The sequence below is a fragment of the Taudactylus pleione genome, unplaced genomic scaffold (genome assembly GCF_031769625.1).
Source record: "Taudactylus pleione unplaced genomic scaffold, aTauple2 ptg001477l, whole genome shotgun sequence".
NCBI lineage: Eukaryota > Metazoa > Chordata > Amphibia > Anura > Myobatrachidae > Taudactylus > Taudactylus pleione.
The window spans coordinates 1,315,223-1,387,311 of NW_028285875.1; positions in this window are offsets into that span (position 1 = coordinate 1,315,223).

Consider the following 72,089-nt stretch of genomic DNA (forward strand, 5'->3'; position numbering starts at 1 on the left):
GACATGTTCTGGAAATCATACAAATCCTGTACAGTAAATATTCCCAACATTCTATATAAGGCATGTCCTGGAAACCATACAAATCCCATACAGTATATATTCCCAACATTATATATAAGGCATGTCCTGGAAAATTTACAAATCCCATACAGTAATTATTCCCAACATTACATATAATGCATGTCCTGGAAACCATACAAATGCCATACCATATATATATTCTCAACATTATATAGTGTATAAGGCTTGTCCAGGAAATCATACAAATCCCATACAATAAATAATCCCAACATTATATATGAGGCATGTCCTGGAAATAAAAAAAATCCCCTACAGTGTATATTCCCAACATTATATGTGAGGCATGCCCTGGAAAACATACAAAACCCATACAGTAAATATTCCCAACACTATATATAAGGCATGTCCTGGAAATCATACAAATCCCATCCAGTATATATTCCCAACAATATATATATATGATATATGTCCTGGAAATTATACAAATCCCATACAGTGATTATTCCCAACATTATATATGAGGCATGCCCTGGAACCCATACAAATGCCATACAGTATATATTCCCAACATTATATAGTGTATAAGGCATGTCCAGGAAATCATTCAAATCCCATACAATAAATATTCCCAACATTATATATGAGGCATGTCCTGGAAATCATAAAAATCCCGTACAGTATATATTCCCAACATCATATGTGAGGCATGCCCTGGAAATCATACAAAACCCATACAGTAAATATTCCCAACACTATATATAAGGCATGTCCTGGAAATCATACAAATCCCATACAGTATATATTCCCAACATTATATATAAGGCATGTCCTAGAAACCATACAAATCCCAAACAGTATTTTTTCCCAACATTATATAAGGCATGTCCTGGTAATCATACAAATCCCATACAGTATATGTTCCCAACAATATATATATGATAAATGTCCTGGAAATCATACAAATCCCATACAGTATATATTCGCAACATTATATATAAGGCATGTCCTGGAAACCATACAAATCCCAAACAGTATTTTTTCCCAACATTATATAAGGCATGTCCTGGAAATCATACAAATCCCATACAGTATATATTCCCAACTTTATATATGAGGCATGCCCTCGAAATCATACAAATCCCTTACAGTATTTATTCCCAACATTATATATGAGGCATGCCCTGGAATTCATACAAATCCCATACAGTAAATATTCCCAACATTACATATGATACATGTCCTGGAAATCATACAAATCCCATACAGTATATATTCCCAACATTATATATAAGGCATGTCCTGGAAACCATACAAATCCCATACAGTAAATATTCTCAACATTATATATGAGGCATGTCCCGGAAATTATACAAATCCCATATAGTATATATACACAATATTATATATGAGGCATGTCCTGGAAATCATAAAAATCCTGTACAGTATATATTGCCAACATTATATATGAGGCATGACCTGGTAATCATACAAATCCCATACAGTATATATTCCCAACATTATATATGATACATGTCCTGGAAATCATACAAATCCCATACAGTATATATTCCCAACATTATATATAAGGCATGTCCTGGAAACCATACAAATCCCATACAGTAAATATTCTCAACATTATATATAAGGCATGTCCTGGAAATCATACAAATCCCATACAGTATTTATTCCCAAAATTATATATGAAGCATGTCCAGGAAACCCTCCAAATCCCATACAGTATGTATTCCCAACATTATAGATGAGGCATATCCTGGAAACCCTACAAGTCTTCTACAGTAAATATTCCAAACATTATATATAAGGAATGTCCTGGAAATCATACAAATCCCATACAGTATATATATTCCCAAAATTATATTTGAGGCATGTCCTGGAAACCATACAAATCCCATACAGTCTATATTCCCAACATTATAGATGAGGCATGTCCTGGAAACCCTACAAATCCCATACAGTATATATTCCCAACATTATAGATGAGGCATGTCCTGAATACCCTACAAATCCCGTACAGTATTTAATCCCAACATTATATATTAGGCATGCCCTGGAAATCGTACAACTTCCATACAGTAAATATTCCCAACATTATATATGAGGCATGTCCTGGAATTCATACAAATCCCATACAGTTAATATTCCCAACATTACATATAAGGCATGTCCTGGAAATCATATAAATCCCATAAAGTAGATATTCCCAACATTAAATTACACATATCCTGGAATTCATACAAATCCCATACTTTATATATTCCCAACATTATATATGATATATGTCCTGGAAAATATACAAATACCATACAGTGATTATTCCCAACATTATATATAAAACATGTCCTAGAAATCATACAAATCCCATACAGTAAATATTTCCAACATTATATATAAAGCATGTCCTAGAAATCATACAAATCCCATACAGTATATATTCCCAACATTATATATAAGGCATTTCCTGGAAACCATACAAATCTTATCCAGTATTTATTTCCAACATTATATATGATACATATCCTAGAAATCATACAAATCCCATACAGTATATATTCCCAACTGTATATATGAGGCATGCCCTGGAATCATACAAATCCCATGCAGTAAATATTCCCAACATTTTATGAGGCATGCCCTGGAATTCATACAAATCCCATACAGTAAATATTCCCAACATTATATATAAGGCATGTCCTGGAAATTATACAAATCCCATACTCTGATTATTCCAAACATTATATATGAGGCATGCCCTGGAAATCGTACAAATCCCATACAGTAAATATTCCCAACATTATATATGAGACATGTCCTGGAAATCATACAAATCCTGTACAGTAAATATTCCCAACATTCTATTTAAGGCATGTCCTGGAAACCCTACACATCCCATACAGTATATTTTCCCAACATTATATATAAGGCATATCCAGGAAAGCTTACAAATCCCATACAGTATTTATTCCCAACTGTACATATGAGGCAAGCCCTGGAAATCATACAAATCCCATACAGTAATTATTCCCAACATTATATATAATGCATGTCCTGGAAACCATACAAATGCCATACCGTATATATTCTCAACATTATATAGTGTATAAGGCTTGTACCGGAAATCATACAAATCCCATACAATAAATAATCCCAACATTATATATGAGGCATGTCCTGGAAATCATAAAAATCCCCTACAGTATATATTCCCAACATTATATGTGAGGCATGCCCTGGAAACCATACAAAACCCATACAGTAAATATTCCCAACACTATATATAAGGCATGTCCTGGAAATCATACAAATCCCATACAGTATAAATTCCCAACAATATATATATGATACATGTCATGGAAATCATACAAATCCCATACAGTATATATATTCCCAACATTATATATAAGGCATGTCCTGGAAATCATACAAATCCCATACAGTATTTATTCCCAAAATTATACATGAAGCATGTCCAGGAAACCCTCCAAATCCCATACAGTATGTATTCCCAGCATTATAGATGAGGCATATCCTGGAAACCGAACAAGTCTTATACAGTAAATATTCCCAACATTATATATAAGGAATGTCCTGGAAATCATACAAAGCCCATACAGTATATATTCTCAAAATTATATATGAGGCATCACCTGGAAACCATTCAAATCCCATACAGTATTTATTCCCAAAATTATATTTGAGGCATTTCCTGGAAACCCTACAAATCCCATACAGTATATATTCCCAACATTATAGATGAGGAATGTTCTGAAAACCCTACAAATCCCGTACAGTATTTATTCCCATAATTATATATGAAGCATGTCCAGGAAACCCTCCAAATCCCATATAGTATGTATTCCCAGCATTATAGATGAGGCATATCCTGGAAACCCTACAAGTCTTATACAGTAAATATTCCCAACATAATATATAAGGAATGTCCTGGAAATCATACAAATTCCATACAGTATATATTCCCAAAATTATATATGAGGCATGTCCTGGAAACCATTCAAATCCAATACAGTATTTATTCCCAAAATTATATTTGAGGCATGTCCTGGAAACCCTACAAATCCCATACAGTATATATTCCCAACATTATAGATGAGGTATGTCCTGGAAACCCTACAAATCCCATACAGTATACATTCCCAACATTATAGATGAGGCATGTCCTGAATACCCTACAAATCCCGTACAGTATTTATTCCCAACATTATATATGTGGCATGCCCTGGAAATCGTACATCTCCCATACAGTAAATATTCCCAACATTATACATGTGACATGTCATGGAATTAATGCAAATCCCATACAGTATATATTCCCAACAATATATATATGATAAATGTCATGGTAATCATACAAATCCCATACAGTATATATTCCCAATATTATATATAAGGCATGTCTTGGAAACCATACAAATCCCAAACAGTATTTTTTCCCAACATTATATATAAGGCATGTCCTGGAAATCATACAAATCCCATACAGTATATATTCCCAACTTTATATATGAGGCATGTCCTGGAAATCATACAAATCCCATACAGTATTTATTCACAACATTATATATGAGGCATGCCCTGGAATTCATACAAATCCCCTACAGTAAATATTCCCAACATTATATATGATATATGTCCTGAAAATTGTACAAATCCCATATAGTATATATATTCCCCTCTTATATAAAAAGCATGTCCTGGAAATTATCCAAATCCCATACAGTGATTATTCCCAACATTATATATGAGGCATGCCCAGGATCCCATACAAATCCCATACAGTATATATTCCCAACATTATATATGATACATATCCTGGAAATCATACAAATCCCATACAGTATATATTCCCAACTGTATATATGAGGCATGCCCTGGAATCATACAAATCCCATGCAGTAAATATTCCCAAAATTTTATATGAGGCATGCCCTGAAATTCATACAAATCCCATACAGTAAATATTCCCAACATGATATATAAGGCATGTCCTGGAAATTATACAAATCCCATACAGTGATTATTCCCAACATTATATATGAGGCATGCCCTGGAACCCTTTCAAATCCCATACAGTATTTATTCCCACACATTATATATGATACATGTCCTGGAAATTATACAAATCCCATACAGTAATTATTCCCAGTATTATATATGAGGCATGCCCTGTAAACCATATAAATGTCATACAGTTTTTTTTCCCAAAATTATATATGATACATATCCTGGAAACCATACCATTCCCATACACTATATATTCCCAACATTATATATGATATATGTCCTGGAAATTATACAAATCCCATGTAGTGATTATTCCCAACATTATATATGAGGCATGCCCTGGAACCCATATAAATCCCATACAGTATATATTCCCAACATTATATATGAGGCATGCCCTGGAAATCATACAAATCCCATACAGTAAATATTCCCAACATTATATATGAGACATGTTCTGGAAATCATACAAATCCTGTACAGTAAATATTCCCAACATTCTATATTAGGCATGTCCTGGAAACCATACAAATCCCATACAGTATATATTCCCAACATTATATATAAGACATGTCTTGGAAAATTTACAAATCCCATACAGTAATTATTCCCAACATTACATATAATGCATGTCCTGGAAACCATACAAATGCCATACCATATATATATTCTCAACATTATATAGTGTATAAGGCTTGTCCAGGAAATCATACAAATCCCATACAATAAATAATCCCAACATTATATATGAGGCATGTCCTGGAAATAAAAAAAATCCCCTACAGTGTATATTCCCAACATTATATGTGAGGCATGCCCTGGAAAACATACAAAACCGATACAGTAAATATTCCCAACACTATATATAAGGCATGTCCTGGAAATCATACAAATCCCATCCAGTATATATTCCCAACAATATATATATATGATATATGTCCTGGAAATTATACAAATCCCATACAGTGATTATTCCCAACATTATATATGAGGCATGCCCTGGAACCCATACAAATGCCATACAGTATATATTCCCAACATTATATAGTGTATAAGGCATGTCCAGGAAATCATTCAAATCCCATACAATAAATATTCCCAACATTATATATGAGGCATGTCCTGGAAATCATAAAAATCCCGTACAGTATATATTCCCAACATCATATGTGAGGCATGCCCTGGAAATCATACAAAACCCATACAGTAAATATTCCCAACACTATATATAAGGCATGTCCTGGAAATCATACAAATCCCATTCAGTATATATTCCCAACATTATATATAAGGCATGTCCTAGAAACCATACAAATCCCAAACAGTATTTTTTCCCAACATTATATAAGGCATGTCCTGGAAATCATACAAATCCCATACAGTATATGTTCCCAACAATATATATATGATAAATGTCCTGGAAATCATACAAATCCCATACAGTATATATTCGCAACATTATATATAAGGCATGTCCTGGAAACCATACAAATCCCAAACAGTATTTTTTCCCAACATTATATAAGGCATGTCCTGGAAATCATACAAATCCCATACAGTATATATTCCCAACTTTATATATGAGGCATGCCCTCGAAATCATACAAATCCCTTACAGTATTTATTCCCAACATTATATATGAGGCATGCCCTGGAATTCATACAAATCCCATACAGTAAATATTCCCAACATTACATATGATACATGTCCTGGAAATCATACAAATCCCATACAGTATATATTCCCAACATTATATATAAGGCATGTCCTGGAAACCATACAAATCCCATACAGTAAATATTCTCAACATTATATATGAGGCATGTCCCGGAAATCATACAAATCCCATACAGTATATATATTCCCAAAATTATATTTGAGGCATGTCCTGGAAACCGTACAAATCCCATACAGTCTATATTCCCAACATTATAGATGAGGCATGTCCTGGAAACCCTACAAATCCCATACAGTATATATTCCCAACATTATAGATGAGGCATGTCCTGAATACCCTACAAATCCCGTACAGTATTTAATCCCAACATTATATATTAGGCATGCCCTGGAAATCGTACAACTTCCATACAGTAAATATTCCCAACATTATATATGAGGCATGTCCTGGAATTCATACAAATCCCATACAGTTAATATTCCCAACATTACATATAAGGCATGTCCTGGAAATCATACAAATCCCATAAAGTAGATATTCCCAACATTAAATTACACATATCCTGGAATTCATACAAATCCCATACTTTATATATTCCCAACATTATATATGATATATGTCCTGGAAATTATACAAATACCATACAGTGATTATTCCCAACATTATATATAAAACATGTCCTAGAAATCATACAAATCCCATACAGTAAATATTTCCAACATTATATATAAAGCATGTCCTAGAAATCATACAAATCCCATACAGTATATATTCCCAACATTATATATAAGGCATTTCCTGGAAACCATACAAATCTTATCCAGTATTTATTTCCAACATTATATATGATACATATCCTAGAAATCATACAAATCCCATACAGTATATATTCCCTACTGTATATATGAGGCATGCCCTGGAATCATACAAATCCCATGCAGTAAATATTCCCAACATTTTATGAGGCATGCCCTGGAATTCATACAAATCCCATACAGTAAATATTCCCAACATTATATATAAGGCATGTCCTGGAAATTATACAAATCCCATACTCTGATTATTCCCAACATTATATATGAGGCATGCCCTGGAAATCATACAAATCCTGTACAGTAAATATTCCCAACATTCTATTTAAGGCATGTCCTAGAAACCCTTCATATCCCATACAGTATATTTTCCCAACATTATATATAAGGCATATCCAGGAAAGCTTACAAATCCCATACAGTATTTATTCCCAACTGTACATATGAGGCAAGCCCTGGAAATCATACAAATCCCATACAGTAATTATTCCCAACATTATATATAATGCATGTCCTGGAAACCATACAAATGCCACACCGTATATATTCTCAACATTATATAGTGTATAAGGCTTGTCCCGGAAATCATACAAATCCCATACAATAAATAATCCCAACATTATATATGAGGCATGTCCTGGAAATCATAAAAATCCCATACAGTATAAATTCCCAACAATATATATATGATAAATGTCATGGAAATCATACAAATCCCATACAGTATATATATTCCCAACATTATATATAAGGCATGTCCTGGAAATCATACAAATCCCATACAGTATTTATTCCCAAAATTATACATGAAGCATGTCCAGGAAACCCTCCAAATCCCATACAGTATGTATTCCCAGCATTATAGATGAGGCATATCCTGGAAACCGAACAAGTCTTATACAGTAAATATTCCCAACATTATATATAAGGAATGTCCTGGAAATCATACAAAGCCCATACAGTATATATTCTCAAAATTATATATGAGGCATCACCTGGAAACCATTCAAATCCCATACAGTATTTATTCCCAAAATTATATTTGAGGCATGTCCTGGAAACCCTACAAATCCCATACAGTATATATTCCCAACATTATAGATGAGGCATGTTCTGAAAACCAAACAAATCCCGTACAGTATTTATTCCCAACATTATATATGTGGCATGCCCTGGAAATCGTACAACTCCCATACAGTAAATATTCCCAACATTATATATGAGGCATGTCCTGGAATTCATACAAATCCCATACAGTATATATTCCCAACAATATATATATATGATAAATGTCATGGAAATCATACAAATCCCAAACAGTATATATTCCCAATATTATATATAAGGTATGTCCTGGAAACCATACAAATCCCAAACAGTATTTTTTCCCAACATTATATATGAGGCATGCCCTGGAAATCATACAAATCCCATACAGTATTTATTCACAACATTATATATGAGGCATGCCCTGGAATTCATACAAATCCCCTACAGTAAATATTCACAACATTATATATGATATATGTCCTGAAAATTGTACAAATCCCATATATTATATATATTCCCATCATTATATAAAAGGCATGTCCTGGAAATTATACAAATCCCATACAGTGATTATTCCCAACATTATATATGAGGCATGCCCCGGAACCCATACAAATCCCATACAGTATATGTTCCCAACATTATATATGATACATATCCTGGAAATCATACAAATCCCATACAGTATATATTCCCAACTGTATATATGAGGCATGCCCTGGAATCATACAAATCCCATGCAGTAAATATTCCCAAAATTTTATATGAGGCATGCCCTGAAATTCATACAAATCCCATACAGTAAATATTCCCAACATTATAAATAAGGCATGTCCTGGAAATTATACAAATCCCATACAGTGATTATTCCCAACATTATATATGAGGCATGCCCTGGAACCCTTACAAATCCCATACAGTATTTATTCCCACACATTATATATGATACATGTCCTGGAAATTATACAAATCCCATACAGAAATTATTCCCAGTATTATATATAAGGCATGCCCTGTAATCCATATAATTGTCATACAGTTTTTTTTCCCAACATTATATATGATACATGTCCTGGAAATTATACAAATCCCATGCACTGATTATTCTCAACCTTATATATGAGGCATGCCTGGAACCCATATAAATCCCATACAGTATATATTCCCAACATTATATATGAGGCATGCCCTGGAAATCATACAAATCCCATACAGTAAATATTCCCAACATTATATATGAGACATGTCCTGGAAATTATACAAATCCTATACAGTAAATATTCCCATCATTCTATATAAGGCATGTCCTAGAAACCATACAAATCCCATACAGTATATATTCCCAACATTACATATAAGGCATCTCCTGGAAAACTAACAAATCCCATACAGTAATTATTCCCAACATTATATATAATGCATGTCCTGGAAACCATACAAATGCCATACCGTATATATTCTCAACATTATATAGTGTATATTGCTTGTCCAGGAAATCATACAAATCCCATACAATAAATAATCCCAACATTATATATGAGGCATGTCCTGGAAACCATACAAATCCCATACAGTATATATTCCCAACATTATATATAAGGCATGTCCTGGAAAACTTACAAATCCCATACAGTAATTATTCCCAACATTATATATAATGCATGTCCTGGAAACCATACAAATGCCATACCGTATAAATTCTCAACATTATCTAGTGTATAAGGCTTGTCCAGGAAATCATACAAATCCCATACAATAAATAATCCCAGCATTATATATGAGGCATGTCCTGGAAATCAAAAAAATCCCCTACAGTAAATATTCCCAACATTATATGTGAGGCATGCCCAGGAAAACATACAAAACCCATACAGTAAAAATTCCCAACACTATATATAAGGTATGTCCTTGAAATCATACAAATCCCATACAGTATATATTCCCAACAATATATATATGATAAATGTCATGGAAATCATACAAATCCCATACAGTATCTATTCCCAACATTATATATATGGCATGTCCTGAAAACCATACAAATCCCAAACAGTATTTTTTCCCAACATTATATATAAGGCATTTCCTGGAAATCATACAAATCCCATACAGTATATATTCCCAACTTTATATATGAGGCATGCCCTGGAAATCATACAAATCTCATACAGTATTTATTCCCAAAATTATATTTGAGGCAAGTCCTGGAAACCCTACAAATCCCATACAGTCTATATTCCCAACATTATAGATGAGGCATGTCCTGGAAACCCTACAAATCCCATACAGTATATATTCCCAACATTATAGATGAGGCATGTCCAGAATACCCTACAAATCCCGTACAGTATTTATTCCCAACATTATATATGAGGCATGCCCTGGAAATCGTACAACTTCCATACAGTAAATATTCCCAACATTATATATGAGGCATGACCTGGAATTCACACAAATCCCATACAGTTAATATTCCCAACATTACATATAAGGCATGTCCTGGAAATCATACAAATCCCATAAAGTAGATATTCCCAACATTAAATTACACATATCCTGGAATTCATACAAATCCCATACAGTATATATTCCCAACATTATATATGATATGTGTCCTGGAAATTATACAAAGCCCATACAGTGATTATTCCCAACATTATATATGATACATATCATGGAAATCATACAAATCCCATACAGTATATATTCCCAACTGTATATATGAGGCATGCCCTGGAATCATACAAATCCCATGCAGTAAATATTCCCAAAAATTTATATGAGGCATGCCCTGAAATTCATACAAATCCCATACAGTAAATATTCCCAACATTATATATAAGGCATGTCCTGGAAATTATACAAAGCACATACAGTGATTATTCCCAACATTATATATGAGGCATGCCCTGGAACCCTTACAATTCCCATACAGTATTTTTTCCCACACATTATATATGATACATGTCCTGGAAATTATACAAATCCCATACAGAAATTATTCCCAGTATTATATATAAGGCATGCCCTGTAAACCATATAAATGTCATACAGTTTTTTTTCCCAACATTATATATGATACATGTACTGGAAATTATACAAATCCCATGCAGTGATTATTCCCAACATTATATATGAGGCATGCCCTGGAACCCATAATAATCCCATACAGTATATATTCCCAACATTATATATGAGGCATGCCCTGGAAATCATACAAATCCCATACAGAAAATATTCCCAACATTATATATGAGACATGTCCTGGAAATTATGCAAATCCTATACAGTAAATATTCCCAACATTATATATAAGGCATGTCTTGGAAACCATACAAATCCCATACAGTATTTTTTCTCAACATTATATATGAGTCATGTCCTGGAAACCATACAGTAAATATTCGCAACATTATATATGATACATGCCCTGGATATCATAAAAATTCTGCATAGTAAATATTCCTAACATTATATATGAGGCATATCCTGGAAATCATACAAATCCCATACAGTAAATATTCCCAACATTATATATAAGACATGTCCAGGAAACCATAAAAATCCCATAGAGTGTATATTCCCAACAGTATATATAAGGCTTGTCCTGGAAATCATACAAATCCCATACAGTATTTATTCCAAAAATTATGTATGAGGCATGTCCTGGAAACCCTTCAAATCCCATACAGTATATATTCCAAACAATATAGATGAGGCATGTCCTGGAAACCCTACAAATCCCAAACAGTGTATATTCCCAACATTATAGATGAGGCATGTCCTGGAAACCCTACAAATCCCATACAGTAAATATGGCCAACATTATATATAAGGCATGTCCTGGAAACCATACAAATCTTATACAGTAAATATTCCCAACATTATATGTAAGGCATGTCCTGGAAATCATACAAATCCCATACAGTATATATTCCTAAAATTATATATGAGGCATGTCCTGGAAAGTATACAAATCCCATACAGTATTTATTCCCAAAATTATATATGAGACATGTCCTGAAACCCATACAAATCCCATACAAAATGTATTCCCAACATTATAGATAAGGCATGTCCTGGAAACCCTACAAATCCCATACAGTATATATTCCCAACATTATAGATGAGGAAGGTCCTGGAAACCCTACAAATCCCGTACAGTAAATATTCCCAACATTATACTTAAGGCATGTTCTGGAAACCATACAAATCCCATACAGTAAATATTCCTAACATTATATATAAGGCATGTCCTGGAAATCATACAAATCCCATACAGTATTTATTCTCAACATTATATATGAGGCATGCCCTGGAAATCGTACTACTCCCATAAAGTAAATATTCCCAACATTATATATGAGGCATGTCTTAGAATTCATACAAATCCCATACAGTATATATTCCCGACAATACATATAAGGCATGTCCTGGAAATCGTACAAATCCCATAAAGTATATATTCCCAACTTTAAATGACACATATCCTGGAATTCATACAAATCCCATACAGTATATATTCCCAACATTATATGTGATACATGTCCTGAAAATCAAACAAATCCCATACAGTATTTATTCCCAACATTATATATGAGGCATGCCCTGGAAATCGTACAAATCCCATACAGTATATTTTCCCAACATTATATATAACGCATGTCCTAGAAATTATACAAATCCCATACAGTGATTATTCCCAACATTATATATAAGACATGCTCTGAAACCCATACAAATCCCATACAGTATATATTCCCAACATTATATATGATACATGTCCTGGAAATTATACAGATCCCATACTGTATATTTTCCCAACAATATATATGATACATGTCCTGGAAATCATACAAATCCCATACAGTAATTATTCCCTTTTATATATAAGGCATGCCCTGGAAACCATAGAAATGCCATACAGTATATATTACCAACATTATATGCTGTAGAAGGCATGTACAGGAAATCATACAAATCCCATACAGTAAATATTCCCAACATTATATATGAGGCATGTCCTGGAAATCATAAAAATCCCATACAGTAGTATATATTCCCAACATTATATATGAGGCATGTCCAGGAAATCATACAAATCCCATTCAGTATGTATTCCCAACATTATATATGATACATGTCCTGGAAATCATTCACCCCCTTACAGAATATATTCCCAACATTATATATAAGGCATGTCCTGGAAACCATACAAATCCCATACAGTATTTATTCCCAACATTATATATGATACATTACCGGAAATCATACAAATCCCATACAGTATATATTCCCAACTGTATATATGAGGCATGCCCTGGAATCATACAAATCCCATCCAGTAGTTATTCCCAACATTATATATGAGGCATGCCCTGGAATTCATACAATTTCCATACAGTAAATATTCCCAACATTATATGTAAGGCATGTCCTGGAAATTATACAAATCCCATACAGTGATTATTACCAACATTATATATGAGGCATGCCCTGGAACCCATACAAATCCCATACAGTATTTATTCCCAACATTATATATGATTCATGTCCTGGAAATTATACAAATCCCAAAAAGTAATTATTCCCAACCTTTTATATATGGCATGCCCTGCAAACGATACTAATGTCATACAGTATTTATTCCCAACATTACATATGAGGCATGAGCTGGAAACCCTACAAATGCCATACTGTAAATATTCCCAACATTATAAATGATATATGTCCTGGAAATAGTACAAATCCCATACAGTCTATATTCCCAAAATTATACGTAAGGCATGTCCTGGAAACCATACAAATCACTTACAGTAAATATTCGCAACATTATATATGATACATGACCTGGAAATCATACACATCCTGTATAGTAAATATTGCCAACATTATATATGAGGTATGACCTGGAAACCCTACAAATCCCATACAGTATATATTCCCAACATTATAGATGAGGGATGTCCTGGAAACCCAAAAAATCCCAAACAGTATATATTCCCAACATTATAGAAGAGGCATGTCCTGGAAACCCTACAAATCCCATACAGTAAATATTCCCAACATTATATATAAGGCATGTCCTGGAAACCATACAAATCCAATACAGTATTTATTCCCAAAATTATATATGAGGCATGTCCTGGAAACCATACAAATCCCATAAAGTAAATATTCCCAACATTCTATATGTCATGTCCTGGAAATCATACAAATCCCTTCCAGTATTTATTCCCAACATTATATATGAGGCATGCCCTGGAAATCGTACAACTCCCATTCAGTAAATATTCCCAACATTATATATGAGGCATGTCCTGGAAGTCATACAAATCCCATACAGTATATATTCCCAACATTACATATAAGGCATGTCCTGGAAATCGTACAAATCCCATAAAGTATATATTCCCAACATTAATTGACACATATCCTGGAATTCATACAAATCCCATACAGTATTTATTCCCAACATTATGTATGAGGAATTCCCTGGAAATCATAGAAATCCCATACAGCAAATATTCGCAACATTATATATGAGGCATTTCCTGGAAATCATAAAAATTCCATACAGTATATATTCCCAACATTATATATGATACATGCCCTGGAAATCATACAAATCCTGTATAGTAAATATTCCCAACATTATATATGAGGCATTTCCTGGAAATCATAAAAATTCCATACAGTATATATTCCCAACATTATATATGAAGCATGCCCTGGAAACCATACAAATCCCATACTGTATTTATTCCCAAAATTATATATGAGGCATGTCCTGCAACCCTACACATCCCATACAGTGTATATTCCCAACATTATAGATTAGGCATGTCCTGGAAACCCTACAAATCCCATACTGTAAATATTCCCAACATTATATATAAGGCATGTCCTGGAAATCATACAAATCTTATACAGTAAAAATTCCCAACATTATATATGAGGCATGTCCTTGTATTCATACAAGTCCCATACAGAATATATTCCCAACATTACATATAAGGCATGTCCTGGAAATCGTACAAATCCCATAAAGTTTATATTCCCAACATTAAATGACACATGTCCTGGAATTCATACAAATCCCATACAGTATATATTCCCATCATTAGATATGAGGCATGCCCTGGAAACCCTACAAATGCCATACAGTAAATATTCCCAACATTATATATGATATATGTCCTGGAAATCGTACAAATCCCATACAGTATATATTCTAAACATTATATATGAGGCATACCCTGGAAATTATACAAATCCCATACAGTGAATATTCCCAACATTATATATGAGGCAAGCCCTGGAACCCATACAAATCCCATACAGTATACATTCCCAACATTATATATGAGGCATGTCCTGGAAATCATAAAAATCCCGTACAGTATATATTCCCAACATTATATATAAGGCATGTCCAGGAAATCATACAAATAGCATACAGTATATATTCCCAACATTATAGATGAGGCATGTCCTGAATACCCTACAAATCCCGTACAGTATTTTTTTTCAACATTATATATGAGGCATGTCCTGGAAACCCTACAAATCCCATACAGTATATATTCCCAACAGTATATATACAGCATGTCCTGGAAACCATACAAATCCCATTCAGTAAATATTCCCAACATTATATATAAGGCATGTCCTGGAAATCATACAAATCCCATACAGTATATATTCCCAACATTATATATGAGGCATGCCCTGGAAATCATACAAATCCCATACTGTATAAATTCCCAACATTATATATGAGGCATGCCCTGGAAATCGTACAAATCCCATACAGTAAATATTCCCAACATTATATATGAGACATGTCCTGGAGTTCATACAAATCCCATATAGTATATATTCCCAACATTACATATAAGGCATGCCCTGGAAATAGTACAGGTCCCATACAGTAAATATTCGCAACATAATATATGATACATGCCCTGGAAATCATACAAATCCTGTATAGTAAATATTCCAAATATTATATATAAGGCATGTCCTGGAAACCAGACAAATCCAATACAGTATATATTTTCCCAACATTATATGTAAGGCATGTCCTGGAAAATATACAAATCCCATACAGTATTTATTCCCAAAATTATATATGAAGCATGTCCAGGAAACCCTCCAAATCCCATACAGTATGTATTCCCAGCATTAAAGATGAGGCATATCCTGGAAACCCTACAAGTCTTATACAGTAAATATTCCCAACATTATATATAAGGAATGTCCTGGAAATCATACAAATCCCATACAGTATATATTCTCAAAATTATTTATGAGGCATGTCCAGGAAACCATTCAAATCCCATACAGTATTTATTCCCAACATTATATATGAGGCATGCCCTGGAAATCATACAAATCCCATACAGTATTTATTCACAACATTATATATGAGGCATGCCCTGGAATTCATACAAATCCCCTACAGTAAATATTCCCAACATTATATATGATATATGTCCTGAAAATTGTACAAATCCCATATATTATATATATTCCCATCATTAAATAAAGGCATGTCCTGGAAATTATACAAATCCCGTACAGTATATATTCCCAACATTATAGATGAGGCATGTCCTGAATACCCTACAAATCCCGTACAGTATTTTTCTTCAACATTATATATGAGGCATGTCCTGGAAACCCTACAAATCCCATACAGTATATATTCCCAAAATTATATATGAGGCATGTCCTGGAAACCATACAAATCCAATACAGTATTTATTCCCAAAATTATATATGAGGCATGTCCTCGAAACCCTACAAATCCCATACAAAATATATTCCCAAAATTATATATGAGGCATGTCCTGGAAACCATACAAATCCCATACAGTATTTATTCCCAAAATTATATATGAGGCATGTCCTGGAAACCCTACAAATCCCATACAAATATATTCCCAACATTATAGTTGAGGCATGTCCTGGAAACCCTACAAATCCCATACAGTATATATTCCCAACATTATAGATGAGGCAGGTCCAGGAAACCCTACAAATCCCATACAGTAAATATTCCCAACATTATATATAAGGCATTTCCTGGAAACCATACAAATCCCATACAGTAAATATTCCCAACATTATATATAAGGCATGTCCTGGAAATCATACAAATCCCATACAGTATATATTCCCATCATTAGATATGAGGCATGCCCTGGAAACCCTACAAATGCCATACAGTAAATATTCCCAACATTATATATGATATATGTCCTGGAAATCGTACAAATCCCATACAGTATATATTCCCAACATTATGTATAAGGCATATCCTGGAAACCATACAAATGCCATACAATGAATATTCCCAACATTATATATGATATATGTCCTAGAAATTGTACAAGTCCCATACAGTATATATTCTAAACATTATATATGAGGCATACCCTGGAAATTATACAAATCCCATACAGTGAATATTCCCAACATTATATATGAGGCAAGCCCTGGAACCCATACAAATCCCATACAGTATACATTCCCAACATTATATATGAGGCATGTCCTGGAAATCATAAAAATCCCGTACAGTATATATTCCCAACATTATATATAAGGCATGTCCAGGAAATCATACAAATAGCATAGAGTATATATTCCCAACATTATAGATGAGGCATGTCCTGAATACCCTACAAATCCCGTACAGTATTTTTTTTCAACATTATATATGAGGCATGTCCTGGAAACCCTACAAATCCCATACAGTATATATTCCCAACAGCATATATAAGGCATGTCCTGGAAACCATACAAATCCCATTCAGTAAATATTCCCAACATTATATATAAGGCATGTCCTGGAAATCATACAAATCCCATACAGTATATATTCCCAACATTATATATGAGGCATGCCCTGGAAATCATACAAATCCCATACTGTATAAATTCCCAACATTATATATGAGGCATGCCCTGGAAATCATACAAATCCCATACAGTAAATATTCCCAACATTATATATGAGACATGTCCTGGAGTTCATACAAATCCCATATAGTATATATTCCCAACATTACATATAAGGCATGCCCTGGAAATAGTACAGGTCCCATACAGTAAATATTCGCAACATTATATATGATACATGCCCTGGAAATCATACAAATCCCGTATAGTAAATATTCCAAATATTATATATAAGGCATGTCCTGGAAACCAGACAAATCCCATACAGTATATATTTTCCCAACATTATATGTAAGGCATGTCCTGGAAAATATACAAATCCCATACAGTATTTATTCCCAAAATTATATATGAAGCATGTCCAGGAAACCCTCTAAATCCCATACAGTATGTATTCCCAGCATTAATGATGAGGCATATCCTGGAAACCCTACAAGTCTTATACAGTAAATATTCCCAACATTATATATAAGGAATGTCCTGGAAATCATACAAATCCCATACAGTATATATTCTCAAAATTATTTATGAGGCATGTCCAGGAAACCATTCAAATCCCATACAGTATTTATTCCCAACATTATATATGAGGCATGCCCTGGAAATCATACAAATCCCATACAGTATTTATTCACAACATTATATATGAGGCATGCCCTGGAATTCATACAAATCCCCTACAGTAAATATTCCCAACATTATATATGATATATGTCCTGAAAATTGTACAAATCCCATATATTATATATATTCCCATCATTAAATAAAGGCATGTCCTGGAAATTATACAAATCCCGTACAGTATATATTCCCAACATTATAGATGAGGCATGTCCTGAATACCCTACAAATCCCGTACAGTATTTTTCTTCAACATTATATATGAGGCATGTCCTGGAAACCCTACAAATCCCATACAGTATATATTCCCAAAATTATATATGAGGCATGTCCTGGAAACCATACAAATCCAATACAGTATTTATTCCCAAAATTATATATGAGGCATGTCCTCGAAACCCTACAAATCCCATACAAAATATATTCCCAAAATTATATATGAGGCATGTCCTGGAAACCATACAAATCCCATACAGTATTTATTCCCAAAATTATATATGAGGCATGTCCTGGAAACCCTACAAATCCCATACAAAATATATTCCCAACATTATAGTTGAGGCATGTCCTGGAAACCCTACAAATCCCATACAGTATATATATTCCCAACATTATAGATGAGGCAGGTCCAGGAAACCCTACAAATCCCATACAGTAAATATTCCCAACATTATATATAAGGCATTTCCTGGAAACCATACAAATCCCATACAGTAAATATTCCCAACATTATATATAAGGCATGTCCTGGAAATCAGACAAATCCCATACAGTATTTATCCCCAACATTATAAATGAGGAATGCCCTGGAAATTGTACAACTCCCAAACAGTAAATATTCCTAACATTATATATGAGGCATGTCCTGGAGTTCATACAAATCACATACAATATTTATTCCCAACTTTATATATGAGGCATGCCCTGGAAATCATACAAATCCCATACAGTAATTATTACCAACATTATATATAAGGCATGCCCTGGAAACCATACAAATGCCATACAGTATATATTCCCAACATTATATACTGTATAAGGCATGTCCTGGAAACCATACAAATCCCATACAGTATATATTCCCAACATTATATAAAAGGCATTTCCTGGATACCATACAAATCCCATACAGTATTTATTCCCAAACCTATATATGAGGCATGTCTTTGAAACCCTACAAATCCCATACAGGACATATTCTCAACATTATATATAAGGCATGTCCTGGAAATCATACAAATCCCATACAGTATATATTCTCAACATTATATATGAGGCATGCCCTGGAAATCGTACAAAACCAAAACAGTAAATATTCGCAAAATTATATATGATACAAGGCCTGGAAATCATACAAATCCCGTACAGTAAATGTTCCCAACATTATATGTAAGGCATGTCCAGGAAGTCCTACAAATCCCATACAGAAAATATACCCAACATTATATATGAGGCATGTCCTGGAAATCATGAAAATCCCATACAGTATATATTCCCAACATTTTATATAAGGCATGTCTTGGAAATCATACAAATCAGATACAGTATATATTCCCAACATTATATATGAGGCATGCCCTGGAAATCATACAAATCCCATACAGTATATTTTCCCTACAATATATATGAGGCATGCCCTGGAATTCGTACAAATCCCATACAGTAAATATTCCCAACATTATATATGAGGCATGCCTGGGAAATCGTACAAATCCCATACAGTAAATATTCCCAACATTATATATGAGACATGTCCTGGAAACCCTACAAATCCAATACAGTATACATTCCCAACATTATAGATGAGGCATGTCCTGGAAACCCTACAAATCCCATACAGTATATATTCCCAACTTTATATATAAGGCATGTCCTGGAAACCATACAAATCCCATACAGTATATATTCCCAACATTATATATAAGGCATGTCCTGGAAATCATACAAATCCCATACAGTATATATTCCCAACAATACGTATGAGGCATGTCATGGAAATCGTGCAACTCCCATACAGTAAATATTCCCAACATTATATATGAGGCATGTCTTGGAATTCATACAAATTACATACAGTAAATATTCCCAACATTATATATAAGGCATGTCCTGGAAATCATACAAATCCCATATAGTATATATTCTCGACATTTTATATAAGGCATACCCTGGAAATCGTACAAATCCCATACTTTAATATTCCCAACATTATATATGAGACATGTGCTGGAATTCATACAAATCCCATACAGTATATATTCCCAACATTATATATGAGTCATGCCCTGGAAATCGTACAAAACCCATACAGTAAATATTCACAAAATTATATATGATACATGCCCTGGAAATCATACAAATCCTGTTTAGTAATTATTCCCAACATTATTCATGAGGCATGTCCTGGAAATCATAAAAATTCCAAAAAGTAAATATTCCCAACATTATATATGAAGCATGCCCTGGAAATCATACAAATCCCGTACAGTAAATATTCCCAACATTATATATAAGGCATGTCCTGGAAATCATACAAATCCCGTACAGTATATAATCCCAACATTATATATGAGGCTTGCCCTGGAAATCATACAAATCCCGTACAATAAATGTTCCGAACATTATATGTAAGGCATGTCCAGGAAGTCATATAAATCCCATACAGAAAATATTCCCATCATTATATATGAGGCATGTCCTGGAAATCATGAAAATCCCGTACAGTATATATTCCCAACATTATATATAAGGCATACCCTGGAAATCGTACAAATCCCATACTTTAATATTCCCAACATTATATATGAGACATGTGCTGGAATTCATACAAATCCCATACAGTATATATTCCCAACATTATATATGAGGCATGCCCTGGAAATCATACAAATCCTGTATAGTAAATATTCCCAACATTATTCATGAGGCATGTCCTGGAAATCATAAAAATTCCAAAAAGTAAATATTCCCAACATTATATATGAAGCTTGCCCTGGAAATCATACAAATCCCGAACAGTAAATATTCCCAACATTATATATAAGGCATGTCCTGGAAATCATACAAATCCCGTACAGTATATAATCCCAACATTATATATAAGGCATGTACTGGAAATCATACAAATCCCATACAGTATATATTACCAATATTATATATAAGGCATGTCCTGGAAACCATACAAATCCCATACAGTATTTATTCCCAACATTATATATGAGGCATGTCCTGGAAACCATACAAATCCCATACAGTATATATTCCCAAGAATATATATGAGGCATGCCCTGGAAATCGTACAAATACCATACAGTAAATATTCGCAACATTATATATGAGACATGTGCTGGAAACCCTACAAATCCAATACAGTCTACATTCCCAACATTATAGATGAGGCATGTCCTGGAAACCCTACAAATCCCATGCAGTAAATATTCCCGACTTTATATATAAGGCATGTCCTGGAAACCATACAAATCCCATACAGTATATATTCCCAATATTATATATAAGACATGTCCTGGAAATCATACAAATCCCATACAGTATATATTTCCAACAATATATATGAGGCATTCCCTGGAAATCGTACAACTCCCATACAGTAAATATTCCCAACATTATATATGAGGCATGTCCTGGAAACCATATAAATCCCATACAGTATATATTCCCAAAATTACATATAAGGCATGTCCTGTAAATAGTACAAATCCCATAAAGTATATATTCCCAACATTAAATGATACATGTCCTGTAATTAATACAAATCCCATACAGTATATATTCCCAACATTATATGTGATACATGTCCTTGAAACCATACAAATCCCATGCAGTAACTATTCCCAACATTATATATGATATACACTGTGTCCTGGAAATCGTACAAATCCTATACAGTATATATTCCCAACATTATATATAATGCATGTACTGGAAATTTTGCAAATTCCATATAGTATATATTCCCAACATCACATATAATACATGTCCTGGAAATTATACAAATCCCATACAGTGTATTTTCCCAATATTATATATGATACATGTCCTGGAAATCATACAAATCCAATATAGTAATTATTCCCAACATTATATATAAGGCATGCCCTGCAAATCATACAAATGCCATACAGTATTTATTCCCTACATTATATATGATACATGTCCTGGAAACCATACAAATCCCTTACAGTATATATTCCCAACATTATATATGATATATGACTAGGAAATTAATCAAATCCCATACAGTGATAACTCCCAACATCATATATGAGGCACGTCCTGGAAATCATACAAATCCCGTGCAGTATATATTCCCAACATTATATATCAGGCATGCACTGGAAATCATACAAATCCCGTACAGTAAATATTCTAAACATTATATATAAGGCATGTCCTGGAAATCATACAAATCCCATACAGTATATATTCTCAACATTATATATGAGGCATGCCCTGGAAATCGTACAAAACCAATACAGTAAATATTCGCAAAATTATATATGATACATGCCCTGGAAATCATGCAAATTCTGTATAGTAAATATTCCCAACATTATATATGAGGCATGTTCTGAAAATCATAAAAATTCCAAAAAGTACATATTCCCAACATTACATATGAAGCATGCCCTGGAAATCATACAAATCCCGTACAGTAAATATTCCCAACATTATATATAAGGCATGTCCTGGAAATCATACAAATCCTGTACAGTATATATTCCCAACATTATATATGAGGCATGGCCTGGAAATCATACAAATCCCGTACAGTAAATGTTCCCAACATTATATGTAAGGCATGTCCAGGAAGTCCTACAAATCCCATACAGAAAATATACCCAACATTATATATGAGGCATATCCTGGAAATCATGAAAATCCCGTACAGTATATATTCCCAACATTATATATAAGGCATGTCTTGGAAATAATACAAATCAGATACAGTATATATTCCCAACATTATATATGAGGCATGCCCTGGAAATCATACAAATCCCATACAGTATATTTTCCCTACAATATATATGAGGCATGCCCTGGAATTCGTACAAATCCCATACAGTAAATATTCCCAACATTATATATGAGGCATGCCCGGGAAATCGTACAAATCCCATACAGTAAATATTCCCAACATTATATATGAGACATGTCCTGGAAACCCTACAAATCCAATACAGTATACATTCCCAACATTATAGATTAGGCATGTCCTGGAAACCCTACAAATCCCATACAGTATATATTCCCAACTTTATATATAAGGCATGTCCTGGAAACCATACAAATCCCATACAGTATATATTCCCAACATTATATATAAGGCATGTCCTGGAAATCATACAAATCCCATACAGTATTTATTCACAACATTATATATGAGGCATGCCCTGGAATTCATACAAATCCCCTACAGTAAATATTCCCAACATTATATATGATATATGTCCTGAAAATTGTACAAATCCCATATATTATATATATTCCCATCATTAAATAAAGGCATGTCCTGGAAATTATACAAATCCCGTACAGTATATATTCCCAACATTATAGATGAGGCATTTCCTGAATACCCTACAAATCCCGTACAGTATTTTTCTTCAACATTATATATGAGGCATGTCCTGGAAACCCTACAAATCCCATACAGTATATATTCCCAAAATTATATATGAGGCATGTCCTGGAAACCATACAAATCCAATACAGTATTTATTCCCAAAATTATATATGAGGCATGTCCTCGAAACCCTACAAATCCCATACAAAATATATTCCCAAAATTATATATGAGGCATGTCCTGGAAACCATACAAATCCCATACAGTATTTATTCCCAAAATTATATATGAGGCATGTCCTGGAAACCCTACAAATCCCATACAAAATATATTCCCAACATTATAGTTGAGGCATGTCCTGGAAACCCTACAAATCCCATACAGTATATATTCCCAACATTATAGATGAGGCAGGTCCAGGAAACCCTACAAATCCCATACAGTAAATATTCTCAACATTATATATAAGGCATTTCCTGGAAACCATACAAATCCCATACAGTAAATATTCCCAACATTATATATAAGGCATGTCCTGGAAATCAGACAAATCCCATACAGTATTTATCCCCAACATTATAAATGAGGAATGCCCTGGAAATTGTACAACTCCCAAACAGTAAATATTCCTAACATTATATATGAGGCATGTCCTGGAGTTCATACAAATCACATACAATATTTATTCCCAACTTTATATATGAGGCATGCCCTGGAAATCATACAAATCCCATACAGTAATTATTACCAACATTATATATAAGGCATGCCCTGGAAACCATACAAATGCCATACAGTATATATTCCCAACATTATATACTGTATAAGGCATGTCCTGGAAACCATACAAATCCCATACAGTATATATTCCCAACATTATATAAAAGGCATTTCCTGGATACCATACAAATCCCATACAGTATTTATTCCAAAACCTATATATGAGGCATGTCTTTGAAACCCTACAAATCCCATACAGGACATATTCTCAACATTATATATAAGGCATGTCCTGGAAATCATACAAATCCCATACAGTATATATTCTCAACATTATATATGAGGCATGCCCTGGAAATCGTACAAAACCAAAACAGTAAATATTCGCAAAATTATATATGATACATGGCCTGGAAATCATACAAATCCCGTACAGTAAATGTTCCCAACATTATATGTAAGGCATGTCCAGGAAGTCCTACAAATCCCATACAGAAAATATACCCAACATTATATATGAGGCATGTCCTGGAAATCATGAAAATCCCATACAGTATATATTCCCAACATTTTATATAAGGCATGTCTTGGACATCATACAAATCAGATACAGTATATATTCCCAACATTATATATGAGGCATGCCCTGGAAATCATACAAATCCCATACAGTATATTTTCCCTACAATATATATGAGGCATGCCCTGGAATTCGTACAAATCCCATACAGTAAATATTCCCAACATTATATATGAGGCATGCCCGGGAAATCGTACAAATCCCATACAGTAAATATTCCCAACATTATATATGAGACATGTCCTGGAAACCCTACAAATCCAATACAGTATACATTCCCAACATTATAGATGAGGCATGTCCTGGAAACCCTACAAATCCCATACAGTATATATTCCCAACTTTATATATAAGGCATGTCCTGGAAACCATACAAATCCCATACAGTATATATTCCCAACATTATATATAAGGCATGTCCTGGAAATCATACAAATCCCATACAGTATATATTCCCAACAATACGTATGAGGCATGTCATGGAAATCGTGCAACTCCCATACAGTAAATATTCCCAACATTATATATGAGGCATGTCTTGGAATTCATACAAATTACATACAGTAAATATTCCCAACATTATATATAAGGCATGTCCTGGAAATCATACAAATCCCATATAGTATATATTCTCGACATTTTATATAAGGCATACCCTGGAAATCGTACAAATCCCATACTTTAATATTCCCAACATTATATATGAGACATGTGCTGGAATTCATACAAATCCCATACAGTATATATTCCCAACATTATATATGAGTCATGCCCTGGAAATCGTACAAAACCCATACAGTAAATATTCACAAAATTATATATGATACATGCCCTGGAAATCATACAAATCCTGTATAGTAATTATTCCCAACATTATTCATGAGGCATGTCCTGGAAATCATAAAAATTACAAAAAGTAAATATTCCCAACATTATATATGAAGCATGCCCTGGAAATCATACAAATCCCGTACAGTAAATATTCCCAACATTATATATAAGGCATGTCCTGGAAATCATACAAATCCCGTACAGTATATAATCCCAACATTATATATGAGGCTTGCCCTGGAAATCATACAAATCCCGTACAATAAATGTTCCGAACATTATATGTAAGGCATGTCCAGGAAGTCATACAAATCCCATACAGAAAATATTCCCATCATTATATATGAGGCATGTCCTGGAAATCATGAAAATCCCGTACAGTATATATTCCCAACATTATATATAAGGCATACCCTGGAAATCGTACAAATCCCATACTTTAATATTCCCAACATTATATATGAGACGTGCTGGAATTCATACAAATCCCATACAGTATATATTCCCAACATTATATATGAGGCATGCCCTGGAAATCATACAAATCCTGTATAGTAAATATTCCCAACATTATTCATGAGGCATGTCCTGGAAATCATAAAAATTCCAAAAAGTAAATATTCCCAACATTATATATGAAGCTTGCCCTGGAAATCATACAAATCCCGAACAGTAAATATTCCCAACATTATATATAAGGCATGTCCTGGAAATCATACAAATCCCGTACAGTATATAATCCCAACATTATATATAAGGCATGTACTGGAAATCATACAAATCCCATACAGTATATATTACCAATATTATATATAAGGCATGTCCTGGAAACCATACAAATCCCATACAGTATTTATTCCCAACATTATATATGAGGCATGTCCTGGAAACCATACAAATCCCATACAGTATATATTCCCAAGAATATATATGAGGCATGCCCTGGAAATCGTACAAATACCATACAGTAAATATTCGCAACATTATATATGAGACATGTGCTGGAAACCCTACAAATCCAATACAGTCTACATTCCCAACATTATAGATGAGGCATGTCCTGGAAACCCTACAAATCCCATGCAGTAAATATTCCCGACTTTATATATAAGGCATGTCCTGGAAACCATACAAATCCCATACAGTATATATTCCCAATATTATATATAAGACATGTCCTGGAAATCATACAAATCCCATACAGTATATATTTCCAACAATATATATGAGGCATTCCCTGGAAATCGTACAACTCCCATACAGTAAATATTCCCAACATTATATATGAGGCATGTCCTGGAAACCATATAAATCCCATACAGTATATATTCCCAAAATTACATATAAGGCATGTCCTGTAAATAGTACAAATCCCATAAAGTATATATTCCCAACATTAAATGATACATGTCCTGTAATTAATACAAATCCCATACAGTATATATTCCCAACATTATATGTGATACATGTCCTTGAAACCATACAAATCCCATGCAGTAACTATTCCCAACATTATATATGATATACACTGTGTCCTGGAAATCGTACAAATCCTATACAGTATATATTCCCAACATTATATATAATGCATGTACTGGAAATTTTGCAAATTCCATATAGTATATATTCCCAACATCACATATAATACATGTCCTGGAAATTATACAAATCCCATACAGTGTATTTTCCCAATATTATATATGATACATGTCCTGGAAATCATACAAATCCAATATAGTAATTATTCCCAACATTATATATAAGGCATGCCCTGCAAATCATACAAATGCCATACAGTATTTATTCCCTACATTATATATGATACATGTCCTGGAAACCATACAAATCCCTTACAGTATATATTCCCAACATTATATATGATATATGACTAGGAAATTAATCAAATCCCATACAGTGATAACTCCCAACATTATATATCAGGCACGTCCTGGAAATCATACAAATCCCGTGCAGTATATATTCCCAACATTATATATCAGGCATGCACTGGAAATCATACAAATCCCGTACAGTAAATATTCTAAACATTATATATAAGGCATGTCCTGGAAATCATACAAATCCCATACAGTATATATTCTCAACATTATATATGAGGCATGCCCTGGAAATCGTACAAAACCAATACAGTAAATATTCGCAAAATTATATATGATACATGCCCTGGAAATCATGCAAATTCTGTATAGTAAATATTCCCAACATTATATATGAGGCATGTTCTGAAAATCATAAAAATTCCAAAAAGTACATATTCCCAACATTACATATGAAGCATGCCCTGGAAATCATACAAATACCCGTACAGTAAATATTCCCAACATTATATATAAGGCATGTCCTGGAAATCATACAAATCCTGTACAGTATATATTCCCAACATTATATATGAGGCATGGCCTGGAAATCATACAAATCCCGTACAGTAAATGTTCCCAACATTATATGTAAGGCATGTCCAGGAAGTCCTACAAATCCCATACAGAAAATATACCCAACATTATATATGAGGCATATCCTGGAAATCATGAAAATCCCGTACAGTATATATTCCCAACATTATATATAAGGCATGTCTTGGAAATAATACAAATCAGATACAGTATATATTCCCAACATTATATATGAGGCATGCCCTGGAAATCATACAAATCCCATACAGTATATTTTCCCTACAATATATATGAGGCATGCCCTGGAATTCGTACAAATCCCATACAGTAAATATTCCCAACATTATATATGAGGCATGCCCGGGAAATCGTACAAATCCCATACAGTAAATATTCCCAACATTATATATGAGACATGTCCTGGAAACCCTACAAATCCAATTCAGTATACATACCCAACATTATAGATTAGGCATGTCCTGGAAACCCTACAAATCCCATACAGTATATATTCCCAACTTTATATATAAGGCATGTCCTGGAAACCATACAAATCCCATACAGTATATATTCCCAACATTATATATAAGGCATGTCCTGGAAATCATACAAATCCCATACAGTATATATTCCCAACAATACGTATGAGTCATGTCATGGAAATCGTACAACTCCCATACAGTAAATATTCCCAACATTATATAAGAGGCATGTCTTGGAATTCATACAAATTCCATACAGTAAATATTCCCAACATTATATATAAGGCATGTCCTGGAAATCATACAAATCCCATATAGTATATATTCTCGACATTTTATATAAGGCATACCCTGGAAATCGTACAAATCCCATACAGTATATATTCCCAACAATACGTATGAGGCATGTCATGGAAATCGTACAACTCCCATACAGTAAATATTCCCAACATTATATATGAGACATGTGCTGGAATTCATACAAATCCCATACAGTATATATTCCCAACATTATATATGAGGCATGCCCTGGAAATCGTACAAAACCCATACAGTAAATATTCACAAAATTATATATGATACATGCCCTGGAAATCATACAAATCCTGTATAGTAATTATTCCCAACATTATTCATGAGGCATGTCCTGGAAATCATAAAAATTCCAAAAAGTAAATATTCCCAACATTATATATGAAGCATGCCCTGGAAATCATACAAATCCCGTACAGTAAATATTCCCAACATTATATATAAGGCATGTCCTGGAAATCATACAAATCCCGTACAGTATATAATCCCAACATTATATATGAGGCTTGCCCTGGAAATCATACAAATCCCGTACAATAAATGTTCCCAACATTTTATGTAAGGCATGTCCAGGAAGTCATACAAATCCCATACAGAAAATATTCCCAACATTATATATGAGGCATGTCCTGGAAATCATGAAAATCCCGTACAGTATATATTCCCAACATTATATATAAGGCATACCCTGGAAATCGTACAAATCCCATACTTTAATATTCCCAACATTATATATGAGACATGTGCTGGAATTCATACAAATCCCATACAGTATATATTCATAACATTAAATATGAGGCATGCCCTCGAAATCATACAAATCCTGTATAGTAAATATTCCCAACATTATTCATGAGGCATGTCCTGGAAATCATAAAAATTCCAAAAAGTAAATATTCCCAACATTATATATGAAGCATGCCCTGGAAATCATACAAATCCCGTACAGTAAATATTCCCAACATTATATATAAGGCATGTCCTGGAAATCATACAAATCCCGTACAGTATATAATCCCAACATTATATATGAGGCTTGCCCTGGAAATCATACAAATCCCGTACAATAAATGTTCCCAACATTATATGTAAGGCATGTCCAGGAAGTCATACAAATCCCATACAGAAAATATTCCTAACATTATATATGAGGCATGTCCTGGAAATCATTAAAATCCCGTACAGTATATATTCCCAACATTATATATAAGGCATGTACTGGAAATCATACAAATCCCATACAGTATATATTACCAATATTATATATAAGGCATGTCCTGGAAACCATACAAATCCCATACAGTATTTATTCCCAACATTATATATGAGGCATGTCCTGGAAACCATACAAATCCCATACAGTATATATTCCCAAGAATATATATGAGGCATGCCCTGGAAATCGTACAAATACCATACAGTAAATATTCGCAACATTATATATGAGACATGTGCTGGAAACCCTACAAATCCAATACAGTCTACATTCCCAACATTATAGATGAGGCATGTCCTGGAAACCCTACAAATCCCATGCAGTAAATATTCCCGACTTTATATATAAGGCATGTCCTGGAAACCATACAAATCCCATACAGTATATATTCCCAATATTATATATAAGACATGTCCTGGAAATCATACAAATCCCATACAGTATATATTCCCAACAATATATATGAGGCATTCCTTGGAAATCGTACAACTCCCATACAGTAAATATTCCCAACATTATATATGAGGCATGTCCTGGAAACCATATAAATCCCATACAGTATATATTCCCAAAATTACATATAAGGCATGTCCTGTAAATAGTACAAATCCCATAAAGTATATATTTCCAACATTAAATGATACATGTCCTGTAATTAATACAAATCCCATACAGTATATATTCCCAACATTATATGTGATACATGTCCTGGAAACCATACAAATCCCATACAGTAACTATTCCCAACATTATATATGATATACACTGTGTCCTGGAAATCGTACAAATCCTATACAGTATATATTCCCAACATTATATTTAATGCATGTACTGGAAATTGTGCAAATTCCATACAGTATATATTCCCAACATCACATATAATACATGTCCTGGAAATTATACAAATCCCATACAGTGTATTTTCCCAACATTATATATGATACATGTCCTGGAAATCATACAAATCCAATACAGTAATTATTCCCAACATTATATATAAGGCATGCCCTGCAAACCATACAAATGCCATACAGTATTTATTCCCTACAGTATATATGATACATGTCCTGGAAACCACACAAATCCCATACAGTATATATTCCCAACATTATATATGATATATGACTAGGAAATTAATCAAATCCCATACAGTGATAACTCCCAACATTATATATGAGGCACGTCATGGAAATCATACAAATCCCGTGCAGTATATATTCCCAACATTATATATCAGGCATGCACTGGAAATCATACAAATCCCGTACAGTAAACATTTCCAACATTATATATAAGGCATGTCCTGGAAACCATACAAATCCCATACAATATTTATTCCCAACTTTATATATGAGGCATTCCCTGGAAATCATACAAATCCCATACAGTAACTATTCCCAACATTATATATGATATACAGTATGTCCTGGAAATCGTCCAAATCCTATACAGTATATATTCCCAACATTATTTGTAATGCATGTCCTGGAAATTATACCAATTCCATACAGTATATATTCCCAACATCACATATAGTACATGTCCTGGAAATTATACAAATCCCATACAGTGTATTTTCCCGACATTGTATATGATAAATGTCCTGGAAATCATACAAATCCAATACAGTAATTATTCCCAACATTATATATAAGGCATTCCCTGCAAACCGTACAAATGACATACAGTATTTATTCCCTACATTATATATAATACATGTCCTAGAAACCATACAAATCCCATACAGTATATATTCCCAACATTATATATGATATATGTCTAGGAAATTATACAAATCCCATAAAGTGATAATTCCCAACATTATATATGAGGCATGTCCTGGAAATCATAAAATTCCCGTAAAGTATATATTCCCAACTTTATATATGAGGCATGCACTGGAAATCATACAATTCCCGTACAGTAAATATTCCCAACATTATATATAAGGCATGTCCTGGAAACCATACAAATCCCATACAATATTTATTCCCAACTTAATATATGTGGCATGCCCTGGAAATCATACAAATCCCATACAGTAATTATTACCAACATTATATATAAGGCATGCCCTGGAAACCATACAAATTCCATAAAGTATATATTCTCAACATTATATACTGTATAAGGCATGTCCAGGAAATCATAAAAATTCCATATAGTTTAATATTCCCAACATTATATATAAGGCATGTCCTGGAAACCATACAAATCCCACACAGTATATATTCCCAACATTATATATAAGGCATGTCCGGGAAACCATACAAATCCCATACAGTATTTATTCCCAAAATTCTATATGAGGCATGTCTTGGAAACCCTACAAATCCCATACAGTATATAATCCCAACATTATAGATGAGGCATGTCCTGGAAACCCTACAAATCCCAAACAGTATATATTCTCAACATTATAGTTGAGGCATGTAATGGAAACCCTACAAATCCCATACAGTACATATTCCCTACATTATATATAAGGCATGTCCTGGAAACCATACAAATCCCATACAGTAAATATTCCCAACATTATATATAAGGCATGTCCTGGAAATCATACAAATCCCATACAGGATATATTCTCGACATTTTATATAAGGCATACCCTGGAAATCGTACAAATCCCATACTTTAATATTCCCAACATTATATATGAGACATGTGCTGGAATTCATACAAATCCCATACAGTATATATTCCCAACATTATATATGAGGCATGCCCTGATAATCAACATTATACATGAGGCATGTCCTGGAAATCATAAAAATTCCAAAAAGTACATATTCCCAACCTTATATATGAGGCATGCCCTGGAAATCATACAAATCCCGTGCAGTAAATATTCCCAACGTTATATATAAGGCATATCCTGGAAATCATACAAATCCCGTACAGTATATATTCCCAACATTATATATGAGGCATGCCCTGGAAATCATACAAATCCCGTACTGTAAATTTTCCCAACATTATATGTAAGGCATGTCCAGGAAGTCCTACAAATCCCATACAGAAAATATTCCCAACATTATATATAAGGCATGTCCTGGAATTCATACAAATCCCATACAGTATATATTGCCAACTTTATATATAAGGCATGTCCTGGAATTCATACAAATCCCACACAGTATATATTCCGAACATTACATATAAGGTATGTCCTGTAAATAGTACAAATCCCATAAAGTATATTTTCCCAACATTAAATGATACATGTCCTGTAATTAATACAAATCCCATACAGTATATATTCCCAACATTATATGTGATACATGTCCTGGAAACCATACAAATCCCATACAGTAACTATTCCCAACATTATATATGATATACAGTATGTCCTGGAAATCGTACAAATCCTATACAGTATATATTCCCAACATTATTTATAATGCATGTCCTGGAAATTATACCAATTCCATACAGTATATATTCCCAACATCACATATAGTACATGTCCTGGAAATTATACAAATCCCATACAGTGTATTTTCCCGACATTATATATGATACATGTCCAGGAAATCTTTCAAATCCAATACAGTAATTATTCCCAACATTATATATAAGGCATTCCCTGCAAACCATACAAATGCAATACAGTATTTATTCCCTACATTATATATAATACATGTCCTAGAAACCATACAAATCCCATACAGTATATATTCCCAACATTACATATGATATATGTCTAGGAAATTATACAAATCCCATACAGTGATAATTCCCAACATTATATATGAGGCTTGTCCAGGAAATCATAAAATTCCCGTACAGTATATATTCCCAACTTTATATATGAGGCATGCACTGGAAATCATACAATTCCCGTACAGTAAATATTCCCAACATTGTTTATAAGGCATGTCCTGGAAACCATACAAATCCCATACAATATTTATTCCCAACTTTATATATGAGGCATGTCCTGGAAATCATACAAATCCCATACAGTAATTATTACCAACATTATATATAAGGCATGTGCTGGAAACCATACAAATGCCATACAGTATATATTCTCAACATTATATACTGTATAAGGCATGTCCAGGAAATCATAAAAATTCCATACAGTAAATATTCCCAACATTATATATAAGGCATGTCCTGGAAACCATACAAATCCCATACAGTATATATTCCCAACATTATGTATAAGGCATGTCTTGGAAACCATACAAATCCCATACAGTATTTATTCCCTAAATTCTATATGAGACATGTCTTGGAAACCCTACAAATCCCATACAGTATATAATCCCAACATTATAGATGAGGCATGTCCTGGAAACCCTACAAATCCCAAACAGTATAAATTCCCAACATTATAGTTGAGGCTTGTAATGGAAACCCTACAAATCCCATACACTACATATTCCCTACATTATATATAAGGCATGTCCTGGAAACCATACAAATCCCATACAGTAAATATTCCCAACATTATATATAAGGCATGTCCTGGAAATCATACAGATCCCATACAGGATATATTCTCGACATTTTATTAAAGGCATACCCTGGAAATCGTACAAATCCAATAGTTTAATATTCCCAACATTATATATGAGACATGTGCTGGAATTCATACAAATCCTAGACAGTATATATTCCCAACATTATATATGATGAGGCATGCCCTGTAAATCGTACAAAACCCATACAGTAAATATTCACAAAATTATATATGACACATGCCCTGATAATCAACATTATACATGAGGCATGTCCTGGAAACACTACAAATCCCAAACAGTATATATTCCCAACATTATAGTTGAGACATGTCCTGGAAACCCTACAAATCCCATACAGTACATATTCCCTACATTATATATAAGGCATGTCCTGGAAACCATACAAATCCCATACAGTAAATATTCCCAACATTATATATAAGGCATGTCCTGGAAATCATACAAATCACATACAAGATATATTCTCGACATTTTATATAAGGCATGTACTGGAAATCATACAAATCCCATACAGTATATATTACCAACATTATATATAAGGCATGTCCTGGAAACCATACAAATCCCATACAGTATATATTCCCAATATTATATATAAGACATGTCCTGGAAATCATAAAAATCCCATACAGTATATATTCCCAACAATATATATGTGGCATGCCCTGGAAATCGTACAACTCCCGTACAGTAAATATTCCCAACATTATATATGAGGCATGTCCTGGAAACCATACAAATCCCATACAGTATATATTGCCAACTTTATATATAAGGCATGTCCTGGAATTCATACAAATCCCATACAGTATATATTCCCAACATTACATATAAGGTATGTCCTGTAAATAGTACAAATCCCATAAAGTATATATTCCCAACATTAAATGATACATGTCCTGTAATTAACACAAATCCCATACAGTATATATTCCCAACATTATATGTGATACATGTCCTGGAAACCATACAAATCCCATACAGTAACTATTCCCAACATTATATATGATATACAGTATGTCCTGGAAATCGTACAAATCCTATACAGTATATATTCCCAACATTATTTATAATGCATGTCCTGGAAATTATACAAATTCCCTACAGTATATATTCCCAACATCACATATAGTACATGTCCTGGAAATTATACAAATCCCATACAGTGTATTTTCCCGACATTATATATGATACATGTCCTGGAAATCTTTCAAATCCAATACAGTAATTATTCCCAACATTATATATAAGGCATAACCTGCAAACCATACAAATGCAATACAGTATTTATTCCCTACATTATATATAATACATGTCCTAGAAACCATACAAATCCAATACAGTATATATTCCCAACATTACATATGATATATGTCTAGGAAATTATACAAATCCCATACAGTGATAATTAACAACATTAGATATGAGTCTTGTCTAGGAAATCATAAAATTCCCGTACAGTATATATTCCCAACTTTATATATGAGGCATGCACTGGAAATCATACTATTCCCGTACAGTAAATATTCCCAACATTGTATATAAGGCATTTCCTGGAAACCATACAAATCCCATACAATATTTATTCCCAACTTTATATATGAGGCATGCCCTGGAAATCATACAAATCCCATACAGTAATTATTGCCAACATTATATATAAGGCATGCCCTGGAAACCATACAAATGCCATACAGTAAATATTCTCAACATTATATACTGTATAGGGCATGTCCAGGAAATCATAAAAATTCCATACAGTAAATATTCCCAACATTATATATAAGGCATGTCCTGGAAACCATACAAATCCCATACAGTATATATTCCCAACATTATATATAAGGCATGTCTTGGAAACCATACAAATCCCATACAGTATTTATTCCCAAAATTCTATATGAGGCATGTCTTGGAAACCCTACAAATCCCATACAGTATATAATCCCAACATTATAGATGAGGCATGTCCTGGAAACCCTACAAATCCCAAACAGTATATATTCCCAACATTATAGTTGAGGCATGTCCTGGAAACCCTACAAATCCCACACAGTACATATTCCCAACATTATATATAAGGCATGTCCTGGAAGCCATACAAATCCCATACAGTAAATATTCCCAACATTATATATAAGGCATGTCCTGGAAATCATACAAATCCCATACAGTATATATTCTCAACATTTTATATAAGGCATACCCTGGAAATCGTACAAATCCCATACTTTAATATTCCCAACATTATATATGAGACATGTCCTAAAATTCATACAAATCACATACAGTATATATTCCCAACATTACATGAGGCATGCCCTGGAAATCGTACAAAGCCCATACAGTAAATATTCGCAACATTATATATAAGGCATGTCCTGGAAATCATACAAATGCCATACAGAATATATGTCCAACATTACATATAAGGCATGTCCTGTAAACCATTCAAATCTTATACAGTATTTATTCCCAACATTATATATGAAGCATGACCTGGAAATCATACAAATAACATACATTAAATATTCCCAACTTTATATATGAGGCATGTCCTGGAAATCATAAAAATCCCATACAGTATATATTCCCAACATTATATATGAGGCATGCCCTGAAAATCATACAAATCCCGTACAGTAAATGTTCCCAGCCTTATATATAAGGCATGTCCAGGAAATCATACAAATCACATACAGAAAATATTCCCAACATTATATATGAGGCATGTCCTGGAAATCATAAAAATTCCGTACAGTATATATTCCCAACAATATATATAACGCATGTCCTGGAAATCATACGAATCCCATACAGTAAATATTACCAACATTATATATGATACATGTCCTGGAAATCATACAAATCCCATACAGTATATATTACCAACATTATATATAAGGCATGTCCTGAAAACCATACAAATCCCATACAGTATTTATTCCCAACAATATATACTGTATAAGGCATGTCCAGGAAATCATAAAAATGACATACAGTAAATATTCCCAACATTATATATAAGGCATGTCCTGGAAACCATACAAATCCCATACAGTATATATTCCCAACATTATATATAAGGCATGTCCTGGAAACCATGCAAATCCCGTACATTATTTATTCCCAAAATTATATATGAGGCATGTCTTGGAAACCCTACAATTCCCATACAGTATATAATCTCAACATTATAGATGAGGCATGTCCTGGAAACCCTACAAATCCCAAACAGTATAAATTCCCAACATTATAGTTGAGGCATGTCCTGGAAACCCTACAAATCCCATACAGTACATATTCCCAACATTTTATATATGGCATGTCCTGGAAACCATACAAATCCCATACAGTATTTATTCCCAACATTTTATATAAGGCATGTCCTGGAAACCATACAAAACCCATACAGTATTTATTCCCAACATTATATATAAGGAATGTACCTGAAATCATACAAATCCCATACAGTATGTATTCCCAACTTTATATATGAGGCATGCCCTGGAAATCATACAAATCCCATACAGTAAATATTCCCAACAGTATATGAGGTATGCCCTGGAATTCATACAAATCCCATACAAAAAATATTCCCAACATTATATATGATATATGTACTGGAAATCGTACAAGTCCCATACAGTATATATTCCCAACATTATATATAAGGCATGTCCTGGAAATTATACAAATCCCATACAGTGATTATTCCCAACATTATATATGAGGCATGCCCTGGAACCCATACAAATCCCATACAGTATATATTCCCAACATTATATATGATAAATGTCCTGGAAATTATACTAATCCCATACAGAATATTTTCCCAACATTATATATGATACATGTCCTGGAAATCATGCAAATCCCATACAGTAATTATTCCCAACATTATAAATAAGGCATGCCCTGCAAACCATACAAATGCCATACAGTATTTATTCCCAACACTATATATGATATATGTCCTGGAAAGTACACAAATCCCATACAGTGATTATTCCCAATAGCGTAGAGAGCCACGCCGAGCACCGGTAAAGAGGGGGCGTGGCCTAATTTCAGAAGGCGTGGCCACGCTCCCTTGAAGCCAAAAAAAGAGTTTTGGGGCGCTGCGATGCGGCGCTGCGAGCCGGGGAGGGGGCACTGTGAGCCCCTCAGCCCAGCGCAAAGCCAGTGGGGGGCGCGATCAGTGAGATCGCTCCCCCCTTCAGCCTTACGAGATTGCTGTAGCTGCTACTTAGCAGCCTCAAGCAATCACCCGCTGCAGCGTGTGCTGGGCTGCTGCAGAGGGAAGGAGGGAGGGAGGGAGGAAGTGAGGAGGGGGACGGTGCCAGACCCGAGCCCCCGCCGGGCCCCTATGGAAGCCCGGGTAAAATGTACCCGCTCCCCGCCCCTCTCGGCTCCCCTGATTATTCCCAACATTATATATGACGCATGCCCTGGAAACCATACAAATCCCATACAGTATATATTCCCAACATTATATATGAGGCATGTCCTGGAAATCATAAAAATCCTGTACAGTATATATTCCCAACATTATATATGCGGCGTGCCCTGGAAATCATATAAATCCCGTACAGTAAATATTCCCAACATTATATATGAGGCATGTCCTGGAAATCATACAAATCCCATACAGTATATATGCCCAACATTAAATTTAAGGCATGTCCTGTAAACCATTCAAATCTTATACAGTATTTATTCCCAACATTATATATAAGACATGACCTGGAAATCATACAAATAACATACATTAAATATTCCCAACTTTATATATGAGGCATGTCCTGGAAATCATAAAAATCCCATACAGTATATATTCCCAACATTATATATGAGGCATGCCCTGGAAATCATAGAAAATCCCATACAGTAAATGTTCCCAGCATTAAATATAAGGCATGTCCAGGAAATCATACAAATCCCATACAGAAAATATTCCCAACTTTATATATGAGGCATGTCCTGGAAATCATAAAAATCCCATACAGAAAATATTCCCAACATTATATATAAGGCATGACATGGAAATCATACAAATAACATACATTAAATATTCCCAACTTTATATATGAGGCATGTCCTGGAAATCATAAATATTCCGTACAGTATATATTCCCAACATTACATATAAGGCATGTCCTGGAAATCATACAAATCCCATACAGTATATATTGCCAACTTTATATATAAGGCATGTCCTGGAATTCATACAAATCCCATACAGTATATATTCCCAACAATACATATAAGGCATGTCCTGAAAATAGTACAAATCCCATAAAGTATATATTCCCACCATTAAATGATACATGTCTTGTAATTAATACAAATCCCATACAGTATATATTCCCAACATTATATATGATATATGTCCTGGAAATTATACAAATCACATACAGTGATTATTCTCAGGAGCGTAGAGAGCCACACCGAGCACCAGTAAAGAGGAGGCGTACCCTTATTTCAGAAGGTGTGGCCACGCCCCCTTGAAGAAAAAAAAGAGTTTTGCAGTGCTGCGGCGCTGCGATACGGCGGTGCGCGCCGGAGAGGGGGCACTGTGAGCCCCTCAGCCCAGCGCAAAGCCAGTTGGGGGCGTGATCAGTGTGATCGCTCCCCCCTTCAGGCATACGAGATTGCTGTGGCTACTACATTGCAGCCGCAAGCAATCTCCCACTGCAGCGTGTGCTGGGCTGCTGCAGAGGGAGGGAGGGAGGGAGGGAGGAAGTGAGGAGGGGGACGGCGCCAGACCCGAGCCCCCGCCGGGCCCCTATAGAAGCCTGGCCTGGGTAAACTATACCCGCTCCCCCCCCCTCTCGGCGCCCCTGATTATTCCCAACATTATATATGAGGCATGCCCTGGAAGCCATACAAATCCCATACAGTATATATTCCCAACATTATATATAAGGCATGTCCTGGAAATCATAAAAATCCTGTACAGTATATATTCCAAACATTATATATGAGGCATGCCCTGGAAATCATACAAATCCCGTACAGTAAATATTCCCAATATTATATATAAGGCATGTCCTGGAAATCATACAAATCCCATACAGTATATATGCCCAACTTTACATATAAGGCATGTCCTGTAAACCAGTCAAATCTTATACAGTATTTATTCCCAACATTATATATAAGGCATGACCTGGAAATCATACAAATAACATACATTAAATATTTCCAACTTTATATATGAGGCATGTCCTGGAAATCATAAAAATCCCATACAGTATATATTCCCAACATTATATATGAGGCATGCCCTGGAAATCATACAAATCCCATACAGAAAATATTCCCAACATTATATATGAGGCATGTCCTGGAAATCATAAAAATTCCGTACAGTATATATTCCCAATATTATATATAAGGCATGTCCTGGAAATCATACAAATCCCATACAGTATATATTACCAACATTATATATGATACATGTCCTGGAAATCATACAAATCCCATACGGTATATATTACCAACATTATATATAAGGCATGGCCTGGAAACCATACAAATCCCATACAGTATTTATTCCCAACATTATATACTGTATAAGGCATGTCCCGGAAATCATAAAAAAGCCATACTGTAAATATTCCCAACATTATATATAAGGCATGTCCTGGAAATCATACAAATCCCATACAGTAATTATTCCCATCATTGTATATAAGGCATGTCCTGGAAAACATACAAATCCCGTAGAGTATTTATTCCCAAAATTATATATGAGGCATGTCTTGGAAACCCTACAAATCCCATACAGTATATAATCCCAACATTATAGATGAGGCAAGTCCTGGAAACCCTACAAATCCCAAACAGTATATATTGCCAACATTATAGTTGAGGCATGTCCTGGAAACCCTACAAATCCCATACAGTACATATTCCCAACATTATATATAAGGCATGTCCTGGGAACCATAAAAATCCCATACAGTAAATATTCTCAACATTTTATATAAGGCATACCCTGGAAATCGAACAAATCCCATACTTTAATATTCCCAACATTATATATGAGACATGTCCTGGAATTCATACAAATCCCATACAGTATATATTCCCAACATTATATATGAGGCATGCCCTGGAAATCGTACAAAACCCATACAGTAAATATTCGCAAAATTATATATGATACATGCCCTGGAAATCATACAAATCCTGTATAGTAAATATTCCCAACATTATATATGAGGCATGTCCTGGAAATAATAAAAATTCCAAAAAGTACATATTCCCAACATTATATATGAGGCATGCCCTGGAAACCATACAAATCCCATACAGTATATATTCCCAACATTATATATAAGGCATGTCCTGGAAATCATACAAATCCCATACAGTATATATTCCCAACATTAAATGATACATGTCCTGTAATTAATACAAATCCCATACAGTATATATTCCCAACATTATATGTGATACATGTCCTGAAAACCATACAAATCCCATACAGTAACTATTCCCAACATTATATATGATATACAGTATGTCCTGGAAATCGTACAAATCCTATACAGTATATATTCCCAACATTATATATAATGCATGTCCTGGAAATTGTACAAATTCCATACAGTATATATTCCCAACATCATATATAATACATGTCCTGGAAATTATACAAATCCCATACAGTGTATTTTCCCAACATTATATATGATACATGTCCTGGAAATCATACAAATCCAATACAGTAATTATTCCCAACATTATATATAAGGCATGCCCTGCAAACCATACAAATGTCATATAGTATTTATTCCCTACATTATATATGATACATGTCCTGGAAACCATACAAATCCCATACGGTATATATTACCAACATTATATATAAGGCATGGCCTGGAAACCATACAAATCCCATACAGTATTTATTCCCAACATTATATACTGTATAAGGCATGTCCCGGAAATCATAAAAATGCCATACTGTAAATATTCCCAACATTATATATAAGGCATGTCCTGGAAACCATACAAATCCCATACAGTAATTATTCCCATCATTATATATAAGGCATGTCCTGGAAACCATACAAATCCCGTACAGTATTTATTCCCAAAATTATATATGAGGCATGTCTTGGAAACCCTACAAATCCCATACAGTATATAATCCCAACATTATAGATGAGGCATGTCCTGGAAACCCTACAAATCCCAAACAGTATATATTGCCAACATTATAGTTGAGGCATGTCCTGGAAACCCTACAAATCCCATACAGTACATATTCCCAACATTATATATAAGACATGTCCTGGAAACCATAAAAATCCCATACAGTAAATATTCCCAACATGATATATAAGGCATGTCCTGGAAATCATACAAATCCCATACAGTATATATTATCAACATTTTATATAAGGCATACGCTGGAAATCGAACAAATCCCATACTTTAATATTCCCAACATTATATGAGACATGTCCTGGAATTCATACAAATCCCATACAGTATATATTCCCAACATTATATATGAGGCATGCCCTGGAAATCGTACAAAACCCATACAGTAAATATTCGCAAAATTATATATGATACATGCCCTGGAAATCATACAAATCCTGTATAGTAAATATTCCCAACATTATATATGAGGCATGTCCTGGAAATAATAAAAATTCCAAAAAGTACATATTCCCAACATTATATATGAAGCATGCCCTGGAAATCATACAAATCCCGTACAGTAAATATTCCCAACATTATATATAAGGCATGTCCTGGAAATCATACAAAACCCATACTGTATTTATTCCCAACATTTTATATAAGGCATGTCCTGGAAACCATAAAAATCCCATACAGTATTTATTCCCAACATTTTATATAAGGCATGTCCTGGAAACCATACAAATCCCATACAGTATTTATTCCCAACATTATATATAAGGCATATCCTGGAAATCATACAAATCCCATACAGTATGTATTCCCAACTTTATATATGAGGCATGCCCTGGAAATCATACAAATCACAAACAGTAAATATTCCAACAGTATATATGAGGTATGCCCTGGAATTCATACAAATCCCATACAAAAAATATTCCCAACATTATATTTGATATATGTACTGGAAATCGTACAAATCCCATACAGTATATATTCCCAACATTATATATAAGGCATGTCCTGAAAATTATACAAATCCCATACAGTGATTATTCCCAACATTATATATGAGGCATGCCCTGGAACCCATACAAATTCCATACAGTATATATTCCCAATATTATATATGATAAATGTCCTGGAAATTATACTAATCCCATACAGAATATTTTCCCAACATTATATATGATACATGTCCTGGAAATCATGCAAATCCCATACAGTAATTATTCCAAAAATTATAAATAAGGCATGCCCTGCAAACCATACAAATGCCATACAGTATTTATTCCCAACACTATATATGATACATGTCCTGGAAACCATACAAATCCCATACAGTATATATTCCCAACATTATATATAAGGCATGTCCTGGAAATCACACAATTCCCATACAGTATATATTCCCAACATTAAATGATACATGTCCTGTAATTAATACAAATCCCATACAGTATATATTCCCAACATTATATGGGATACATGTCCTGAAAACCATACAAATCCCATACAGTAACTATTCCCAACATTATATATGATATACAGTATGTCCTGGAAATCGTACAAATCCTATACATTATATATTCCCAACATTATATATAATGCATGTCCTGGAAATTGTACAAATTCCATACAGTATATATTCCCAACATCATATATAATACATGTCCTGGAAATTATACAAATCCCAAACAGTGTATTTTCCCAACATTATATATGATACATGTCCTGGAAATCATACAAATCCAATACAGTAATTATTCCCAACATTATATATAAGGCATGCCCTGCAATCCATACAAATGTCATATAGTATTTATTCCCTACATTATATATGATACATGTCCTGGAAACCATACAAATCCCATACAGTATATATTACCAACATTATATATAAGGCATGGCCTGGAAACCATACAAATCCCATACAGTATTTATTCCCAACATTATATACTGTATAAAGCATGTCCCGGAAATCATAAAAATGCCATACTGTAAATATTCCCAACAGTATATATAAGGCATGTCCTGGAAACCATACAAATCCCATACAGTAATTATTCCCATCATTATATATAAGGCATGTCCTGGAAACCATACAAATCCTGTACAGTATTTATTCCCAAAATTATATATGAGGCATGTCTTGGAAACCCTACAAATCCCATACAGTATATAATCCCAACATTATAGATGAGGCATGTCCTGGAAACCCTACAAATCCCAAACAGTATATATTGGCAACATTATAGTTGAGGCATGTCCTGGAAACCCTACAAATCCCATACAGTACATATTCCCAACATTATATATAAGGCATGTCCTGGAAACCATAAAAATCCCATACAGTAAATATTCCCAACATGATATATAAGGCATGTCCTGGAAATCATACAAATCCCATACAGTATATATTCTCAACATTTTATATAAGGCATACCCTGGAAATCGAACAAATCCCATACTTTAATATTCCCAACATTATATATGAGACATGTCCTGGAATTCATACAAATCCCATACAGTATATATTCCCAACATTATATATGAGGCATGCCCTGGAAATCGTACAAAACCCATACAGTAAATATTCGCAAAATTATATATGATACATGCCCTGGAAATAATAAAAATTCCAAAAAGTACATATTCCCAACATTATATATGAAGCATGCCCTGGAAATCATACAAATCCCGTACAGTAAATATTCCCAACATTATATATAAGGCATGTCCTGGAAATCATACAAAACCCATACAGTATTTATTCCCAACATTTTATATAAGGCATGTCCTGGAAACCATACAAATCCCATACAGTATTTATTCCCAACATTTTATATAAGGCATGTCCTGGAAACCATACAAATTCCATACAGTATTTATTCCCAACATTATATATAAGGCATATCCTGGAAATCATACAAATCCCATACAGTATGTATTCCCAACTTTATATATGAGGCATGCCCTGGAAATCATACAAATCACAAACAGTAAATATTCCAACAGTATATATGAGGTATGCCCTGGAATTCATACAAATCCCATACAAAAAATATTCCCAAAACTATATTTGATATATGTACTGGAAATCGTACAAATCCCATACAGTATATATTCCCAACATTATATATAAGGCATGTCCTGGAAATTATACAAATCCCATACAGTGATTATTCCCAACATTATATATGAGGCATGCCCTGGAACCCATACAAATCCCATACAGTATATATTCCCAACAATATATATGATAAATGTCCTGGAAATTATACTAATCCCATACAGAATATTTTCCCAACATTATATATGATACATGTCCTGGAAATCATGCAAATCCCATACAGTAATTATTCCAAAAATTATAAATAAGGCATGCCCTGCAAACCATACAAATGCCATACAGTATTTATTCCCAACACTATATATGATACATGTCCTGGAAACCATACAAATCCCATACAGTATATATTCCCAACATTATATATGATATATGTCCTGGAAAGTATACAAATCCCATACAGTTATTATTCCCAGGAGCGTAGAGAGCCTCGCCGAGCACCGGTAAAGAGGGGGTGTGGCCTAATTTCAGACGGCGTGGCCACGCTCCCTTGAAGACAAAAAAAGAGTTTTGGGGCGCTGCGATGCGGCGCTGCGAGCCGGGGAGGGTGCACTGTGAGCCCCTCAGCCCAGCGCAAAGCCAGTGGGGGGCGCGATCAGTGTGATCGCTCCCCCCCTCAGCCATACGAGATTGCTGTGGCTGCTACTTAGCAGCCGCAAGCAATCTCCTGCTGCAGCGTGTGCTGGGCTGCTGCAGAGGGAGGGAGGGAGAGAGGAAGTGAGGAGGGGGACGGCGCCAGACCCGAGCCCCCGCCGGGCCCCTATGGAAGCCCGGGCCCGGGTAAACTGTACCCGCTCCCCCCCCTCTCGGCGCCCCTGATTATTCCCAACATTATATAAGAGGCATGCCCTGGAAACCATACAAATCCCATACAGTATATATTCCCAACATTATATATGAGGCATGTCCTGGAAATCATAAAAATCCTGTACAGTATATATTCCCAACATTATATATGAGGCATGCCCTGGAAATCATACAAATCCCGTACAGTAAATATTCCCAACATTATATGTAAGGCATGTCCTGGAAATCATACAAATCCCATACAGTATATATGCCCAACATTAAATATGAGGCATGTCCTGCAAATTATAAAAATCCCTTACAGTATATATTCCCAACAGTATATATGAGGCATGCCCTGGAAATCATACAAAATCCCATACAGTAAATGTTCCCAGCATTATATATAAGGCATGTCCTGGAAATAATAAAAATTCCAAAAAGTACATATTCCCAACATTATATATGAAGCATGCCCTGGAAATCATACAAATCCCGTACAGTAAATATTCCCAACATTATATATAAGGCATGTCCTGGAAATCATACAAAACCCATACTGTATTTATTCCCAACATTTTATATAAGGCATGTCCTGGAAACCATACAAATCCCGTACAGTATTTATTCCCAACATTTTATATAAGGCATGTCCTGGAAACCATACAAATCCCATACAGTATTTATTCCCAACATTATATATAAGGCATATCCTGGAATTCATACAAATCCCATACAGTATGTATTCCCAACTTTATATATGAGGCATGCCCTGGAAATCATACAAATCACAAACAGTAAATATTCCAACAGTATATATGAGGTATGCCCTGGAATTCATACAAATCCCATACAAAAAATATTCCCTACATTATATTTGATATATGTACTGGAAATCGTACAAATCCCATACAGTATATATTCCCAACATTATATATAAGGCATGTCCTGGAAATTATACAAATCCCATACAGTGATTATTCCCAACATTATATATGAGGCATGCCCTGGAACCCATACAAATTCCATACAGTATATATTCCCAACATTATATATGATAAATGTCCTGGAAATTATACTAATCCCATACAGAATATTTTCCCAACATTATATATGATACATGTCCTGGAAATCATGCAAATCCCATACAGTAATTATTCCAAAAATTATAAATAAGGCATGCCCTGCAAACCATACAAATGCCATACAGTATTTATTCCCAACACTATATATGATACATGTCCTGGAAACCATACAAATCCCATACAGTATATATTCCCAACATTATATATAAGGCATGTCCTGGAAATCATACAAATCCCATACAGTATATATTCCCAACATTAAATGATACATGTCCTGTAATTAATACAAATCCCATACAGTATATATTCCCAACATTATATGTGATACATGTCCTGAAAACCATACAAATCCCATACAGTAACTATTCCCAACATTATATATGATATACAGTATGTCCTGGAAATCGTACAAATCCTATACAGTATATATTCCCAACATTATATATAATGCATGTCCTGGAAATTGTACAAATTCCATACAGTATATATTCCCAACATCATATATAATACATGTCCTGGAAATTATACAAATCCCATACAGTGTATTTTCCCAACATTATATATGATACATGTCCTGGAAATCATACAAATCCAATACAGTAATTATTCCCAACATTATATATAAGGCATGCCCTGCAATCCATACAAATGTCATATCGTATTTATTCCCTACATTATATATGATACATGTCCTGGAAACCATACAAATCCCATACAGTATATATTACCAACATTATATATAAGGCATGGCCTGGAAACCATACAAATCACATACAGTATTTATTCCCAACATTATATACTGTATAAAGCATGTCCCGGAAATCATAAAAATGCCATACTGTAAATATTCCCAACATTATATATAAGGCATGTCCTGGAAACCATACAAATCCCATACAGTAATTATTCCCATCATTATATATAAGGCATGTCCTGGAAACCATACAAATCCTGTACAGTATTTATTCCCAAAATTATATATGAGGCATGTCTTGGAAACCCTACAAATCCCATACAGTATATAATCCCAACATTATAGATGAGGCATGTCTTGGAAACCCTACAAATCCCAAACAGTATATATTGCCAACATTATAGTTGAGGCATGTCCTGGAAACCCTACAAATCCCATACAGTACATATTCCCAACATTATATATAAGGCATGTCCTGGAAACCATAAAAATCCCATACAGTAAATATTCCCAACATGATATATAAGGCATGTCCTGGAAATCATACAAATCCCATACAGTATATATTCTCAACATTTTATATAAGGCATACCCTGGAAATCGAACAAATCCCATACTTTAATATTCCCAACATTATATATGAGACATGTCCTGGAATTCATACAAATCCCATACAGTATATATTCCCAACATTATATATGAGGCATGCCCTGGAAATCGTACAAAACCCATACAGTAAATATTCGCAAAATTATATATGATACATGCCCTGGAAATCATACAAATCCTGTATAGTAAATATTCCCAACATTATATATGAGGCATGTCCTGGAAATAATAAAAATTCCAAAAAGTACATATTCCCAACATTATATATGAAGCATGCCCTGGAAATCATACAAATCCCGTACAGTAAATATTCCCAACATTATATATAAGGCATGTCCTGGAAATCATACAAAACCCATACAGTATTTATTCCCAACATTTTATATAAGGCATGTCCTGGAAACCATACAAATCCCATACAGTATTTATTCCCAACATTTTATATAAGGCATGTCCTGGAAACCATACAAATCCCATACAGTATTTATTCCCAACATTATATATAAGGCATATCCTGGAAATCATACAAATCCCATACAGTATGTATTCCCAATTTTATATATGAGGCATGCCCTGGAAATCATACAAATCACAAACAGTAAATATTCCAACAGTATATATGAGGTATGCCCTGGAATTCATACAAATCCCATACAAAAAATATTCCCAAAACTATATTTGATATATGTACTGGAAATCGTACAAATCCCATACAGTATATATTCCCAACATTATATATAAGGCATGTCCTGGAAATTATACATATCCCATACAGTGATTATTCCCAACATTATATATGAGGCATGCCCTGGAACCCATACAAATCCCATACAGTATATATTCCCAACATTATATATGATAAATGTCCTGGAAATTATACTAATCCCATACAGAATATTTTCCCAACATTATATATGATACATGTCCTGGAAATCATGCAAATCCCATACAGTAATTATTCCAAAAATTATAAATAAGGCATGCCCTGCAAACCATACAAATGCCATACAGTATTTATTCCCAACACTATATATGATACATGTCCTGGAAACCATACAAATCCCATACAGTATATATTCCCAACATTATATATGATATATGTCCTGGAAAGTATACAAATCCCATACAGTTATTATTCCCAGGAGCGTAGAGAGCCTCGCCGAGCACCGGTAAAGAGGGGGTGTGGCCTAATTTCAGACGGCGTGGCCACGCTCCCTTGAAGACAAAAAAAGAGTTTTGGGGCGCCGCGATGCGGCGCTGCGAGCCGGGGAGGGTGCACTGTGAGCCCCTCAGCCCAGCGCAAAGCCAGTGGGGGGCGCGATCAGTGTGATCGCTCCCCCCGTCAGCCATACGAGATTGCTGTGGCTGCTACTTAGCAGCCGCAAGCAATCTCCTGCTGCAGCGTGTGCTGGGCTGCTGCAGAGGGAGGGAGGGAGAGAGGAAGTGAGGAGGGGGACGGCGCCAGACCCGAGCCCCCGCCGGGCACCTATGGAAGCCCGGGCCCGGGTAAACTGTACCCGCTCCCCCCCCTCTCGGCGCCCCTGATTATTCCCAACATTATATAAGAGGCATGCCCTGGAAACCATACAAATCCCATACAGTATATATTCCCAACATTATATATGAGGCATGTCCTGTAAATAGTACAAATCCCATAAAGTATATATTCCCAACATTAAATGATACATGTCCTGTAATTAATACAAATCCAATACAGTATATATTCCCAACATTATATGTGATACATGTCCTGGAAACCATACAAATCCCATACAGTAACTATTCCCAACATTATATATGATATACAGTATGTCCTGGAAATCGTACAAATCCTATACAGTGTATTTTCCCAACATTATATATGATACATGTCCTGGAAATCATACAAATCCAATACAGTAATTATTCCCATCATTATATATAAGGCATGCCCTACAAACCATACAAATGCCATATAGTATTTATGCCCTACATTATATATGATACATGTCCTGGAAACCATACAAAGCCCATACAGTATATATTCCCAACATTATATATGATATATGTCTAGGAAATTATACAAATCCCATACAGTGATAATTCCCAACATTATATATGAGGCATGTCCTGGAATTCATACAAATTCCATACAGTATATATTCCCAACATTATATGAGGCATGCCCTGGAAATCGTACAAAACCCATACAGTAAATATTCGCAAAATTATATATGATACATGCCCTGGAAATCATACAAATCCTGTATAGTAAATATTAACAACATTATATATGAGGCATGTCCTGGAAATCATAAAAATTCCAAAAAGTACATATTCCCAAGATTATATATGAAGCATGCCCTGGAAATCATACAAATCCCCTACAGTAAATATTCCCAACATTATATATGAGGCATGCCCTGGAAACCATACAAATCCCATACAGTATATATTCCCAACTTTATATATGAGGCATGTCCTGGAAATCATAAAAATCCTGTACAGTATATATTCCCAACATTATATATGAGGAATGCCCTGGAAATCATACAAATCCCGTACAGTAAATATTCCCAAAATTATATATAAGGCATGTCCTGGAAATCATACAAATCCCATACAGTATATATGCCCAACATTACATATAAGACATGTCCTGTAAACCATTCAAATCTTATACAGTATTTATTCCCAACATTATATATACGTCATGACCTGGAAATCATACAAATAACATACATTAAATATTCCCAACTTTATATATGAGGCATGTCCTGGAAATCATAAAAATCCCATACAGTATATATTCCCAACATTAAATATGAGGCATGCCCTGGAAATCATACAAATCCATACAGTAAATGTTCCCAGCATTATATATAAGGCATGTCCAGGAAATCATACAAATCCCATACAGAAAATATTCCCAACATTATATATGAGGCATGTCCTGGAAATCATAAAAATTCCGTACAGTATATATTCCCAACATTATATATAAGGCATGTCCGGGAAATCATACAAATCCCATACAGTATATATTCGCAACATTACATATAAGCCATGTCCTGTAAATAGTACAAATCCCATAAAGTATATATTCCCAACATTAAATGATACATGTCCTGTAATTAATACAAATCCCATACAGAATATATTCCCAACATTATATGTGATACATGTCCTGAAAACCATACAAATCCCATACAGTAACTATTCCCAACATTATATATGATATACAGTATGTCCTGGAAATCGTACAAATCGTATACAGTATATATTCCCAACATTATATATAATGCATGTCCTGGAAATTGTACAAATTCCATACAGTATATATTCCCAACATCACATATAATACATGTCCTGGAAATTATACAAATCCCATACAGTGTATTTTCCCAACATTATATATGATACATGCCCTGGAAATCATACAAATCCAATACAGTAATTATTCCCAACATTATATATAAGGCATGCCCTGCAAACCATACAAATGCCATATAGTATTTATGCCCTACATTATATATGACACATGTCCTGGAAACCATACAAATCCCATACAGTATATATTCCCAACATTATATATGATATATGTCTAGGAAATTATGCAAATCCCATACAGTGATAATTCCCAACATTATATATGAGGCATGTCCTGGAAATCATAAAAATCCCATACAGTATATATTCCCAACATTATATATAAGGCATGTACTGGAAACCATATATATCCCATACAGTAAATATTCCCAACATTATATATAAGGCATGTCCTGGAAATCATACAAATCCCATACAGTACATATTCTCAACATTTTATATAAGGCATACCCTGGAAATCGTACAAATCCCATACTTTAATATTCCCAACATTATATATGAGACATGTCCTGGAATTCATACAAATTCCATACAGTATATATTCCCAACATTATATGAGGCATGCCCTGGAAATCGTACAAAACCCATACAGTAAATATTCGCAAAATTATATATGATACATGCCCTGGAAATCATACAAATCCTGTATAATAAATATTAACAACATTATATATGAGGCATGTCCTGGAAATCATAAAAATTCCAAAAAGTACATATTCCCAAGATTATATATGAAGCATGCCCTGGAAATCATACAAATCCCCTACAGTAAATATTCCCAACATTATATATAAGGCATGTCCTGGAAATAAATTTTAATCCCATACAGTATATATTCCCAACATTATATATGATACATGTCCTGGAAATCATACAAATCCCATACAGTATATATTCCCAACATTTTATATAAGGCATGTCCTGGAAACCATACAAATCCCATACAGTATTTATTCCCAACATTATATATAAGGCATGTCCTGGAAATCATACAAATCCCATACAGTATATATTCCCAACTTTATATATGAGGCATGCCCTGGAAATCATACAAATCCCATACAGTATATATTCTCAACATTTTATATAAGGCATACCCTGGAAATCGTACAAATCCCATACTTTAATATTCCCAACATTATATATGAGACATGTCCTGGAATTCATACAAATTCCATACAGTATATATTCCCAACATTATATGAGGCATGCCCTGGAAATCGTACAAAACCCATACAGTAAATATTCGCAAAATTATATATGATACATGCCCTGGAAATCATACAAATCCTGTATAATAAATATTAACAACATTATATATGAGGCATGTCCTGGAAATCATAAAAATTCCAAAAAGTACATATTCCCAAGATTATATATGAAGCATGCCCTGGAAATCATACAAATCCCCTACAGTAAATATTCCCAACATTATATATAAGGCATGTCCTGGAAATAATTTTTAATCCCATACAGTATATATTCCCAACATTATATATGATACATGTCCTGGAAATCATACAAATCCCATACAGTATATATTCCCAACATTTTATATAAGGCATGTCCTGGAAACCATACAAATCCCATACAGTATTTATTCCCAACATTATATATAAGGCATGTCCTGGAAATCATACAAATCCCATACAGTATATATTCCCAACTTTATATATGACGCATGCCCTGGAAATCATACAAATCCCATACAGTAAATATTCCCAACAGTATATATGAGGTATGCCCTGGAATTCGTTCAAATCCCATACAAAAAATATTCCCAACATTATATATTATATATGTACTGGAAATCGTACAAATCCCATACAGTATATATTCCCAACATTATATATAAGGCATGTCCTGGAAATTATACAAATCCCATACAGTGATTTTTCCCAACATTATATATAAGGCATGTCCTGGAAATCATACAAATCACATACAGTATATATTCCCAACTTTATATAAGAGGCATGGCCTGGAACCCATACAAATCCCATACAGTATATATTCCCAACATTATATATGATAAATGTCCTGGAAATTATACTAATCCCATACAGTATATTTTCCTGACATTATATATGATACATGTCCTGGAAATCATGCAAATCCCATACAGTAATTATTCCCATCATTATATATAAGGCATGCCCTGCAAACCATACAAATGCCATACAGTATATATTCCCAACATTATATATGATATATGTCCTGGAAATTATCCAAATCCCATACAGTGATTATTACCAGGAGCGTAGAGAGGGGGCGTGGCCTAATTTCAGAAGGCATGGCCACGCCCCCTTGAAGAAAAAAAAAGAGTTTTGCAGCGCTGCGATGCGGCGCGCCGGGGAGGGGGCACTGTGAGCCCCTCAGCCCAGCGCAAAGCCAGTTGGGGGCGCGATCAGTGTGATCGCTCCCCCCTTCAGGCATACGAGATTGCTGTGGCTGCTACATAGCAGCCGCAAGCAATCTCCTGCTGCAGCGTGTGCTGGGCTGCTGCAGAGGGAGGGAGGAAGTGAGGAAGGGGACAGCGCCAGACCCGAGCCCCCGCCGGGCCCCTATGGACGCCCGGGTACAGGTAATCTATACCCGCTCTCCCCCCTCTCGGGGCCACTGATTATTCCCAACATTATATATGAGGCATGCCCTGGAAACCATACAAATCCCATACAGTATATATTCCCAACATTATATATGAGGCATGTCCTGGAAATCATAAAAATCCCATACAGTATATATTCCCAACATTAAATGATACATGTCCTGTAATTAATACAAATCCCATACAGTATATATTCCCAACATTATATGTGATACATGTCCTGAAAACCATACAAATCCCATACAGTAACTATTCCCAACATTATATATGATATACAGTATGTCCTGGAAATCGTACAAATCCTATACAGTATATATTCCCAACATTATATATAATGCATGTCCTGGAAATTGTACAAATTCCATACAGTATATATTCCCAACATCATATATAATACATGTCCTGGAAATTATACATATCCCATACAGTGTATTTTCCCAACATTATATATGATACATGTCCTGGAAATCATACAAATCCAATACAGTAATTATTCCCAACATTATATATAAGGCATGCCCTGCAATCCATACAAATGCCATATAGTATTTATTCCCAACATTATATATGATACATGTCCTGGAAACCATACAAATCCCATACAGTGATAATTCCCAACATTATATATGAGGCATGTCCTGGAAATCATAAAAATCCCATACAGTATATATTCCCAACATTATATATAAGGCATGTCCTGGAAACCATACAAATCCCATACAGTATATATTCCCAACATTATATATAAGGCATGCCCTGGAAATCGTACAAAACCCATGCAGTAAATATTCGCTAAATTATATATAATACATGCCCTAGAAATCATACAAATCCTGTATAGTAAATATTAACAACATTATATATGAGGCATGTCCTGGAAATCTTAAAAATTCCAAAAAGTACATATTCCAAACATTATATATGAAGCATGCCCTGGAAATCATACAAATCCCATACAGTATATATTCCCAACATTATATATGAAACATGTCCTGGAAATCATACAAATCCCATACTTTATATATTCCCAACATTTTATATAAGGTATGTCCTGGAAACCATACAAATCCCATACAGTATTTATTCCCAACATTATATATAAGGCATGTCCTGGAAATCATACAAATCCCATACAGTATATATTCCCAACTTTATATATGAGGCATGCCCTGGAAATCATACAAATCACATACAGTAAATATTCTCAACAGTATATATGAGGTATGCCCTGGAATTCATACAAATCCCATACAAAAAATATTCCCAACATTATATATGATACATGTCCTGGAAATCATGCAAATCCCATACAGTAATTATTCCCATCATTATATATAAGGCATGCCCTGCAAACCATTCAAATGCCATACAGTATTTATTCCCAACATTATATGAGGCATGCCCTGGAAATCGTACAAAACCCATACAGTAAATATTCGCAAAATTATATATGATACATGCCCTGGAAATCATACAAATCCTGTATAGTAAATATTAACAACATTATATATGAGGCATGTCCTGGAAATCATAAAAATTCCAAAAAGTACATATTCCCAACATTATATATGAAGCATGCCCTGGAAATCATACAAATCCCGTACAGTAAATATTCCCAACATTATATATAAGGCATGTCCTGGAAACCATACAAATCCCATACAGTATATATTCCCAACATTATATATGATATATGTCCTGGAAATTATCCAAATCCCATACAGTGATTATTCCCAGGAGCGTAGAGAGCCACGCCGAGCATCGGTAAAGAGGGGGCGTGGCCTAATTTCAGAAGGCGTAGCCACGCCCCCTTGAAGAAATAAAAAGGGTTTCGCAGCACTGCGATGTGGCGCGCCGGGGAGGGGGCACTGTGAGCCCCTCAGCCCAGCGCAAAGCCAGTTGGGGGCGCGATCAGTGTGATCGCTCCCCCCTTCAGGCATACGAGATTGCTGTGGCTGCTACATTGCAGCTGCAAGCAATCTCCCACTGCAGCGTGTGCTGGGCTGCTGCAGAGGGAGGGAGGGAGGAAGTGAGGAGGGGGACGGCGCCAGACCCGAGCCCCCGCCAAGCCCCTATGGAAGCCCGGGCCCAGGTAAACTATACCCGCTCTCCCCCCTCTCGGGGCCACTGATTATTCCCAACATTATATATGGGGCATGCCCTGGAAACCATACAAATCCCATACAGTATATATTCCCAACATTATATATGAGGCATGTCCTGGAAATCATAAAAATCCTGTACAGTATATATTCCCGACATTATATATGAGGAATGCCCTGGAAATCAAACAAATCCCGTACAGTAAATATTCCCAACATTATATATAAGGCATGTCCTGGAAATCATACAAATCCCATACAGTATATATGCCCAACATTACATATATGGCATGTCCTGTAAACCATTCAAATCTTATACAGTATTTATTCCCAACATTATATATACGGCATGACCTGGAAATCATAGAAATAACATACATAAAATATTCCCATTTTTATATATGAGGCATGTCCTGGAAATCATAAAAATCCCATACAGTATATATTCCCAACATTATATATGAGGCATGCCCTGGAAATCATACAAATCCCATACAGTAAATGTTCCCAGCATTATATATAAGGCATGTCCAGGAAATCATACAAATCCCATACAGAAAATATTCCCAACATTATATATGAGGCATGTCCTGGAAATCATAAAAATTCCGTACAGTATTTATTCCCAACATTATATATAAGGCATGTCCTGGAAATCATACAAATCCCATACAGTATATATTCCCATCATTACATATAAGGCATGTCCTGTAAATAGTACAAATCCCATAAAGTATATATTCCCAACATTAAATGATACATGTCCTGTAATTAATACAAATCCCTTACCGTATATATTCCCAACATTATATGTGATACATGTCCTGGAAACCATACAAATCCCATACAGTAACTATTCCCAACATTATATATGATATACAGTATGTCCTGGAAATCATGCAAATCCTATACAGTATATATTCCCAACATTATATAAAATGCATGTCCTGGAAATTGTACAAATTCCATATAGTATATATTCCCAACATCACATATAATACATGTCCTGGAAATTATACAAATCCCATACAGTGTATTTTCCCAACATTATATATGATACATGTCCTGGAAATCATTCAAATCCCATACAGTATATATGCCCAACATTACATATATGGCATGTCCTGTAAACCATTCAAATCTTATACAGTATTTATTCCCAACATTATATATACGGCATGACCTGGAAATCATAGAAATAACATACATAAAATATTCCCATTTTTATATATGAGGCATGTCCTGGAAATCATAAAAATCCCATACAGTATATATTCCCAACATTATATATGAGGCATGCCCTGGAAATCATACAAATCCCATACAGTAAATGTTCCCAGCATTATATATAAGGCATGTCCAGGAAATCATACAAATCCCATACAGAAAATATTCCCAACATTATATATGAGGCATGTCCTGGAAATCATAAAAATTCCGTACAGTATTTATTCCCAACATTATATATAAGGCATGTCCTGGAAATCATACAAATCCCATACAGTATATATTCCCATCATTACATATAAGGCATGTCCTGTAAATAGTACAAATCCCATAAAGTATATATTCCCAACATTAAATGATACATGTCCTGTAATTAATACAAATCCCTTACCGTATATATTCCCAACATTATATGTGATACATGTCCTGGAAACCATACAAATCCCATACAGTAACTATTCCCAACATTATATATGATATACAGTATGTCCTGGAAATCATGCAAATCCTATACAGTATATATTCCCAACATTATATAAAATGCATGTCCTGGAAATTGTACAAATTCCATATAGTATATATTCCCAACATCACATATAATACATGTCCTGGAAATTATACAAATCCCATACAGTGTATTTTCCCAACATTATATATGATACATGTCCTGGAAATCATTCAAATCCAATACAGTAATTATTCCCAACATTATATATAAGGCATGCCCTGCAAACCATACAAATGCCATATAATATTTATTCCCTACATTATATATGATACATGTCCTGGAAACCATACAAATCCCATACATTATATATTCCCAACATTATATATGATATATGTCTAGGAAATTATAAAAATCCCATACAGCGTTAATTCCCAACATTATATATGAGGCATGTCCTGGAAATCATAAAAATCCCATACAGTATATATTCCCAACATTATATACAAGGCATGTCCTGGAAACCATACAAATCCCATACAGTAAATATTCCCAACATTATATGAGGCATGCCCTGGAAATCGAACAAAACCCATATAGTAAATATTCGCAAAATTATATATGATACATGCCCTGGAAATCATACAAATCCTGTATAGTAAATATTAACAACATTATATATGGGGCATGTCCTGGAAATCATAAAAATTCCAAAAAGTACATATTCCCAACATTATATATGAAGCATGCCCTGGAAATCATACAAATCCCCTACAGTAAATATTCCCAACATTATATATAAGGCATGTCCTGGAAATCATACAAATCCCATACAGTATATATTCCCAACATTAAATATGATACATGTCCTGGAAATCATACAAATCCCATACAGTATATATTCCCAACATTTTATATAAGGCATGTCCTGGAAACCATACAAATCCCATACAGTATTTATTCCCAACATTATATATAAGGCATGTCCTGGAAATCATACAAATCCCATTCAGTATATATTCCCAACTTTATATATGTGGCATTCCCTGGAAATCATACAAATCCCATACAGTAAATATTCCCAACAGTATATATGAGGTATGCCCTGGAATTCATACAAATACCATACAAAAAATATTCCCAACATTATATATGATATATGTACTGGAAATCGTACAAATCCCATACAGTATATATTCCCAACATTATATATAAGGCATGTCCTGGAAATTATACAAATCCCATACATTGATTATTCCCAACATTATATATAAGGCATGTCCTGGAAATCATACAAATCACATACATTATATATTCCCAACTTTATATATGAGGCATGCCCTGGAACCCATACAAATCCCATACAGTATATATTCCCAACATTATATATGATAAATGTCCTGGAAATTATACTAATCCCATACACTATATTTTCCTAACATTATATATGATACATGTCCTGGAAATCATGCAAATCAAATACAGTAATTTTTCCCATCATTATATATAAGGCATGCCCTGCAAACCATACAAATGCCATACAGTATTTATTCCCAACATTATATGAGGCATGCCCTGGAAATCGTACAAAACCCATACAGTAAATATTCGCAAAATTATATATGATACATGCCCTGGAAATCATACAAATCCTGTATAGTAAATATTAACAACATAATATATGAGGCATGTCCTGGAAATCATAAAAATTCCAAAAAGTACATATTCCCAACATTATATATGAAGCATGCCATGGAAATCATACAAATCCCGTACAGTAAATATTCCCAACATTATATATAAGGCATGTCCTGGAAATCATACAAATCCCATACAGTATATATTCCCAACATTAAATATGATACATGTCCTGGAAATCATACAAATCCCATACAGTATATCTTCCCAACATTTTATATAAGGCATGTCCTGGAAACCATACAAATCCCATACAGTATTTATTCCCAACATTATATATAAGGCATGTCCTGGAAATCATACAAATCCCATTCAGTATATATTCCCAACATTATATATGATATATGTCTAGGAAATTATACAAATCCCATACAGTGATAATTCCCAACATCACATATAATACATGTCCTGGAAACCATACAAATCCCATACAGTATATATTCCCAACATTATATATGATATATGTCTAGGAAATTATACAAATCCCATACAGTGATAATTCCCAACATTATATATAAGGCATGTCCTGGAAATCATACAAATCCCATACAGTATATATGCCCAACATTACATATATGGCATGTCCTGTAAACCATTCAAATCTTATACAGTATTTATTCCCAACATTATATATACGGCATGACCTGGAAATCATAGAAATAACATACATAAAATATTCCCAACTTTATATATGAGGCATGTCCTGGAAATCATAAAAATCCCATACAGTTTATATTCCCAACATTATATATGAGGCATGCCCTGGAAATCATACAAATCCCATACAGTAAATGTTCCCAGCATTATATATAAGGCATGACGAGGAAATCATACAAATCCTATACAGAAAATATTCCCAACATTATATATGAGGCATGTCCTGGAAATCATAAAAATTCCGTACAGTATTTATTCCCAACATTATATATAAGGCATGTCCTGGAAATCATACAAATCCCATACAGTATATATTCCCAACATTAAATGATACATGTCCTGTAATTAATACAAATCCCATACAGTATATATTCCCAACATTATATGTGATACATGTCCTGGAAACCATACAAATCCTGTATAGTAAATATTAACTACATTATATATGAGGCATGTCCTTGAAATCATAAAAATTCCAAAAAGTACATATTCCCAACATTATATATGAAAGATGCCCTCGAAATCATACAAATCCCCTACAGTAAATATTCCCAACATTATATATAAGGCATGTCCTGGAAATCATACAAATCCCATACAGTATATATTCCCAACATTATATATAAGGCATGTCCAGGAAATCATACAAATCACATACAGTATATATTCCCAACTTTATATATGAGGCATGCCCTGGAACCCATACAAATCCCATACAGTATATATTCCCAACATTATATATGATAAATGTCCTGGAAATTATACTAATCCCATACAGTATATTTTCCCAACCTTATATATGATACATGTCCTGGAAATCATGCAAATCCCATACAGTAATTATTCCCATCGTTATATATAAGGCATGCCCTGCAAACCATACAAATGCCATACAGAATTTATTCCCAACATTACATGAGGCATGCCCTGGAAATCGTACTAAACCCATACAGTAAATATTATCAAAATTATATATGATACATGCCCTGGAAATCATACAAATCCTGTATAGTAAATATTAACAACATTATATATGAGGCATGTCCTGGAAATCATAAAAATTCCAAAAAGTACATATTCACAACATTATATATGAAGCATGCCCTGGAAATCATACAAATCCCGTATAGTAAATATTCCCAACATTATATATAAGGCATGTCCTGGAAACCATACAAATCCCATACAGTATATATTCCCAACATTATATATGATATATGTCCTGGAAATTATCCAAATCCCATATAGTGATTATTCCCTGGAGCGTAGAGAGCCATGACGAGCACCGGTAAAGAGCGGGTGTGGCCTAATGTCAGAAGGTGTGGCCATGCCCCCTTCAAGAAAATAAAAGAGTTTCGCTGCGCTGCGATGTAGAGCGCCGGGGAGGGGGCACAAATCACATACAGTATATATGCCCAACATTACATATAAGGCATGTCCTGTAAACCATTCAAATCTTATACAGTATTTATTCCCAACATTATATATACGGCATGACCTGGAAATCATACAAATAACATACATTAAATATTCCCAACTTTATATATGAGGCATGTCCTGGAAATCATAAAAATCCCATACAGTATATATTCCCAACATTATATATGAGGCATGCCCTGGAAATCATACAAATCCCATACAGTAAATGTTCCCAGCATTATATATAAGGCATGTCCTGGAAATCATACAAATCCAATACAGAAAATATTCCCAACATTATATATGAGGCATGTCCTGGAAATCATAAAAATTCCGTACAGTATATATTCCCAACATTATATATAAGGCATGTCCTGGAAATCATACAAATCCCATACAGTATATATTCACAACATTAAATGATACATGTCCTGTAATTAATATAAATCCCATACAGTATATATTCCCAACATTATATGTGATACATGTCCTGGAAACCATACAAATCCCATACAGTAACTATTCCCAACATTATATATGATATACAGTAAGTCCTGGAAATCGTACAAATTCCATACAGTATATATTCCCAACATCACATATAATACATGTCCTGGAAATTATACAAATCCCATACAGTGTATTTTACCAACATTATATATGATACATGTCCTGGAAATCATACAAATCCAATACAGTAATTATTCCCAACATTATATATAAGACATGCCCTGCAAACCATACAAATGCCATATAGTATTTATTCCCTACATTATATGTGATACATGTCCTGGAAACCATACAAATCCCATACAGTATATATTCCCAACATTATATATGATATATGTCTAGGAAATTATACAAATCCCATACAGTGATAATTCCCAACATTATATATGAGGCATGTCCTGGAAATCATAAAAATCCCTTACAGTATATATTCCCAACATTATATATGAGGCATGCAATGGAAATCATACAAATCCCGTAGAGTAAATATTCCCAACATTATATATAAGGCATGTGCTGGAAACCATACAAATCCCATACAATATTTATTCCCAACTTTATATATGAGGCATGCCCTGGAAATCATACAAATCCCATACAGTAATTATTACCAACATTATATATGATATATGTACTGGAAACCATACAAATGCAATACAGTTTATATTCCCAACATTATATACTGTATAAGGCATGTCCAGGAAATCATAAAAATTCCATACAGTAAATATTCCCAACATTATATATAAGGAATGTCCTGGAAACCATACAAATCCCATACAGCATATATTCCCATCATTATATATAAGGCATGTCCTGGAAACCAAACAAATCCCATACAGTATTTATTCCCAAAATTATATATGAGGCATGTCTTGGAAACCCTACAAATCCCATACAGTATATAATCCCAACATTATAGATGAGGCATGTCCTGGAAACCCTACATATCCCAAACAGTATATATTCCCAACATTATAGTTGAGGCATGTCCTGGAAACCCTACAAATCCCATACAGTACATATTCCCAACATTATATATAAGGCATGTCCTGGAAACCATACAAATCCCATACAGTAAATATTCCCAACATTATATATAAGGCATGTCCTGGAAATCATACAAATCCCATACAGTATATATTCTCAACATTTTATATAAGGCATACCCTGGAAATCGTACAAATCCCATACTTTAATATTCCCAACATTATATATGAGACATGTCCTGGAATTCATACAAATCCCAAACAGTATATATTCCCAACATTATATGAAGCATGCCCTGGAAATCATACAAAACCCATACAATAAATATTCACAAAATTATATATGATACATGCCCTGGAAATCTTACAAACCCTGTATAGTAAATGGTCCCAACATTATATATGAGGCATGTCCTGGAAATCATAAAAATTCCAAAAAGTACATATTCCCAACATTATATATGAAGCATGACCTGGAAATCATACAAATCCCGTGCAGTAAATATTCCCAACATCACATATAATACATGTCCTGGAAATTATACGAATCCCATACAGTGTATTTTCCTAACATTCTATATGATACATGTCCTGGAAATCATACAAATCCAATACAGTAATTATTCCCAACATTATATATAAGGCATGCCCTGCAAACCATACAAATGCCATATAGTATTTATTCCCTACATTATATATGATACATGTCCTGGAAACCATACAAATCCCATACAGTATATATTCCTAACATTATATATGAAATATGTCTAGGAAATTATACAAATCCCATACAGTGATAATTCCCAACATTATATATGCGGCATGTCCTGGAAATCATAAAAATCCAGTACAGTATATATTCCCAACATTATATATGAGGCATGCACTGGAAATCATACAAATCCCGTACAGTAAATATTCCCAACATTATATATAAGGCATGTCCTGGAAACCATACAAATCCCATACATTATTTATTCCCAACTTTATATATGAGGCATGTCTTGGAAACCCTACAAATCCCATACAGTATATAATCCCAACATTATAGATGAGGCAGTTCCTGGAAACCCTGCAAATCCCAAACAGTATATATTCCCAACATTATATATGAGGCATGCCCTGGAAATCATACAAATCCCATACAGTAATTTTTACCAACATTATATACTGTATAAGGCATGTCCTGGAAATCATAAAAATTCCAAACAGTAAATATTCCCAACATTATATATAAGGCATGTCCAGGAAACCATACAAATCCCATACAGTATATAATCCCAACATTATATATAAGGCTTGTCCTGGAAACCATACAAATCCCATACAGTATTTATTCCCAAAATTATATATGAGGCATGTCTTGGAAACCCTTCAAATCCCATACAGTATATAATCCCAACATTATAGATGAGGCATGTCCTGGAAACCCTGCAAATCCCAAACAGTATATATTCCCAACATTATAGTTGAGACATGTCCTGGAAACCCTACAAATCCCATACAGTACATACTCCCAACATTATATGTAAGGCATGTCCTGGAAACCATACAAATCTCATACAGTAAATATTCCCAACATTATATATAAGGCATGTCCTGGAAATCATACAAATCCCATATAATATATATTCTCACCATTTTATATAAGGCATACCCTGGAAATCGTACAAATCCCATACTTTAATATTCCCAAACATTATATATGAGACATGTCCTGGAATTCATACAAATCCCAAACAGTATATATTCCCAACATTATATGAGGCATGCCCTGGAAATCGTACAAAACCCATACAGTAAATATTCCCAAAATTATATATGATACATGCCCTGGAAATCATACAAATCCTGTAGAGTAAATATTAACAACATTATATATGAGGCATGTCCTGGAAATCATAAAAATTCCAAAAAGTACATATTCCCAACATTATATATGAAGCATGCCATGGAAATCATACAAATCCCGTACAGTAAATATTCCCAACATTATATATAAGGCATGTCCTGGAAACCATACAAATCCCATACAGTATATATTCCCAACATTATATGTGATACATGTCCTGGAAACCATACAAATCCCATACAGTAACTATTCCCAACATTATATATGATATACAGTATGTCCTGGAAATCGTACAAATCCCATACAGTATATATTCCCAACATTATATCAAATGCATGTCCTGAAAATTGTACAAATTCCATACAGTATATATTCCCAACATCACATATAATACATATCCTGGAAATTATACAAATCCCATACAGTGTATTTTCCCAACATTATATATGATACATGTCCTGGAAATCATACAAATCCAATACAGTAATTATTCCCAACATTATATATAAGGCATGCCCTGCAAACCATACAAATGCCATAGAGTATATATTCCCAACATCACATATAATACATGTCCTGGAAACCATACAAATCCCATACAGTATATATTCCCAACATTATATATGATATATGTCTAGGAAATTATACAAATCCCATACAGTGATAATTCCCAACATTATATATAAGGCATGTCCTGGAAATCATACAAATCCAATACAGTATATATGCCCAACATTACATATATGGCATGTCCTGTAATCCATTCAAATCTTATACAGTATTTATTCCCAACATTATATATACGGCATGACCTGGAAATCATAGAAATAACATACATAAAATATTCCCAAATTTATATATGAGGCATGTCCTGGAAATCATAAAAATCCCATACAGTATATATTCCCAACATTATATATGAGGCATGCCCTGGAAATCATACAAATCCCATACAGTAAATGTTCCCAGCATTATATATAAGGCATGTCGAGGAAATCATACAAATCCTATACAGAAAATATTCCCAACATTATATATGAGGCATGTCCTTGAAATCATAAAAATTCCGAACAGTATTTATTCCCAACATTATATATAAGGCATGTCCTGGAAATCATACAAATCCCATACAGTATATATTCCCAACATTAAATGATACATGTCCTGTAATTAATACAAATCCCATACAGTATATATTCCCAACATTATATGTGATACATGTCCTGGAAACCATACAAATCCTGTATAGTAAATATTAACTACATTATATATGAGGCATGTCCTGGAAATCATAAAAATTCCAAAAAGTACATATTCCCAACATTATATATGAAACATGCCCTCGAAATCATACAAATCCCCTACAGTAAATATTCCCAACATTATATATAAGGCATGTCCTGGAAATCATACAAATCCCATACAGTATATATTCCCATCGTTATATATAAGGCATGCCCTGCAAACCATACAAATGCCATACAGTATTTATTCCCAACATTACATGAGGCATGCCCTGGAAATCGTACTAAACCCATACAGTAAATATTATCAAAATTATATATGATACATGCCCTGGAAATCATACAAATCCTGTATAGTAAATATTAACAACATTATATATGAGGCATGTCCTGGAAATCATAAAAATTCCAAAAAGTACATATTCCCAACATTATATATGAAGCATGTCCTGGAAACCATACAAATCCCATCCAGTATATATTCCCAACATTATATATGATATATGTCCTGGAAATTATCCAAATCCCATATAGTGATTATTCCCTGGAGCGTAGAGAGCCACGACGAGCACCGGTAAAGAGGGGGCGTGGCCTAATGTCAGAAGGTGTGGCCACGCCTCCTTCATGAAAATAAAAGAGTTTCGCTGCGCTGCGATGCAGCGCGCCGGGGAGGGGGCACTGCAAGCCCCTCAGCCGAGCGCAAAGCCAGTTGGGGGCACAATCACTATGATCGCTGCCCCCTTCAGGCATACGAGATTGCTGTGGCTGCTACATTGCAGCAGCAAGCAATCTCCCGCTGCAGCGTGTGCTGGGCTGCTGCAAAGGGAGGGAGGAAGTGAGGAGGGGGACGGCGCCAGACCCGAGCCCCCGCCGGGCCCCTATGGAAGCCCGGGCCCAGGTAAACTATACCCGCTCTCCCCCCTCTCGGGGCCACTGATTATTCCCAACATTATATATGAGGCATGCCCTGGAAACTATACAAATCCCATACAGTATATATTCCCAACATTATATATGAGGCATGTCCTGGAAATCATAAAAATCCCGTACAGTAAATATTCCCAACTTAATATATAAGGCATGTCCTGGAAATCATACAAATCCCATACAGTATATATGCCCAACATTACATATAAGGCATGTCCTGTAAACCATTCAAATCTTATACAGTATTTATTCCCAACATTATATATACGGCATGACCTGGAAATCATACAAATAACATACATTAAATATTCCCAACTTTATATATGAGGCATGTCCTGGAAATCATAAAAATCCCATACAGTATATATTCCCAACATTATATATGAGGTATGCCCTGGAAATCATACAAATCCCATACAGTAAATGTTCCCAGCATTATATATAAGGCATGTCCTGGAAATCATACAAATCCAATACAGAAAATATTCCCAACATTATATATGAGGCATGTCCTGGAAATCATAAAAATTCCGTACAGTATATATTCCCAACATTATATATAAGGCATGTCCTGGAAATCATACAAATCCCATACAGTATATATTCACAACATTAAATTATACATGTCCTGTAATTAATATAAATCCCATACAGTATATATTCCCAACATTATATGGGATACATGTCCTGGAAACCATACAAATCCCATACAGTAACTATTCCCAACATTATATATGATATACAGTAAGTCCTGGAAATCGTACAAATTCCATACAGTATATATTCCCAACATCACATATAATACATGTCCTGGAAATTATACAAATCCCATACAGTGTATTTTACCAACATTATATATGATACATGTCCTGGAAATCATACAAATCCAATACAGTAATTATTCCCAACATTATATATAAGGCATGCCCTGCAAACCATACAAATGCCATATAGTATTTATTCCCTACATTATATGTGATACATGTCCTGGAAACCATACAAATCCCATACAGTATATATTCCCAACATTATATATGATATATGTCTAGGAAATTATACAAATCCCATACAGTGATAATTCCCAACATTATATATGAGGCATGTCCTGGAAATCATAAAAATCCCTTACAGTATATATTCCCAACATTATATATGAGGCATGCAATGGAAATCATACAAATCCCGTACAGTAAATATTCCCAACATTATATATAAGGCATGTCCTGGAAACCATACAAATCCCATACAATATTTATTCCCAACTTTATATATGAGGCATGCCCTGGAAATCATACAAATCCCATACAGTAATTATTACCAACATTATATATGATATATGTACTGGAAACCATACAAATGCAATACAGTTGATATTCCCAACATTATATACTGTATAAGGCATGTCCAGGAAATCATAAAAATTCCATACAGTAAATATTCCCAACATTATATATAAGGAATGTCCTGGAAACCATACAAATCCCATACAGCATATATTCCCATCATTATATATAAGGCATGTCCTGGAAACCAAACAAATCCCATACAGTATTTATTCCCAAAATTATATATGAGGCATATCTTGGAAACCCTACAAATCCCATACAGTATATAATCCCAACATTATAGATGAGGCATGTCCTGGAAACCCTACATATCCCAAACAGTATATATTCCCAACATTATAGTTGAGGCATGTCCTGGAAACCCTACAAATCCCATACAGTACATATTCCCAACATTATATATAAGGCATGTCCTGGAAACCATACAAATCCCATACAGTAAATATTCCCAACATTATATATAAGGCATGTCCTGGAAATCATACAAATCCCATACAGTATATATTCTCAACATTTTATATAAGGCATACCCTGGAAATCGTACAAATCCCATACTTTAATATTCCCAACATTATATATGAGACATGTCCTGGAATTCATACAAATCCCAAACAGTATATATTCCCAACATTATATGAAGCATGCCCTGGAAATCGTACAAAACCCATACAGTAAATATTCGCAAAATTATATATGATACATGCCCTGGAAATCTTACAAACCCTGTATAGTAAATGGTCCCAACATTATATATGAGGCATGTTCTGGAAATCATAAAAATTCCAAAAAGTACATATTCCCAACATTATATATGAAGCATGACCTGGAAATCATACAAATCCCGTACAGTAAATATTCCCAACATCACATATAATACATGTCCTGGAAATTATACCAATCCCATACAGTGTATTTTCCTAACATTATATATGATACATGTCCTGGAAATCATACAAATCCAATACAGTAATTATTCCCAACATTATATATAAGGCATGCCCTGAAAACCATACAAATGCCATATAGTATTTATTCACTACATTATATATGATACATGTCCTGGAAACCATACAAATCCCATACAGTATATATTCCCAACATTATATATGAAATATGTCTAGGAAATTATACAAATCCCATACAGTGATAATTCCCAACATTATATATGAGGCATGTCCTGGAAATCATAAAAATCCAGTACAGTATATATTCCCAACATTATATATGAGGCATGCACTGGAAATCATACAAATCCCGTACAGTAAATATTCCCAACATTATATATAAGGCATGTGCTGGAAACCATACAAATCCCATACAATATTTATTCCCAACTTTATATATGAGGCATGCCCTGGAAATCATACAAATCCCATACAGTAATTTTTACCAACATTA